Below are 72,089 nucleotides of genomic sequence, written 5' to 3' on the forward strand. Positions count from 1 at the left end.
ATTAAAAAGACAAAGATCATGGCGCCTTGCCCTATCAAGTCCTGGAGCATCAAGGAACAAGAAGTGGAAGCTGGGACAGATTTTCTCTTCTTGGGCTCCAAGATTACCCCGGAAGGAGACTGCAGCCATGAAATTAAGAGACGCCTGCTTCTGGGAAAGAGAGCCATGGCTGGCCTTGACCGCCTAGTAAAGAGCAGAGACATTACACTGCAAACCAAGATCCGTATAACTCGTGCTATGGTCTTTCCAGTTGTAATTTGTGGATGCGAGAGTTGGACTGTGAACAAGGCTGACCGCCGAAGAATTGACGCGTTTGAATTGTGGTGCTGACGGAGACTCTTGAGAGTTCCTTGGACGGCCAGGAGAACAAATCAGTCGATATTGTCGACCATAAACCCTGACTGCTCATTGGAAGGTCAAATTATAAAGTTAAACTCAGCTACTTTGGTCATCTGATGAGAAGAGAGGAGTCGATGGAGAAAGATTTGATGTTGGGAAAGGTTGAGGGTCACCGGAGAAGGGGTAGGCAGCAAACGCGATGGTTAGATGGCATCCTCGAGACGCTGCAGATGGAGTTATGTGATGTTAGGGAGATGGTGAGAGACCGGAAAGCGTGGCGTGATATGGTCCTTAGGGTCACGAAGAGTCGGAGACGACTGAACGACTGAACTGAACTGATCATGCTGCAGCTTTTCTTCGAGATGAAATCTACGAAAAGGAAAAAGTGAGGGCAATATTAGATCTTAAACGATGAACCCAGTAAATGTTTCATTGATTTCAATAACTTACTTATTCCGGTAGTGATTGTCGTTTTTCTAAACCGTTCTAACAAAGCCTGGACGCCTTTATAGCAACGAAAATGACGTCGATCCGTGCGGCCGCTCATGGTCACACATGCCATGCTAGCGACGGCCGCTGCTGATGTTAACACAAGTGTCGTTGCAAACGAAGCGTGCTAGTCCAACCTGCTATCTTGGTCAGGAGTAGCAAACTTTCAGTAGTTCCAATTTCAACTACTCCAGGGCACCTGGCGACTGAAGGAGATTATGCTTATGGCTCTGAACAAATCGCTCTCTGTGCACGCATGCGGCAGGCTGTAGCGGTTGGCGGAATATTTGTGGCAATAACAAAAAAAAAGCGGCGTTTGGCCGATTTTTTTTTAAGTTGCCGACATCGGGAGGTACTCCTTTTTCGACGGTAAGTTAAAATCGCACACCGGGAAGTTGATTGTTTTTCATCGATGTCGCTGCCAGGGCAAGGGTACGACGGTTCAATAGGCTTTCGACCAGCCGTTATGAAAGTAATTTCCGCATTCGTGTTAAATTGGAGACAATGGGTTTCACGAAAGGTACCTACCCCTGTCATCTTCAGACGAACCTCATGATCGCGACCCATCCAGGTAACAGGTAATTGATATACGCTAAAAGCACCAGCAACAATGACGCAGTTTCTCGGTGAGCCGTTCAAATGAGACGGCTCACTTCAGTGAGCTGAGCCGTTCTGAGCCGCTCACTAAACTCAGCTGTAGGTTCAGAAGTAAGAAATCAAAACGTCACCGTTCGAGAAGATGAAAATTTCTAGATATTAGGACTGGGCGGATGGTGGAAAGATTGAAAAAGGGAGGTGTCTTGACGGTTGGTTTATGCGCGTAGTAAGTACTGCGATAAGATATGAGCACTGATTTCTCACCGGGATTGGTGGATCGTACACTGTGCACTTGCTGAAGCTGCCGTCGGCTAGAATGGGAATCGCCACGTTCTTCCACTGCTGGACGGGCAAGTCGTGCAAATTCGAAGGCGGCTGGCACCAGTGGTCGACAGGCCGGCCGATGAGGCGATAAGCGAAGGAGTGCATCAGAAGGACGGTCGTGCTCAGTATGGCGCACAGCAACACCGATAGCTGGAACCGTCCGTGACCCAAGATGATATAGACGTTCTCCTGAATGATGGCGTGCGACTCAGTGCCCACGAAGCCTTCCAGGGGAGCCGCAGTCCCAGGTTTGGAATCAACGCTCCGGCTGACAGCTTCTTGAGGCTGCATCGTCTTAAAAAAATGAAGGTTGACGCCGTCAGAGTGCCTTCCGAAGCAGTATTGGTTGAAGCAACACCGCAGCTTACGTGGTGTACATCAGCTAGAGCTTCGATCACCGTGACTCAGGATCGCATACCGTTGTTAGTAGTTGGAACCCCTTCGTGGCTGGTAACTTCGAGTGAAGTCAGGTCAGCCCACGGAGTCGGATTGGGAAGATATTGCGCTGAAAAGAGATGGCCGTTGAAGGGCTGCCAAGAGGTCAGGTATTCCAACGTCGTTAGCTTCTTCTTTAACGCCGGACGTTCTGTGCGTGTGGCGCGTGAAACCCGCGAAGCATCATTGGATTCTTCTTTACCACTATTCATCGCAACCTTGCACTGACGATGGCTCTACCAGTAAATGTGGAATTTAAATTCTCTTGTAGTGAGAGCGCTCATGTGCTTAACCAAGCAGATGCTTTTGGAAACTGACAGCGGGATGATATCTCTTAACGGGCCTTGTTTAACGTACGTATAAAGCCGGATTGCAAAATACCTTATGAATCCTACCAAGCGTATAATAAAAAAATCAGTGCATATGTTGGCCTGCTCAAGATGGTAATAAAATATGACAAACACGCGCACCTTCTAGATAACTTTAATACGACGCATATTCGAAAGGATATCAAACAAGTCAAAAATTTACATTGGAAGATGGAAATAAAATTACATCGGTTATTTGATTTTATTATTATTTAATTATTCTATCTACCATTGTTTGACAATATAACACGGTTGAATATACAATGATCATTATACAGCAAAAAGTGTGCAACGAAAATAAAACAAAAAAATTACTCAAAAGAAGGAACACGAGAAGGAAGACTGATGCTCCGGTCAATGTCCTTTTTAGAGGAGGATACTTGCACGACTCGCGAGTAATACGCTTCGTTATCGAGCGATCGATATAGTGGCATCCATTTCTGCTTAAAAGGCTGCCCGGACATGTTTTGCCCCTAACAAAATCTGAAAGAAAAGTGAACTGTGGATGCGGAGCGCATGAAGCTTTGTTTGTGCATGACAGACACAAATCAGGACGCTGTATTAAGCCAGCGTTCGCTGATTTATTTTGCAGGTAGCTAGGTAGATTGCCCAAGCATCAGGTGGCACAGAATGTGATCAAGAAAAGTCTTTGGAGTAGATGGGTCCCGCTGTCTGTACTGTGTAAGTAACAATGAGGTTCTGAAAGCATCGTTTGGTTGCGTGAACTTGGTGGCGATGGAAGGAACATCGGCCGAGGTAAGGGGTTTTCTCCTTCTTGGAGCTATGCTATTGCGCGTTTGCCATCGTCCGGTGGGGTCTTGGATGGAGGACAGATTATGCTCTCTGGAAGAGAAGCTAAAGTTTTTCAAGAGATTAAAATGTTGATAAAAAAGGCAAATGATGCTTGCTATATTACACAGTAGGCAAAATACCTAAAGGTGTTTTTGCGATTTTCAATTCCTAGCATTTTTTCACTTATCTCAGTGTAAATACATGAATTGGCTGGTAATGGTTCTTTTTAATAAAACTCGTTGGCTTTTCGCAGGCGTGAGGGCCACCCCGACTCGGATACTCTGAACTGCAACACCCTCTGCACAGGTGAGATAGCAGGGGAGGGTTACCATACACGGAGAGATAAAAGCACGTCTACGGCGCCGGAGGTGTTGCTTTCTGGATGAAAGGAGAGAAGTTTTGTCCAAATTTAGGAGTCGAGGGAATCAAGACTTTTGGTCATGAAGTAGGTCCCATAAATCTGCATATGTTTGAGAAGGAAGTATATCCCGTGAAACCAACTCTATACGTATATTTCGCCGGATATCTGCCACAGCTTGTTGATGTCCTGTAGTATTCCTGGGCAGCCGCTGACACGTCGGAGCAACCCAACTACTTGCAGGTCGTTAGTTCGGATGAGAACTTGGGCCGGAGGTGGCATATAGTTGCGGCGGCCAGGGAGCGATGTGTCTTTATCTGCAACCAGCTCAGCACAAGATGATGTAGGTGGGTGCGTTAGTTGAAACGTAGAAGTGTAATTAATGACAGGTCTGCACGGACAGCAAACTTCTGTATCTCTGGAAGATTTCCTCGTGTCATGTTAAGAGCAGGCTTCATGTTTTGAATATGAAAAGATTCTAACATATAGCGCGGTTATAAATCTTTCTGTGGCAATGACTGATGCTTCGTCTTAATTGAGGGTGTGTACCGTTTATACGCTGTGTTCCGCCAAAGCGTTTCGTACTGAGAGAAACTTATCATCGCGCCTTCTTTTAGAATCCTTTTATATTCATAACATGAAGTATGCTCTTAACAGGACACGTGGAAATCTTCCAACGATATACAATCGGACACTACTCATTTTTAACCATATGCAGGGCTCTATGTGATCAAGGAACCCGTACGAGCCCCGACACGTAGTGTTTCCTTTTTTTTTTCAGAACTTTTTGGCGAGTGTATGTTTGTTTCTGCAATGCTCACTCCTCGCCAGATTCCGTCAAACCCTGGACTATATGCAGCCTTGGATGCTGGTATGCACATATACAATAGACCCTTCAGACAAGTAAGCCTCTCGCTCTTCTAATTTCTTCCTAAGCGACGATGCCGAATTGATAGACGTTGGTCTACGATTATACCTGGTGTCGAAGCTAAATTTAACCAAGGGCTAAAATTACCCATTTGCAATAATCTAGAGAACCAACTTGTATACAGCTGTGAGCCATCTGGGACACCACAGGTATTGTTTTATTTGTTTAACTAATTAGTAATTAAGATCACTTTTCTCATTTACCAAGTAGTGCCTTTAGACAGTAAATGCGATGTGCAAAATCGCATAGCGCCTTCTGAAATCCCATTCTTTTTATTTTCGATAAACAAGTTTCATGTATATCATTTTTACAATAAAAAAAAAAGGCGCGAAAAACAAAAAGTTCTCCTGACCAACGCATTCGATAATGATAACTTGGAGGGCCTACATCACTCCACCTTCAGGTATGTGGACGACGGTTTAGTGTTCACAGACCAGGAAGGAGTCAATCAACGAATGAGGGACATTAGTGATGTTTTTACTGAGTGTGGACCCGGGCTGGAATTTACGGTTGAAGAACCAGTGGATGATCGGTTACAGTATTTAGATTTATTGAATCAATTCGGTGATGATCATGTTTGTTGGGAATACAACACGAGATCGATAAATCCCTTGCTAAGCTCCAATTCGGGGCATTCCAAGTTAGTAAAGAATGGGATGATCAACACATGCTTATTAAATGCGTTGAAAAAATCTTGTTACCATGGCATGGGCAAGAGTTTCGAAAGACAAGTGACAAGAATTGCAAAGGCCGGTTATCGGGAGTCGGTTATTAATGAGGCCAGTTGCAGGGTACTGAAGAACCTTAAAGGAATGCACAGGCTGAAAACTCTGCACAGTATGGGTGAGAGCAAGAGGAAGGTTGCGGTGGTACCGTATGTGCACGGAATTTCACATGGCCTCAAAAATGTAGGCAAGAGTTATGGTGTTGACGTTGCACTGACCGCCCCGCGTAAGATGAAGAGGATTTGCCCGGCTATTCATAGGGAAAGAGAAGCGAAGAAGCAAGAATGTTGGGTGAAACATAGAAACCCATTTGTTGGATGCAAGACAGGTGTTGTGTACAGGCTTCCACTCTCTTGTGGAGCCGGTTATATAGGACAAACAGGACGATGTATTAATAAGAGACAACAGCAACACCGGAACAACTTGGAAAGTGGAAAGGACAAAACATTTCTGGTATCACATTGCCATTCATGTGAAATAATGAAGAAGGAGAAGAAGAAGTGCACTCCTAAGTTTGACAGTGTTAGGATTTTGTATCGCCACAAAGAGAGGATGACGAGAGAGATAGTGGAATTATATTTTATTTCAACGGACAGTAAGTGTGTCAGCAACACTTCTCTTGCCTTTTCAAGCAAAGAGGTGTCTTTTCTAAGTGATTTTTTGTGCAGCAGGTGAACCCAGGGGTTGTTTCACGTGATTGTTTCATTTTCTTCGTGTTTGTTTTTTCTGGGTCTTGGCGTAAAGGGCTTAGGTATAGTTGTGAGTCAGCGCTTGTACTCTGGATTTCTTTTCTCTTGTCCTTTGTCTTCGTGTTTGCGCTGTTTAAATTAATAACTCTTGCGATGCATCACTCGGACAGAGTGATTTGATTAACACCAGCTGTGCGAATTAGCGGGCCATGTGGACGTCACTTTCTTGAGCTCGGCGGCGAGCGGTCCGCTGATGACAGAATAGTCAGTTCCAGTGTCCACTAGGATAGTAACTGTGCTACCGTCGATAGCCACTTCATGATCCCTTGTTCATGTTCTTGCATTACGTTTTTGCCTCGGTGTTTGATCTCGGCTCCGTCATGTACTTTGTATGTGGCCGGGGCACACCGTGGTCAGTTCGTGTTGGATTCAACTCCGGTCGGTTGGTCGGCGATGTCGTTGTGAGAAGCGGCAGTGAATCGGCTGTTTCATCGATAGACGTTGTCGGTGGTGGAGGATCTTCGTTGTTTCGACACTGAGCAACCTCGCCTCCAAAGGTTGCTGCCTTTAATTTTCCCTAGGAGGCTAGGGGACCTTCCTCGCGCGCTGTCATCATAGTTGTGGCCTGGCGACGCAAATCGGGTGCTGTACGGCGATGAAGACCGGTAACGACGGCTTGGTGACTCTGCCCGCCGCAAGTAGTTTTCGATTTCTTCCGGTCGTTCGCCCGGACGGGGTCGTGCGGCTTCGAAGGCGAAGCAACGCAGGCCGATGCGTCTGTAAGGGCAGTGGCGCAGGATGTGGCCGGCTTCATCGCAGTGCAGGCATATTTATCGGTCATTAGACGTCCTCCAGGCGTCGAATTTTCTTGGGCTTGTAGGTCGTCGGTAGGCATAGCGGGCGGCGGCCAAGAGGAGGCATTCGAGAACAGGATGGTGGCGACGAGGGCCTGGAAGGTCACGACGGGGTTCAGGTCGACCTAATGCAGCAGCATAGTTCATGGCTACCGCTTCTTGCACTGGAGCAGTTGGAGCCGTCGGTTGAGGAACACCCAATGCCTGCTTGACTTCATCACGGACGACTTCCGCGCTGGTCGCCACCTGGGGGAGTTGGGATGCTGGCAGCAACCGGCAGAGTTCTTCACGGACGATCTCTCGTATAAGGTCCTGAAGGCTGTCTTCGCTTGCAGATGCGTTGCTGCAGTGACTTGCGCAGGCCGATTCGAGTGGTCGTTCATAGTGGCCATCCGCGTGTATATCGTCCTCACTACAGTAGACACTTCCATCTCAATTTCCGCCACGGTTTTTGGCGGATTTCTGGCAAGTCCTGCAAAAAGCGACTCTTTAGCTGCTCGCATTAACAATTTCACCCATTCGGTCATGTTAGGGTCGGCGCGGCGAAAAAGGCGCTTCATCTCCTGGACAGGCTCATTCGGGAGTTGCAGTCTTGACTGAAGGAGGGCCTCGGCTATTTCCTTCTCAACGACACTTGCAAAGGCAGTCCAAAACTCTTTCTTGAAAATCACCAAATCCTTCAAAACTGCCTCGTGAGTTTTGAACCGTATACGAGTAGGTCCTTCAAGAGCAAAATAGGCTTGCCTTAGTTTCGCTTCATCGTTACAGGCTTTGAACGTTGCTACGCTTCGCGCAGTTCGAGCCAGTTTTCCGCCTTCTCGTCCGATCGTCCTTGGAAGCAGGGGCGCACACGGGGTTGGACCAAAACTAAAGGTGCTTTCTGGTCGATGGGTGCAATCTTCGGGTTACATCTCAGTGTCGGGTTTCAGCACCTCCACCAGATGTGACGTACTGGTGACAAGGTCGTACGCAGGAAAAAAGGAGACAACTCTGGAGTCAGCTCTTTATTTGGTTGACTTGCGTCCGCAAAAAACCTAAGCAACTCAGCTGCGGCGATAACAGCAAATGTGCTCGTCGGTCTTTGAACTAAGAATGCCCGTTTAAAAGCGGTGTAGAAACATCTAGAAAAAATAGCGAATAGTGACTAGCTTACCAGGGAACATTGTAGAAATAGAAGCGCGTGGCTGTTATCTTTCTAGATTCAGCTCGAATCATGCTCCACAAGACAGAAAATGATAAAGCCACGTCTTGCGACAATGGGCATGAACAAACGAAGAATACAGAAGTGAGCGGTGCGCTAGATTCACAATGATAAGACGACATGGCTGCGGCTGTCGAAAACGAACAAGTAAACATTTGAGTGGTTTTCGGGAACATCCACACTGTCAAACAAATGTTAGAAAAGTTTTCGGTATATAACCAGCTGTTGTACATAGCTTTCATTGTTACAATAAAGAATTTGACTCCATCGAAAGCGCTGCATTCATGCAGGTATTGCGAAATCATGGTGCAGGTGAGGCATATGTAAAAGTACGGGAATATATATAAATATTTAGTGGCTGCCCAGCAAGCACAGTTCTGCAAAAAGTATTAAAATCATAATGAAAAAAAAAGGAAAGTGATACACAGTCTTTATAGTGGCAACTATTTCTGCTTCAAAGGCTGCTCGGACATTATTTGGCACCAGAAAAATCCGGAGGCAAACTGAAGGTGTATGCAGAGGGCTGGCAATTGCAGCTTATTCTTGACAGAAACAAATGAGGACGCCGTGTAGAGCCAGCGTTTGCAGTTTTGTTTTTCAACTTGGACTATAGCCTAGCCAAGAGGCAGCACAGAATCTGATAACGCGAAACCTCTTTGAAATAAATGGGCAACGCTGGCTGTATTGTGTACGTAGGAATGATGTTTCGAAAGCACGATTTCATTGCGTGACCTACGTTGCCACAGAATCGGCTTAAGCCAGGCCTCTTTCTCTTTCTTGAAGCCGGTTGACTGTACGGTAGCCTTCGTCCTGTAGGGCTCTGCCTCTACTGTCGAGAGCGATTTCTTTAAGTGACGCAAAAGTAGAGCATTTCAAAAGATTAAAATTTTAATAAAAATGCAGATGAAGCTTGCTATATCGCACACTAGGCAAATATAATTGAAGGATTCATTCAAAGGATAGATCATTTCGTGCGCTTTCGCGCACGAAATGAACAACAGAGAAATTACCGAGTCATATTCGAACATGAATTTTTCTTTTTAATGTGAAACGTCGTAACTAGATCGACGAATTCCCATCATCATCATCAGCCTGACTATACCCAGGTAGCACAAAGTGGGCTATGAAGGGTGGGCCCCGGTGGGCGCGATGTAGGCAATGCAGGACAGCCCCCGTAGGCTCTATGTGGGTGCTGCAAGAGGGGCCGATGTAGGCCCGAAGGGGGCTGTCGACAAAGCCCCAATGGGTCCCACTAGGGGCCGATGCAAGCAGCCGTTGTGGGACTGCCTACATTTTTCCGGCATTGTTAAAGGGGGCATGAAACGGCTAGAAAGGTCACTGACAAACGTTTTCAATGCGCAGAACAAATGCTTCCGAGCATTCGTTCAAAGTAAAACTCATCGGAAAAAATCCAGCGATTTGTTAATAATTTTTAAAAGCAGCGTTTTTTGAAATTCGCGGGCTGCGCCATTTCCGCGTGGCGGCGAAATTTGGGAATATTCTGCCGTGATTTCCTACAGGCTGCCATTGGCTGCAGCCGCGACGCCCACTACGTCACTGACACACTTCCGGTAGCTGCGAAAGTCGTCTGCTCGAGTGCTGCAATGCGTGCGTGAACCCGAGCTTGGCGCTTCGGTTCGCGATGTTAACCGAAAAGGTGGTGGCATCCGACTGAAAGTGCGCGTCGGTGCAGGAGTGCGAAAAGAGCACTAGCTGGTCCGATTTAACACCGTACCGATTAAATAGGCAGCATCAACCTTTATGTACCGGCCGACGGCGCAGCAACGTACTGTAGTCCCTCCCGTCTCGTCTTTGCCGCATCGACCATTTGTGCGGCGTGTTAATAATTAAATGGAACGTGCGTCAAAAAAGGTGCACCCTCAGCTTCATCGCGAAAGTACACAAATTCGCACCGCTTAAGTGCAGCACCCGATGCCGCCAGGCGCGGGCGCTGTGGCCGACGGCACTCCGGTCGGGCGCTGCTCCCTGCTCGTCGATAGGCCTTGTTTCTTTTGCATCGCAGCCACGGCGGACGGCATTTTAGAATCGTCCGCTTCGCTGCGTCTCTAGTGTAGTTGCTCGCGTGCTCCTGTGCACGATTCTTGCGTGTAGCTTCGGAAAACAGTGACAACCTGCGCTGCCGAACTGCATGTGGCGAGCTGCTTTGCTCATGTTTTGCGCCGATGCGTACACATGAGATAAAACACGCGTGCACGTTACGCACTGGCACTTCCTAAACTATGTGCGTCCGACTGAAAGTGCGCGTCGGTGCAGCAGTGCGAAAAGAGGACGCAGGTCCGATTCAACACAGTACCGATTAAAAAGGCAGCATCAACCTTCGTGTAAATGAAACGTGCGTCAAAAAAGGTCTGTCCTCAGCTTCATCGCGAAAGTACACAAATTCGCACCGCTTATGTGCAGCACCGGATGTCGCCAGGTTACCGCAGAGATGCCGTCCGGGGGCGCTGCGACCGACGGCATTCCGATCGTGCGCTGCTCCCTGGTCGTCGCTAGGCCTTATTTGCGTCGAAGCCACGACGGACGGCGTTTTGGAATCGGCCGGTTCGCTGCGTCTCTAGCGTAGCCGCTCGTATGCTCATGTGCGCGATTCTTGCGTGTCGGTGCGAAAATCAGTGACAACCTGCGCTGCCGAACTGAATGTGCCGAGCTGCTTTGCTGATGTTTTTTGCGCCGTAGATTCTGGCTCGTACGATGCGTACACATGAGATAAACACGCGTGCACGCGGCGCATTGGCACTTCCTAAACGATGTGCGAAAGGACGTCAAAAAACAAACAAAACAAAAAAAATGCTACACTATCCTTTTTGTTAACCTCAATTTTAAGATTCGCGGAAGAATAATTCGTGCTCACCTGTCATCCGATATCAACTCTGTAGCGATCATCAGTCCGTGCTCTCGTCGGTGATACGTACGCGTATACATTCCATTCGTTATGCACAAGAGATGCCTCTAGCGGACCATAATGAAAGCAGCTCCGGACTAAAAGTGACGACGACATATGTTTGCACGCGGGCAACTCGCACGCTCGATCGCCTGCCAGCATCCATGCAGAGTCGATGCTATCGCGTCAACTCCGCGAGGGGTCACCGGCCGCAGTTGGTCAAACCGCAGAAGACGGTACCAAAGAGTGACCCAGGCAGCGCGAGAGAAGAAAGCGGTCTTGTAGAAAGCCGTGGTCGGAAGGAGTGCACGCTAATTTGCGCTGAATGGGACAGGGATATGAAGGAAAGTGCTCCCTCCGCGGCGGCCGCCGGTATGTGTGGACTCCCACCTGCAGGTATGCGCTCGCGAACGACCCGAGTCATTCGGGCTGCTGTCGAACACAATTCCGAGAGGTCAAGAAACTGAAGACACCGGCGGCCGAGGAAGACAGCAGGCAAGGTTGAAAGCTATGCAAACGCAGACGGGACGGGAAAGGCAGATACCGTGAATGCATGGGCGACGCTCTTGGAAAAACAGGCGCGACGACCGGAAGTCTGAGAACCGAGCGTCACCCGATGAAGCTTCGTGGGCGGGGCTAGCGGGGCGGAGTTCCCGAGCTGTTTTCTTCGTTTTTTGCTAGTGTCTCGGAGTGTTGAGTTGAGGGGAGCGAGGAGGAGCGCCATTTTTAATCGCCGATATCTCTGGTGTTAATGATGCTAGCTAAAAATTCTTGTGGTGAATTGACCTGTGAGAGAGTACCTATCTCGCGACCGATTTGCTTTACCCCGTTTTAGGCATTGCATGACCCCTTTAAAAGGGCACATCCCGCCAACTCCCCGCCATGGTCCTGCTTTGGACCGATTTGGGCAGTCGCTTTGGAGGAAAATTTTTATTTTATTTCAGTTAGCCCCTCAGATAATGACATAGGACCAATGCGGGTTCTATAGCGCTAGCCGCACTTGGGCTTGCCCACATTATTCTCATAGGGGTCCGACGCAGGAAATTGATGGAAAGCCCTAGTCCAAGTTTTCCCATAATTAAGTAGTTATTTTATACATGTCTGCACTTTCTAAATAGCCACAATATTAAATTTCACAATAATTCATAACATTCATCTAGCCGAAATGACTTCATGTACAGGGTCGTCCACTTCTAGCTAGAACACGGTCACTGATTTTAATGCAACATTGTATCTGACGCAGGCAGATATCGATGCAAAGCTACGCAGGCACACAGAGACACGGATGTGCTGCTTCACATGGCCAGCCACTTTAGATTACTGCGTGGCCGGGTCGGATGCAATGACACCTTGAAAGCAGTGACCGTGTTCTAGCTAGAAGTGGACGAGGCTGTACATCTTGTACAGGCTATGGAGATGTGTGTGCTGAACAGTAATATTGTGCTGGGAGTTGCAGGCTGTCCGAAGCAACCACATAAGAGGCAACAGTTAGCAATCAGTTTGTTTTAGTATTTGTAGCGCAATTTGCATGAGCGCGAGAACTAAAGCCATGTAAGTTTCTAATCAACTAAACATGGCAACAACTGTTAAACAAATCATCTATAATAGTAATTTAGGGCAACAGCTAATGCAAATAAAGGTTGGAAACAATGATTACGCAATTGAACGCACGCCTTCTAGCCCCATTACGGCCGATGTGGGACCTACAGCGGTTTTGTGTGGGCAGCCCCAATTGGGCTGAGTGTTGGTTTCGAACCTAAAGCCCACTTGCTGTTGCACGTGCCTTCAAATTCCTCACAAGGGACCAATTTTGGTACCATGCGGGCACGCCCGTCTTCCAGCCCCATTACAGCTTATGTGGGACCTAAAGCGGTTTAGCTAAGGCTGCCTCATTTGGGCTTCACGAGGGCTTGCCCAAATTGAGCCCTTATTCATATTTCACCTGCCCTCAAGTAACCTACAAGGGGCTGATTGGGGCAGCATGTGGGTATGTCCGTTTTCTTGCCCCACTACGCCCGATGTTGGTCCCACAAAGATTTAATGGGGGCGGCCTCATTTCGGATCTATGAGGGCTTTAACATAAAAAGCCCACATTTAGGTTGGATTGCCCTGAAATATCAGGCAAGGGACCCTTGTGGTCTGGATGCAGGAATGTGCTCTGCATTAGCCCAAGAAACGCCGCTATGGGACCCATGCAGGAGGAGCAGGGGCAAGCCCAAATGGGGCTTGCCCACTTTTGCCCCATCGAGGACCGATGCAGGTTTTATGATGGTTGCCCCAGCCCCACTTGCCTACATTAGACCTACTGGGGCCCCACATTCTGTGCTACCTGGGTACCCACTGCAGGGCGAAGGCCTCTCCCATATTTCTCCACTTAACCCAGCTCTGTGCTAGCTGCATCCACTTGACCCCCGCGAACTTCGTAACCTCATCCACCCACCTAACTTTCTGCCGCCCCCTGCTACGCTTTCCTTCTCTTGGAATCCAGTTTGTTACCCTAAGCGACCATCGGTTATCCTCTCTTCGCACTACACGTCCTGCCCATGTTCATTTCTTCTTCTTCTTAATTTCCACTAGAATGTCGGTAACTTGAGTTATTTCTCTGACCCACTCTGCACGCTTCTTATCTCTTAATGTTACCCCTACCATTTTTCGTTCCATAGCCCTCTGGGTTGTCCTCAACTTAAGTAGAACTCTCTTGGTTAGCCTCCACGTTTCAGCTTCATAGGTGAGTACAGGTAACATGCAACTGTTGTATACTTTCCTCTTGAGCGATACCGGAAAGCTGCTAGTCATAATCTGCGAGTGCTTGCCAAATGCGCTCCATCCCAGTCTTATTCTTCTTGTTATTTCCTTTTCATGGTCCGGATCTGTGGTTACTACCTGTCCTAAGTAAACATAATCGCCTACTACTTCCAGTACTTCGCTACCTAATATAAACTGCTGTTCCTTCCCGAGGCTGTTGAACATTACCTTAGTCTTCTGCATATTGATTTTCAAGCCTACCTTTCTACGTTTGCTGTCTAGGTCATCAATCATTATTTGCAGTTCATCCCCCGGGTTGCTTAGCAAGGCAATGTCATAAGCAAATCGCAGATTACTGAGGTATTCCTATATGCTGCTGCTATTGTGAGCATGCATATCTTTGTTTTCTTTTCTTTCCGTTGCACACGTTTTCACTGTATAAATATCATTGTATATGTACCCCATCGCAATATGTCTCCCTCTGCTCGAGAACAGTCTGGTATATAGCAATAGATAACAGCAACCGATATAGATGTTAGGCGGTCTCCCACGCAAATATTGTATTTGTGGTATATTGTTCGTAATTTGCGTCGCATTAAAAATTATCGAGAAGTTTTCCATTTTCGTAATATTGTATAAGCACCTCGTGCAGGCCAACATGTACATATTGGGGTTTTACTGATAATCTCATGAGGTTACTGTCAGGCGTCTGGCCATGCGGTTGTTCTACGCACGCTGAACAAGGCCCGTTAAGAGTAACCTCCGCGCTGGCAACTTGCATAAAGCTTTTACTTGAGTGAGCACCCATTGATAGATACTCTCACTAGAAGCAATGTTAAGTTCCACACATGTTTTTAGAGCAAACATAGACGCAAGGCTGTGAAGAATACTGGAACAAAAGAAACCAATGCTGCTTCGCGAGGTTTCATGCACCACGTGCACATAACGCGTGATCTAAAGAAGAAGCTGATGACGTCGCGATGCTTGGCCTTTTCGCAGCTCTTCAACGGCCTTCCCTTTTCAGCACATTTTCTTCCCAGTCCAAGGATTAGGTGCCAGTGGGCTGACTGGGACCTTCAATAGAAGGTCACCGCCATGCAATCCTGAGTCACGATGGTCGAAGCTCTTGCTGATGTTCAACAAGCAAGCTGTCGTTCTGCATCAAACAATACTGCTCCAGAAGACACTCGAACAGCGACAACTTTGATATTTTCAAGACAATGCAGACTAATGTTGCTGCCAGCCCGACCGCTGAATCCAAAGCTGGGACTTCGTCTTTCCTGGACGGTTTCATGGGCGCCGAGTCGCAACGCCATCATTCAGGAGAACGTCTATGTCATCTTGGGTCACGGATGGTTCCAGCAATTGGTGTTGGTGTGCACCATCCTGAGCCTGACCGTCCTTCTGATGCACGCCTTCGCTTATCACTTCATCAGCCGGCCCTTCCTCCGCTGGTGCCAGCCGCCTTCGAATTCGCTCCACGTTCCCGTCCCACAGGGGAAGAAAGTGGCAATTCCCACACCGCAGACGGCAGCTTCAGCAAGTGCACATTGTACGAGCCACGAATTCCGGTGAGATAACGGTCTTAAACCACTTCAGAATACCTAGTACTCACAAAAGCTACGCGTCATGACGACTCCCTATTAATCTGTCTACCTTTCATAAGGCCCCACAATCTATTACTTAGTATCCTCTCGTACAATGACGTTTTGATTTTTTTATTTGTCCAACTTCAGTTGAATGAAAGAGAAACTGCGTCAATGTTGGCGGTGCTTTCAGCATATACCATGAAAGCGAACTCCACTGTGCAAAAATTTTATCTAGATGAGTCGTGTTTATGAGGAAATGTGACGAGGAGAAGGGTAGAAAACTTAAACAAAAGCCATTGTCCCCCATGTTAGAGGCTAGCGAAAATTTATTTCATAGTGGCCGAATATTGATGCGTCGCATTGTTACCGTGCCAACGATATCAACAAAAAAATTGGAGGCTTATCAAGGTTAAGCCCAGTGCATGCGAAGCATGTTAAGCAGCTGCCTCAGTGTGGATGGGGCTAAGTAACGGAGACGTGGTTTTAGGTTAATCGTCGTAGGCATCTTGACCGCATACACGCCCGGCGCAAAGACGCTAGCGCGGTTGCGGGCACAGAGACTGACGCGACGACGGGCACGCGCCGCTTCATCCCTGGCGTGACGTCACATATCACGTGATACAGCGATGGTGGCGCCGCTGCCGCGTCGCGCGCAACGGCGCGAACCGAAGCGTGGAGGCCTCCGCCGGGCGACGTCCGACGGCGCGATATGAGGCCCCATCTGCAGCCGGTGTGACGTCATCACGTGACGTCACACCATGTGATCTCACCTCAAGGTGGATGGTGGCCACCGCCGGGAGGCGACCGACGGCTCGATATGAGGCCCCATCTGCAGCCGGTGTGACGTCATCACGTGACGTCATGTCACGTGACCCCACTTCAGGGTCGATGGTGGCCACCGCCGGGGTCGCTCGAAGGCTTGAAACCTACGTTAATATGCTTCGCATAAAACCTTCGTTGCGCTCATTGGCGTGTGGGATTCGAACCACCACCGATAAAAAAGGAGTTCTTTTCGAGCCGCGCTAAAAAGTATGACAAACCACCACAGCCTGCCGATTGCGTGCACACGGAGCCATTCGTTTATAACTACAGTCGTCTTCAGTAGGCAGATGCCGGGATGTCATCATCATCATCATCAGCCTGATTATACCCTCTGCAGGGCGAAGGCCTCTCCCATATTTCTCCACTTAACCCGGTTCTGTGCTAGCTGCATCCACTTGACCCCTGCGAACTTCTTAATCTCATCCGCCCACCTAACTTTCTGCCGCCCCCTGCTACGCTTTCCTTCCCTTGGAATCCAGTTAGTTACCCTCAGCGACCATCGGTTATCCTCTCTTCGCACGACATGTCCTGCCCATGTCCATTTCTTCTTCTTAATTTCCACTAGAATGTCGGTAACTTGAGTTATTTCTCTGACCCAATCTGCACGCTTCCTATCTCTTAATGTTACCCCTACCATTTTTCGTTCCATAGCCCTCTGGGTTGTCTTCAACTTAAGTAGAACTCTCTTGGTTAGCCTCCACGTTTCAGCCCCATAGGTGAGTACAGGCAAGACGGAACTGTTGTATACTTTCCTCTTGAGCGATACCGGTAAGCTGCTGGTCATAATCTGCGAGTGCTTGCCAAATGCGCTCCATCCCAATCTTATTCTTCTTGTTATTTCCTTTTTATGGTCTGGATCTGCGGTTACTACCTGTCCTAAGTAGACATATTCGCCTACTACTCCCAGTATTTCGCGAACTAATGTAAACTGCTGTTCCTTCCCGAGGCTGTTGAACATTACCTTAGTCTTCTGCATATTGATTTTCAAGCCTACCTTTCTACTTTTTCTGTCTAGGTCATCAATCATTATTTGCAGTTCATCCCCCGAGTTGCTTAGCAAAGCAATGCCATCAGCAAATCGCAGATTACTGAGGTATTCTCCATCTACCCTTATCCATAACTGCTCCCATTCCAAGTCTCTGAATACTTCCTCTAAACAAGCTGTGAATAGTACTGGGGAGATTGTGCCTCCTTGCCTAACACCTTTCTTTATGGCAATTTTGTTACTTTCTTTATGCAGAACTATGGTTGCTGTGCAGCCACTATATATATCTTCCAGCACTTTCACGTACGGCTCGTCTACCCCCTGATTTCGCTATGCCTGCATCACCGCCGAGGTTTCAACTGAGTCAAATGCTTTTTCGTAATCAATGAATGCTATGTATAAGGGCTGGTTATATTCCGAGCATTTTTCTATCACCTGATTGATGGTATGGATATGATCGATAGTAGAATACCGTTTCCGAAACCCTGCTTGATTGCAGTCTAAGGTTGTACTGATTCTATTCGCGATTACCTTAGTAAATACCTTATACGTAACAGACAGTAAGCTGATTGGTCTGCAATTTTTAAGGTCCTTAGAGTCCCCTTTCTTGTGAATGAGGATAATGTTTGCATTCTTCCATGGTTCCGGTACCGTCGATGACACCAGGCACTGCGTATACAGGGTGGCCAGTTTTTCTAGCACGATATCCCCCCCGTCCTTCAGCAAATCTGTTGTTATCTGGTCCTCTCCAGCTGATTTCCCCCTTTTCATAGTTTCTAGTGCTTTCTTGACCTCGTCCTTCGTCACTGGTGGAACGTCTGACTGTTTTTCCCTACCGCCAATCTCATTACGGTCCTGACTACTTTGGCTACTGTAGAGATCTGGATAGAACTCCTCGGCTACTTTGACTATCTTGTCCATATTAGTGATGACGTTGCCCGCCTTGTCCCTTATCGCATACATCTGGTTTTTACCTATGCCCAATTTCTTCTTTACCGCTTTAAGGCTTCCCCCGTTCTTTACAGCATGCTCAATTTTCTCCATGTTATACTTCCTTATATCGGCCACTTTGTACTTATTGATTAGCTTTGATATCTGGGCCAATTCGATCTGGTCTGTTGGATTGGAAGCTTTATTACTCTGGCGTTTCTTAATCAAATCTTTCGTCTCCTTAGACAGCTTACCGGTATCCTCTCTAACTATCCTACCGCCTACTTCTACAGCGCACTCAGTAATGATATCTCTGAAATTATTGTTCCTTGCCTCTAGGGTAATATCGCTATCCTCACTTAGAGCTGAATACCTATTCTGTAGCGAAATCCTGAACTCTTCTGCCCTGCCCCTCACCGCTAATTGGTTGATGGGTTTCTTTCTTACTAATCTGTTGCGTTCCTTCTTCAGATTTAGGCTAATTCGGGACCTCACCATCCTGTGGTCACTGCATCGCACTTTCCCGATTACCTCTACATCCTGCACAATGGCGGGGGTGAGCACATTATGAAGTCGATTTCATTTTTAGTCTCTCCGTTAGGACTTTTCCATGTCCATTTCCGGTTCTTCCGTTTGCTGAAGAAGGTATTCATGATTCGTAAGTTATTGCGCTCTGCAAACTCAACTAGTAACTCCCCCCTGCTATTCCTAGAGCCAGTGCCATAGTCACCTACTGCCTTGTCTCCTGTCTGCTTTTTTCCTACCTTGGCATTGAAGTCGCCCATTAGTACAGTATACTGCGTCTTTACTTTTCGCATTGCCGATTCTACATCTTCATAGAAGCTTTCAACTGCCTGGTCATCATAACTACATGTAGGTGCATAGGCCTGTACAACCTTCAGTTTATACCGCTTATTAGGCCTAATTACGATGCCACCAACCCTCTCATTAATACTATAGAATTCATCTATATTACCCGCTATATACGTATTGACAAGGAAATGTAGTTGCAGCCGAAACTACCGAGAGTTCCCTACGCCTGACCAGGATAGCAGGTCCGACAAGTAAGCGTCGTCTGCAACGGTACTAGAATGAACAATAGCAGCGGCAGTTGCGAACGTGGCACGTGTGACCATGAGTAGCCGCTTGATCGAAGTGATTTGTTGCCTAATCTACGGTGGCAATATAAAGACGCAGAGGGACGGTTAATATAAATGCCTAGAAAGGTTTGCTTTGTAGGGTTTACCGTCCTAAAGCGACTCGAGCTATGAGAGGCGCAGTCTCGTACACGGCTAAATGCCAAGATTGATCTGACAAAAAGAAATAACAATGAACCACCCGATAAATAAAACTATTAAATCATTGAAAAATTTACTGCGTTCATTTTTTTAGATGAAATTTTACTTTTTACGTTTATTCATTTTTGCAGACTTGATCTGGCAGAAGACTATTGCAAGAGCGCTTAGAACGCTTCAGTAATTAATTTGAGAGTCTTTAACTATACAAGACTTGTTCCATTCTCGACCTAATTAAGTTAAGCATTCTAGTTACTTCATTTCATTAGCCCACAAATACTCCTTCTCGATTTAGGCGCCAAGTAGTGAGATATTTATATTCCTTGTATACCCTCAACCACTCTCATTTTTCATTAGCCTAATAAGATAAGATCCCTCCTAATGTTTGCCTTTAGTTGCGCTATTCTTTGTTACCTTACCCAGCATTCGTTCAGACCTGTTTACTCGCATCCTTTTTTTTTTGTTTTGTTCTTTTAAAGGATGAGAGCCGGGAGGAGCGCCACGAATTTACCTGTCGTCGATGGAATTTCGACACTGCTGACGTCGGCAAATGCATAGTGAGCATATGGGACCTCGTGTGCGAGAACACTTGGATGCTCTCTGTTTCCAAATCCGTATACACGTCGCGATCGATCTGTCTGGTGGCTGTAGCTGACGTAATAGCTGACCTAAAGGAGCGTAGGCCGGTCATGCTGGTGAGCGCTGCCTCCAAACTGTTCGCCAGCGTGGCGGCAGTTTCGACCCAAGTCTTCGGCATCTTTCTCATGGCCCACTTTGTCGTTTCGGGCGGAACGAGTGAAACCAATGTGCTGAACTTTATCGTCCTCTACAAAGTGGCCGAACGCGGACACCGGGCCCTGTACATCCTTCTCGCCGGCAGTATTGGTGGCGCAGTGATGCCTGCTCTTTATTCCCTGCTTTCGCAAGCGGTCCTCGTCTCGTACACGGCAATCTTGCGGGCATGGCGCCAGCAAATGGATGAGTCAACCGTCTGGCAGATTGCAACAGGGAGATATCGTCAGGTTGAGCACACCGTTCTGCATGCAGCTATGACCAACGGCTTCGATGCTGCTGAAACCAGATCAACATTCCGAGCGCTTCTGCAAAGGCTGGAAAAGCTGCCCACAACCGCCGGCCTGAACCCACGGGTCTCAGATCACCTCTGCCATGCGGCTGACTCTTTTCGTTATGCCCTATATATATTTGTGTCTTGGTTTGGCGTGAGCTTTGCTTCCTATGGCACGCAAATGGTTCGTATCAGTTTGGAGGCCACTAGAAAGTATTGGCAGGTCCGCTCAAAATCACGGTACTCATCGCGGTCTACTATGGCATGAAACATCGAGGCCAAAATGCCACCTTATTCGCTGTGCTGGCGCTGTTGTTTGTCTGCAGAGTCTTTCAGACAGTCTCCCACGCTTTGGATTCGAGCATCGCGATGCCGCTATCAACAATTACGCTCTTCAGCGCCATGAATGCTGCAAAGCGCGTCAACTACGCCTATACAGAGTAGCTTCTCACTGCAGTACGAAGCTGTGGATTCTGCCTTTCGTATTCGATCGGCCACCTGGGAGTTCTGACAACATTGATCAGAGCTTTCTCTTACGACCAGAGCGTATTGGCCCTTAATATCACTGTTACAGTCCTGAGCTTCATTAGCGGTGTGGCAATCCAATGGCTTCCAGATATATTAGTCCAATACAGGAAAGAACTGAATCAAGCTACCTCTGGCGAACGGCAAATAAGGGAAGCCTTAAATGAACGTCTTGACCCGCTAGCTATATCCCCAAAAAGGGGAAAGCCAAGCTATTTGCATAGCCGTCTGAAACCAAAGCTAGCTTTGCCAAGCAGAGGTGCTTCAGTACCTCGAACGCTCTTGTGGTGTTGTTTAACCTGCGACTGCTTGTTTCCTGCAGCGCGGCTCTAGACCTCATTCGTGAAAATATGATTCCTGTGTATAACGGATTGGACGTTACCGTTTGCTATGAAAAAAGATTAGCTAGCCGGCATGATATATTACACTATTGTAGTATAAGTTGAATCTTTTTCCCAATATGCAGCATTGTCTTTGCTTAAGGCCGAATCATATTTACAATGGCCTGGGTCTCCGTGAGTGATATCCTTAAATTATCGAGCTAGCTCGACCTTTCAAATTTATTTGCTCGATAGTTTCCCAATCGCTAAAGACTTCATTCAAACTTGTGATCTTTGTAATTGCTTTGAAATTTATCATGCATTTTTGTAGTGGGTATTTAGAACTAGCGATAATGAATAAATATCTTTCTCCATGTTCTTAGCCTTTTTTTTTCAAAATTGGCAAACAAATACTTGTAATGAATTCGAATGAAATGAAATTCTAAGCGAAATGCCAGTCTTGGACCTTAAGGAGAAAGAGTGCAGCGAGCATCACGTTCCCAGTCGCGTGGTGCCGAAGCTCTCGAGAGTGCGAACCGTGCCAGGACGAGCTGTGACCCGATATCGGCATCAAGTTTGCCAATATCCGATCTGGTATAGCCTCAATTGTCAAAACACACTCCAATATTGAGCATACGGTTCGTGACGCCTGGGACTGCTCTGTGATTTATTTTCTGAAACTATATTGGAATGAAAAGGGCTTCCACAGGACGGTGGTCTGATTGTCAAGTGAGCGTTTCAAACAGCCTCTCGTGCCTTTTTTACGAGTGGAGTACAATCGCCTGCTGCTTGCCAACTAATATGTTGTACGCTTATACATTTTTGTGATTGCTTCTTCTTTTTTCATTCTGTATTGAAACAATACAGCATATAAGGATGCACAGGGGGATCCCCTTCTCACTATAAGACGGTCAATGTTTTCAAAGCAGTATTGCGTCGGATGCAGACGCTTATCTAAGCAAAGCGATATATGCGCAGTGGGATGCAAGGGGGATGCTTCGCATGGCCTGCCGCCTAGCTTTATGGAATGGCCGGATCGGACGCAATGAGGTTTTGAAAGCAGTGGCCGTGTTATAGATAGAAGTGGATCACCCTGTACATCGGTGCCACTCCTACTTCGGCCGTCAAATCGCGGCTGTCAGCTGTGAATAAAAAAACAAAACGAAAAATAAACAAGATTGCGCATTTATGGATAGAGGCGCACCAGAGCCCAACGCGTGGGAGTGTTTTTTTTCAACATCTCATCGCTGTGGATTGATGGCAAAGAAAAAGCAAGTTCTTAAATGTAGCGAACACGAAAGCACTGAAAACTGGAAAAAGAAATTTATGCCCGCACTGGATGGACCGGAGCTCCGGTAAACATATCGATGGCCTGAAGGCGAGCGGAAACCTTACGATTCTGCTTGGTGCAGTGGCAGAAGGCAGTTTAGAAAAACAGAAAAAGGATGGAAGCCTGAAGGTAGCTGAAGGAAAGGAATAGAAAAAGGTGGTGGCTCTGCCGTGTATCCATACCTTTGTCTCACAATCTTAAGAAGATTCAGCGAAATTTGTATGGAGAGTCTTTTTGTCGGCTCCCCTAATATTGGGCCTTTTGTGTAAGGCCACGAACCAACCGCGAAATCGCACTGTTGTTTGTCAGATACGACATGCCAACAGGTATGCCGATTGAGCTGAAGGCGCGGTATATAAGCTACTACATTGGAAAGAGTGGACGTTACCTGAATGAGCAACTGCGTGAGCATGCGAGGATCGTCAGTCAGAAGCGCGAAAAACATTTAAGGGGGCCAGCCATCCTGTTTCAGGGCTTTGGAATGCTGTAATTATCAACAGCCTCCCCACGCAAATCACCCTGGAGATGCCACGTGTCGTTAGTTTTGGTTGCTATCAACGTTTAGTTTTTAACTTTGATGTGTCGCTATACATTAACATTTCTTTGGAATAAATTTGAGTTGGAAAGCAACGCGTTTACTTTTTCTAGTTTTCCCCGTCTCCAGTGCTTTTGTTTCTGCTAGGTTTAGATACTAACCCAAACTCACACCTTCCTTAGATGTGTTTAAAATTGCTTGAGCGACGTGTTCAGCGTCGATCAAAAGAAAACAGAGCACTCTGCTGCTTTCTAAAGTTTTCTCTGTTCGCTTACTGTAGAACGGCAGATATAATGTTCATGTCGGTAGTGGACATTATTAGCTTTTCGAGCAGAAAACGTGATAGTTTTCCTCTACAATACGAAAGGTTTGATTGAACTGATAGAGATTTAGTGCGCTGTTTATTATGTCCGCGCATGTCGTTTCGTTTGCTTTATAGATATCTGCTCGCGCAAACACATTTCTTGTTTTACAGTGGAGCAGTTATGCAGCCATTATTCAGCTTAGCCGCGTCGCCATTGCCGGTATGACTGATCCAAAAAGAGTATATAGGACGCGCGAAAGAAGCGCCAGTAACTCTGAGGAACTCTGTGGGAAGCTCATCGGACAGCCGAGAAGGCCCACCTGGGAAACGGCGGGTCCCCCAAGACAGGCGTCAACAATCACCCTCGGTGTTTGCTGCATGAAACGCGTTTACTGGCATCCTATTAAAATTAATACATCCATACGAAACGCTGTACGCAAATCCTATTGAGTGTTCCGTGAAGCCTTTCAAGTTCCTCCTGTCAAACACCACTGCGTACAAGTCCCTTTTATTGACTTCACAAAAAAGGGAAACACAGAAGATTTCCCTTAACCTTTAAGGTTCTCCTTTTTGTATTTCAGGCAGTACTCTTTTACAGTAATTGCATTTGTTGGAGGGAGCACGATGCCCGCTTACCTGAAGTCGGTGCAGAGAGATAACCACACGATCACCGTAATCATCTTAATCATCATCGTCGTCGTCAATGGCGGCGTTCATTTTACCCTTGGTTTTTTTGTGTCTATATTCCTTCTTATGTAAATTACTTCTAACATCGTGTTAATGATCGCAATTGTGACCGCCTTAAGATACGCCTTTCTCTTGCCGCAAAAAGACATGAAGTTAGTTCAAATATCGTAGGTGTATGAGCCTCTTTTTGAATTATTGACCACCTGAACATAATTAAGAAAGTTTTTCAAAGCTTTCCATGAACAATTACAAATTCGACTACATCTACTTGTCCGTGGTTCTCATAAACGCATTCTAACGTCACATTAAAAGCCTGTGCAGTAATCATCGTTATTCTTCCAGCCTCGGCATTAACCAGCCTGCATCAATTAGAAGAAGGAAGAAGAGGTTGGGACATGAAGAACACAGGGCGCCATGTTCCGAGGATCTTTGTTTAAGTGTGTCCTTCAGCTCACTGTCATGGCCCTTGCACCTTCGCTCGCGCATTGCCAGCTGGAACCGAAGAACCCTACCATCTACAAGATGGGTAAGAACGCCTTCCAGCCGTTTTCTCAATTGAGTCGTACTTAGTACATGCACTCACGGCTAAACACGCCAACACGCGAGTATAATGTACTTAATTTGGCTTAACAGTTTCGCTTCCTCAGCGCTGCGTCATGCTAGCTTCAAGTACAGTGCACGTACAGAAGTTAACAAAGACCAGTGCAAAATCTTTGCTTTTTTTGTTGCTACCATGGGAGTGGAATATAAATGTATTACGGCTCAGGTATGGACGAAATCGGCAGCTTAACCTGCACCATGGCCCAAGACAGCCAACCAATTGAAGGATTTGAAGCGCTTATGTGTGTATGAATAAATTCCTCAGCGCAATAGCGTATTGATACCAGCTAAAGCTTTTAGCGAACCTATGCCAAATCAACGCACGGATGCGCACCGTCTCTTGGAGACATTCATAGTTTAATTTGAAATGCATATTTGAAATGCATACTTTTACCCAGCTTCATTTAGCAATTTTTTCGAGGATGAGAAAAGCCGCCTCATAAAGGGTTCATTGTGGTAAGAAATGTGTTCCAATATATTCTGTTGCGAGCTCACAAGGAAGCGGAAATATTTCGTTCAAGCGTAGCGGAATTTGACAGCAACTTTAGAAACCTGATCACAGAGCAGCGTTTTATTTTCACTGGCCTTTTTCCTTGACGCTGCGCTGTTTCTGGCCGCACAATAAACACATAAATTTATTTCTAGTTAGAGTGGCCTCGTAGGTTGTAGAGAGAAAGATTATTGTATCGCAGGAAACGGAACACAGAAATGTAGACCTAGACCTCCACTATGCATAAACCAGTTTAGTAGTGATCAAGTGTAAAAATACCATGTAACTAAACAGTTGAAAATGACTGTGTCCAGAGCAGTTAGACAACTGAATGCTTTGAACAGACACATTGTCTATGGTCTGAACTCTTTTTGTTCTCCATAATGAAGGAATTGGTACTCGTTAAGTAGGTTTTGATAACTTTGCTTGAGGACGAGTTGGCTAAGGCTACAGTGCCTTGAAATATCACTCAGAAGTCATATACCACGGTTATCTTTAGTAAGTTCCGCTCCAAGAGAGCTAAAACGCGACGACTAGCTGCTAGTGCGAGTCTCTCATTCAGTACCATTGCAGAGCCCTTTTGAGGACAGCCCTGCAGAGAAAGACTATGTTCATTGAAACGCGTCTAAGGACGCTAAAAGTAGCTCCGCTGTTTTGTAGAGTTTTCTATGTGCGAGTAATCTTGGTCGCCTCAAAAACTACTTACGTAAATAACGGATTTGTGCCAATATGTTAGTAATAATGTAAAGACGACCGAGAAGCTCTAAACGGACCGTTTGATTCTGAAGGCAGTGTTCTGAGAAAGATATCGCAAAATTCTTCAATAAAATTTGGGTGGTGGACAGCAAAAAATTTCTTCACGTGCAATGAGGCTAAACCTAGTATTACACGAGACAGCACTAGTATTGCGTAGCGTATTTTTCTAAGCGGCATATGGAGTTTATATCTACTACCTCCTCGACCAATGTTCACACCGCTTGTCAACGCGTATCCCAGCAGCCGATAACTACTGCGATGGACCACGATAGCTGTCGATTTTGAAGCATAATGAATTCACCCACCTTACCACGTGAGTTAATACGGTTAAACCATGTGACACATGGGCCACTCCACACGTTACACACGCGTGTAATGTAAGCAACCACATAGACAAGTAACTAAGACATGTGATGTCCCCGAAACGGCCGACCAATCATTGCCCCATTATGCAACTTGCCAACTACCAAATACCAGATGTACACTCGTTATGAGTATTGGTGCCCAAGCTGCCATGATTGACAATAATATAAAAGGCCCGCTTTAATCGAGCTGTGCGAAATGTTGCTGCTTGGTCTTGGTGTAGATTGTCTAATTCAGGATTCAAAGGGCCCTGGAACCCTGTAATAAACCTAACCTGTCATTTTAATGATGAGACCCGCGTTTGCAGCTTCTACCAATTCTAACAATCACAGGTGGTCTTTTGTCGTCAGAGTACCCACCGACCAATGAATGTCGTTCGGCCATGTCGCCTGCCAACCGAAACCAGCCAGATATATCCGCTCAAAGTTCGAGGCTACAAACACTCCTCTAGATTTTATGGTCTGCCATTTGGAGGTGTACTTTGGTCTAAAACATTTCTCTGGGCCACACTAGCCTCAGCAGCTCTCTGTATGTACCAGTGGGCCGCGATACGCTTGCCCCTTTTGAGAGCTTGCTTATACTTCGCAGTGGTATCTGATATACACAATAGGACCACGCGATGTACGAGGATTATCATGCAGTAAAAAATATCCGGTAAAAGACACATGCATATACATGAAACCAGGAAAAAAGAACAAGGCATTTCTTCTGAGCAGTGTCCCTGAACGACAACTGCGGCACGAGGGTTGGAAACGGCTCCCTGAACAACGCAACGGAGCCGCTGTCCTCGACCATCGTGACGGCCAGGCAGTTTCGAGACCGCAGGGCTGCCACCAATGACGGCTGCGGAACAGAGATCTCGGCATCCGGAAGCGAAAGCATGATTGTCTCTGTGATAGAGATGAACCTGCGGCAAGGATTGCTCAACAATTCATGCATCGATTACGTCAACGTGAGCTTTGAGTTTCAATAACTCGATCGTTCTAATTTATATTTGTGAAAGCTTTGAGTTTCGTTGCCAACTAATGTGTTAACAGAAAATTTCGATTTGAGACCGAAGAGGCGGTTTCTAGTGGCAACATAACTTTCTTTCTTGATACGCATGCTTGATCACTCTCGAAAGAGTCTTGCTATTTAGGTTCAATCAATCAAATGTAGCTTTACCATAGATTTCTAGGAAGCACTTGTTTGGTCTGCACGACATGGGACCTGAGATCCACTTCACCATAGAAGACGGCCATTGCGACAGGAAAAATACCTACTGATAAGATTTGGGTCTGTGATCACTCAGCGAATTGAATCTCATGCTCGCTCATACGAGCATACGACACGCATCTGGCTTTAAAAGTGGGCGCATAATGGTTTGGAATTTGTACGCCGTTTATGTGGAACCGCACTTTTACCTAAAGTGTTTCAGTAAGCGTTTTTCTGGTTCAGTTGTACGGTTACTATACACCTTAATGCTATCGACGACTAAAGTCTTGAACACGCCTGTGACGATTTAGGACTTGAATCACGTGGGAATGAGTAATCGCTTTATTTACGTTGCACACATGAGACAATTACCACCACAATTACTTCATGTAAATACTATGGGACGATACGAAAGTTACGCGCTTTAGTTGCCAATTACGCGTCGCAAGAAACCTTGTCGCAGATACATGTACGCATTTGGGGCTTCTAGCGCCTCGCTGCCTATGGTAAAGCGTTGTTTTTCTGAGATGTCTGATTGTTCTTTCAGTTTTGTGAATAATATTTTTGTGTAATTGTGGCTTTGGCTGTCAGCAATTTATCAGCCTTTGTTACTCGCCCTCGAGTTTCCTTCCTATGAAATCTCACTAATTCATTACGCCTTGCAATACAGGAATCTAATCAATAAGTGGTGAGCAGCGCTATGTTCGGATACCACTCAATAAAAGAACGGCGTTAGCCCAGCCAGCGCTCCCATACTGCCAATAGCTTCGACCGATTCTTGTGTATAATCACTTTATGCCTCTTAGAGGGGGAAGGCAGTGCTGGGCAGATATAAAGGGGATTCCTAAGCCGTAATCAAAGAAAAGCGGCCGTCATGAATATCAGTCGACGTCATTAGCTAGAAGAGCTCCTTTGAGATGCATTTGCCGCTTTTTTTCACGAGTTTTATCCAAATAGAGAAAGATCATGTTGCAATATCTTCCTTTCATTTTAGTAGGGTTATTGCTTCCTTTATGGATGACTATAGTACATGTGCAGCCGCTATATACATACATTACATTACATTTAAATATATCACTTCTACACCCTGATTGTCATAACTGCTTTGGTTTTGGCTGAATAAGTGGCTTTCTTGCCGGTTATGATGAAATAAAAAAGCTCTGCTTATATTCCTTTCATTTATCTATCAGCCGACTGGTAACGTGAACGTGCGCAGCTGAAGAATGGTTCATAACAATGCCTAATTGGTCATTGGGGTTTAGTCCTTTAGCATTCTTTCTCTTCTTTTGAAGAATCTGGGGACTGGATGTCGGTGCTAATAGGAGTTTAGACCGATACTTTTGGTCCTTACATAAATTGTGTCGGTTTCAATGAATCGCTAAAGCTTGAGGAGGAGTAAATTTGCTTCCTTTAGTAAGCCCCATTCAGAAGAGGCGTTAATAACAACCAGTCATGAAGAAGGCTGCAATTGCGTATATTACTTCCAGGGGGATTTCAGAGACACAGGATGTACCCCGAAAATCTACTCACATCCTCCTGCATTACAGACTTGATAGAAGAAAATATTCCCCACCCCACAAGAAAATAACCAGAGAAGAAGCAGTCCCCCTCCGAAAAATCCAAACCAATTGTCACGTCCACGGCACCTTACTATATAGAATCTCGCCCGCCACCTATAAATATGAATGCGCATTTTGTACCGTACGAAGCACACTACAACATATGGTGTGGGGATGCAAGGGACAAAATGGTACCATAACCACCATGGACGTAACCGAAGAGCAGTGGGAAACTCAGGTGTCAAGCCCCAGCCAGGATGATCAGCGTAGTCTGGTCAACCGGACTAGGGAGATGGCTTGAATCCACGGCTTCCCGGACGGAGGAGGCTGCGCACCTAGGGCTGGATATTTCACGCCTGCTTTGAATAAATGTTTATTTCTCTTTCTCCCGCGGCGCTTTAAGGACACCTATGCCATGTCCAGCGCTCATCATATAGCCAATGCGCCTTTACAGCAGCCACTATGACAGCAGCAAAAAAGTCTATAGCGGAATACCGGACATTTATCGGTGCGCAGGTCATCACACGCTTCACCAGCACCAATGATCCGCACCAGGACTGCGGTGTTGTCCGCAAAAGCGACAACAAGCACTTCGTCACCTCGTACACGCTGACGTTCAAGCTGTTCTCGAGGACACCCCTGTCGTACTTCTTCGACGGAAACATATACGCCGTCGTCGTCACCGCTGCCACAGAGCGTGAGCATCAACTGTACTGACATTGCTGCCTTGTTCTCCGTGACAAAGGACGTGCCTGACATTAGTGTCTCGTGACAATTTGCTCTCATTTAGGCACCTTCAATGTTAGGAAAGCGACTCTACAGAATGTAGAATCAGGAGAACATTGTCGGTGGTTGAGCTGTATCAATTTTCGTATACGTGGTCCTTCTCTATGCAGTAGGGTGTAATGAGGAATATGAAAGGCTAATGGTGTCTACTAGTGCTTGCTTAAAACTTTCATGTAGAGATAAAAACTTCCGACAGCGAAAGAAGAATGGCGTAGAAGAAGGTAGTAATTAAGGCTAGCAAGGGATACTTTACCTTACTGATGCATGCAATAAGGTAGTAACTAGTAGCGCAAATGAGTGGCGTGCTTGAGTTCGTCGAATTAATGACATTCTCTGTATTTTACATAAGTCAGGGGAGGCTGTTTCGACCAAACAAGTCAGCTGCTACCACCTCGTTTAACTCGATACCTGGCCTTTCACGGTGCATCCACAGCACAAGGGAAAGAAATCAGTTTTGCCATGCTTCGAAGGATTCACCCGGCATGCTAGAACTTTTCAGCAGGAAACAATTAGTCGCTTCCTATTGGCATTGCCAATTTGTGGGGATGAGCAATATAACTTCTCGTAAGAGTACAGAGAAGTCAAGCCTGCTTGTGCTGGGAACCACCATGTGACGATGTGTGGTTGACTTCCTATAAGAGGAGAGAGGGGGAGTGCTGTTAGACATGGGTTACACAGTGGGTCATAGGTGTTCTACAAGATTTTGCTATCCGCAAAGATAGCCACCAATGTTGCTATCTTTGCGGAGCCTTCGAATAGTGCGGCTCTTTTGAGCCTATCCTTCATTCAAGAACTCACAGTGAGATGCAGGTGTGCTGCATAGCATATATATGTCCCTTTCATTCACAATGACTACTTCCGAACACCACGCCTCTGTCTGGCTACTGCCTCTGTCTCCAAAAGCGACACGTTACATATGCATTTGCGGAAATGGAGGGTAAGGTGGCTTGAGAAAGGAGGGCAGCAATAAATACTTGACAGTGATTCGATCAGTGGGTGCCAGTGGAGTTATGGGTCTTCTCCAAACGCTGGCTTTTAGGATTTCATGCATAGTGGGAACATATAATGACTTTTGCAAAAGAATTCGGGCCGAGTATAATACATTTCGGCCGTGTAGCATGTAGCCTACGATGCTCCTGAATCTGTTAATTTCTGCATGGCAACAACTTCATTCCTCACCATGTAAACGCTTTCCGTTGTTATAACTTACGTAGGGTGCAGAAGCACACCTTTATGGGCCCTGTAAGGCGTTTCTTTAAGATGGCAGTTATGCGCGTTAGTTCTCAAACTCTGAAATCGCATGGACAAAAACTAATGGTCGCATATATGATTATGGAAAAGAAAGCGCAAAATGATGACAACGAACAAGTGATGGAACGCCCAACACAAGCGCCAATTTCCGACTGAAAGAAACCCAGAGCGACAATGGCGAACGAGACCCGAGGAGATTAACAAAACGAATTCGCCAAACACGATAGAACCACAAACGGTTAGCAAAAAGAGAGCGAAGATAAAAAATATAAAGAGAACAGTGAAGGCATCCACCGATAAAAGGTTCATGGCTTTGAATAAGGTAAACATAGCTCTTTTTTGTACAAGGAATTCAAGGGGTGTTAATATGTGATGCAATGTAGCGATCTGCAGGATGTCTACGGTTTCACATGTTATCTTATATCCTTGTAACAACCTCAGAACATTGACACAAAAATGGCACGCACCCGCAGTTCTTTCAATGTTAATCACTGCTGGTAGGTCTCCTTTATCTGTCCCCCGTTCAAAGCAGTAAACCTTGAGTAGGTGGGTTCCTTCTACTTCCACACCATCCTTTTCCTTTCTTGATTTGCTCTTCGTAGGTTTCTGTCGGTTTGGGTGGTTATCTCATGATTGGCGCATGTGCTTATTGGTGGACTCGAGTTTCCCTCGCCTTAGTCGTTTTCAGTCAGATGTGAGCGCTTGCGATGTTTTCCTCACTTGTACGTTGTCTTAGTTTTGCGATCCTTTTTGTGTAATAGAACAATACCGACAAATACCAAATCACATCCCTTTTCGCTGATATACGAGTGCTAATCGAAACGTTTGTCATACTATCAGTATTCGTCGTACATGGGTGTCATAATAGTTTTCTCCTTTAGCAAAGATGGCCCTGTCGCCAGACTCTCTAGCTCTTCGACTCAATATTGCCGCTACTTCGGACCGTATAAAATCGTGCGACGCATCACTAACGTCAATTACGAGATGCTCCCGGATGGATCAGAGCACACAGGCCGTCGGCTACCTCGTCCAGAGACAGTTCATGTCTTGCGACTGAAGCCGTACTTTGCACGGTGACTGACAAACTACATCTACAAACTTTTTTTTGAGGGGGGGGGGGAGGTTGATTTTGTACGCTTGTGTGCACGTGTAACTGTGTGCGTTACGCTTAAGGAGGGAGGAATGCCAGGGGGGCTCAGAGTGAAAGACGACGTTGAAGTGAATCGGCTCCGGACTCGCAGGACGTATCTAAACCTTGGACCGTGTGATTCTACCTGTACCGGCTCTGTTAATCTAGCCCCAGTCGCCAACACCGTGACAATATGTGCCAGGTGTTTAAAATAAACACCGAAAATCCGTGGTCCAGTATAAAATACTTATCGTGCATTCTCTTGCTTCAAAACCTGGTTAGTATTGCGGCGACGGTCCTCCTAATGTTTGTCACTGGGTACAGACGACGTGGCGCCAACCGTTGCACAAGATCGCAGGTCATCAGCTATTTGACGTTATTGCGGGTTACATCTTTGCGACATATGCAAGAGTGAAAAAGTACAAAAATGACGGGGACATAAGGTGCTAATAAATCTATCTTCCATTCTTCCCGAGATTGTAAAAAATGGTACCATAAAACTTTCTCCATTACGAGTCTCACCGTCACACGTTTTTCGTGAGAGAAGGCTCGTAATCAACTTTCTCATGACGTGTGAAACAGCAGTGGTACTTCTATGAAAAAAAAAGCAATACGTGCGTCTCAAATGTTTCATGATCAAACCAAGCTATGATGTAGCCAATAGTTGTAAAATCAGGGTTAAGAGGCAACTTCTCTATGTGAATAGAGGGCTGTGTTTTAAAGGTGCTTCTTTTGTTGTTGTTTCCATCTCAGCCTGCATTGCTTGTGAAGCAGGTCAGAAATCTGTTTGTGATGAAGGGGAGACCAGGGATGAATGAACTACAACATGTCACGTGATTGATGATGCAAGCAAAATGTTCCGCTTCTATGAGAAGCGATTTCCTTTTGACAAATATTCCTAGTAAAGCGCCTGCAGCACAGTTGGGGGGCTAAGGCTGGTTGTTCTTCCTACGTGTGTCGCAGCCGTCAACGGCCGGTGTGGCCCGAACCAGTTCCTGTGCCTCAAGGAGAACCGCTGCATCTACGAAGGCTACAAATGTGACGACATCAACAACTGCGGCGACGACAGTGACGAGGCCAAGCTGGGCACATCTACGTGCTGTGAGTAGCTACTCATATGGAGCATGTTACTGTGTTTTCTTGGACACTGCCCGATGCTCACGAAATATTGCTCAGATCACAACAGAAAGCAAGACACACTTGAATGAATTCCTGAACCCTTTCTACGTTCAGCAGCCTCTTTTGAATGATCGTATTGCCGCCCAAACTGAGCATTTTAGGTAACAAGAGAGCTATAGCATCTGAGTTAATTACTTATCATTTTATAATAATATATGATTCAGAATGCGCTTTGTGATTCCACAGTTCTCCCGTGTAGCTTTTCATGTAAATAAAATGCTTAAGAGGGTATGGACGCAAAATTTTGTGCAGTACTTTTGTGTTTTAAATAGTGCGCAGCGATTCTGTAAGCATAAAGCACGGTGTTAGGAGTCCAAAATGCATTACATAATGTATTATCGTATTATTAGTACGCAGACGTTTTCGTTCCACTCCTTAGTTACCAGGTGCTTACTTTGACGTCCAAACACAGGACTTAGCAATGGAATGTCCCGTGGACAAAACGCCTGAATATCAGAAGCGAAAAGTTTCGGCGATGCCATGGCTTAGCTTGTGGTTCCTTGCCGTAGTTGTGGCTTACCTTGTGGTTCAAGGTTGCACCTTAAATATATTTTATGGCTTATCATCACGGTGAAACATTGATTACAGCCGTACATCACATGAGATAAGCGCGCGGCGCCGGCTAAAGGTGAACCGGCGGAGTCGTGGCGGTGGTTGCGGCGGCAGCTGTGGCTTTTTCTAACGACGAAGCACACGTGAGACTCGGAGTTGACTAGCCTAGTGAAGCTTTTCGCTTCACAACTCGTGACATCAACGAGTAGGCGCATTGTCGCCTCGGTTTGCAGTGTGACTCCGCCATCTGCTATTCATCTGCTCTCATAGCGGAGTCGCACTGCGGAAACAGTTGGTCAACTCCGGCAAAACCGACTAGACCTATCGACGAGTAAGGCAGGTAGAGAGCAGCGCGGTTCGTCGCCTGGTTGGCCCGCAGAAGGCCCCATTGCCGTAGCTTCTGCACTTGTGCAGGCATGGTACTGTTACATGAGTATACCAGCAGTCCATAGCATTTGTCTTTTCCGGCACAAAGCCAAGGAGTGCTACACTGCCTGACTGCTGCGCCGCCGGCAGCTCCGTTCTCGGCTATGGCGACGACATAAACGCTGTCCGCCGACAACTGCCGCGTTGTCGTCGGCAGCCTTAGCCACTTTTAATGAATAAATATTGCCATCAAGCATAAGTTTGGCTACAGTGAGCCGTCGTGCTGTCTGTGCGTTAGAATAGTTAGAACCTTGCAAACAAGTATAAGTATGGCTGCAATAGAAGAACAAAACGAGCTGACTAGCATCTTCTCTTATGTCTAAAAACTGTGCAGTGACGTTACAAATATTAGATTATGGTTTATACACTGAACCTAAGACACTCAATGCGATAATGATGGGACCAGAATCCTAAAGCGAGTATTTCCATAAACCTTTAAAAATAATTGAAATATTTTGTATGGGTTCTTTGAGAGTAATACTTGACTGCGATGGTATTCAAACACAAAGGAAGCCCGACTCTACCCCTTTAAGCGCGACAGATCTGAGCCCGGGTAGTCGGTATTGTTACACGTAAAGTATAACTGTGGAGAACGAATTTCCTCACTATCTTTGCCTATGTACAATTCTACAGCTGCACCCAAACGTTCAAAGCATGGCTGAATTGATGACTAACCTTATAATTACAATATGCTCTCATTTGATGCATATATATTCTTTTACTGAACAATGTTTCAAATCAAATGGGCATGCGTATAACACGGGGGGTGTAAACACTGAAGCTATGAGGCAACATGCAATACTTATTATTTTGATGAAGTGTTAACAGTTTCAATTTCACTTCTTAAAAAAGCCTATTTGTCATAGAATTCTCTGTGTAGATATGTTTCTGATTAAAATCATTCCAAAGACGGGAAAATTTTGTAACGCCGTGCACGGAAGCGAACAGATAGCTTCTTTCCCGCCGGCGTGTCACAGTGGTTACCGCGCCCCAATACAGTTCCCAACAATGCGGAATCGAATCCCGGCCTCAGCGGCTGCTTTTCGATGGAGGCGAAAAGAAAGGCGCTCGTGTGCTGTGCGATGTCTGCGCACGTTAAAGAACCCCAGGTGGTCGAATTTCCGGAGTCCTCCACTGCGGAGTATCTCATAGCCTGAGTTGCTTTGGGACGTTAAAACCTACACAAAAAGCATTCCAATAGCATCTTTTTGTCATGTATCAAATTGCCTCTTTATTCTCGTGCTTTCCATAAGGTTGCTTCTGTAGCTTTCAGTGCATAATCCTATTGGCAGATAAATGTGTTTATTTTTGTCTGCATTTATTAACAGAAGCACTCGCAATAGGGATTCGTGACTTTTACAAGGAGTGGGCTGTGTGTGTTCTGTAGCAGTCAGGTGAAAAGTGAATGTACAGGTAGCCTGTTCTGTGCTGCCATTGTTAATGAGCTTAAGCTTAGTTGTTTTGACGCTTTAAAAACATCAATGTTAAATTGTATTGGCAAAAAAAAATGAAACGTCTGATTGAAGCCAACACATGCTATATGAAGGACTCGTCAACCATATCGACATATTTCAGCAAATATGCCTTACAACAGGCGTTATGGAGAAGTGCAAAAACTAGCAAACGAACCCTACAATAAAACGAAACAGCATCGTGAACCTAACGTAGCAATAGGCACAAGGTCACGTGAGTCTCAGTGTATATCGCAGGCAGAATTTATACTGGTAGAAAACGCTACGTAAAAGTGACGGCACTCCAAATATAGAGCCAGCTATTTTTCAAAATGGTCACTACACACAAAATTCTAGCACGTCGCAGCTCTTAGTGTTTGGGCAAAACACAAATTAACTTTGAACAGCACATGTACAGTGAGTTCCGAATTAGGCTCTACGAAATTTGATTAGATAAAGCTTAAGACAGGTTCGCGAAAGCAGTTTCTTTTACGCAAATTATGAGAGCAGGCATGATACAAAGTGCGATGAACATACGATAAACAGAATAATAAACAAGAGTTCCTCAGATAGTGATTTATTCACTCCATGTAGTCTGCATTTTTACTGAAAACCTAAGAGGTGGTGCCATTGGAAAACTTATCATTTTTGTACAATTTAATAACACTCCGGTGTCCAGAAATATGCGCGTGTAGTAATTCAACCTAAATGTCTTACTACGAATACAACGCAGGAATCAATATGAAGCTCCAGTTTGGCTTTACTCCCATACTGCGTATTATATACGACTCAAAAGACTGCGCAGTAACAGGAAACGGCGATAACATTAAGAAAGCATATTATCTGCCTTTTCACCAGAATACACTGATGATAACTTGCGAAAACAATTAGAATTACCCAGGCATGGACGCGTTAACTGCGACATCACCACGATGTGGGGGCCCATAAAAAATTCAGGCACTCAGATCCGTGACAGAATTCCTTCCCTGCTGTGATGACTGTACGACAGCTTTTGCGCTGTAAGATGGCGGTTTATTGAGCAGATCAGCAGGACTCGATCAGCAGGACTGGGCAGATCAGCGGCGAACACAGAAACAGCGAACACAGTCAAGTCCAACACGCGCAGCAATCATGCCACTGCCTGGATTGTTCCTCTAGTACTTCTTCCTCTTCACAATTACACGCGGGACGAAGAGGAGACATCCTGGCGACTTACGGCGTGAGCAGGACGGCAGGATCGTAATAGGGTTTGAGGCGCTGGACGTGAACAATCTCGCGTCCGCGCCGGCGTAGATCATGGTACGGCGTAACAGTTTCCACCACATAATTAACCGGAGAGGTGCGCTCCAGAACTCGGTATGGGCCATGGTATTTCGCAAGAAATTTTGAAGACAGTTCAGGAGCATTGGAAGGTATCCACAGCCACACAAGAGCGCCAGACGAGAAGTCCGGTGCCGAGTGTTGGCTGTCATGGTTGGATTTATGGCGGTACTGGGTGTTAGCCGTGAATGCGCGGGCAATTTGTCGACAGTTGGCCACCTTGAGACGCAGGAGTATGCTGTGCTATGTCTGGCTGATACGGGAGTATGGTGTCGATTGTAGCAGATGGGTCACGGCCGTAGAGGAGAAAAAAAGGAGAGAAGCCAGTAGTAGACTGCGTTGCGGTATTGTAAGCGTACGTGACATACGGAAGGACGAGGTCCCAGTTTGAGTGGTTGGAGGAGACGTACATAGAGAGCATGCCGCGAAGGGTACGATTGAAAAGCTCAGTGAGGCCATTAGTCTGGGGATGATAGGCGGAGGTGGTTCTATGAATAATGTTGCACTTGGTGAGCAAGGCTCTCACAACTTCACTCAAGAAAACGCGGCCTCTGTCGCTGAGCAGCTCTCGAGGTGCGCCGTGGCGAAGAAGAAATCGCTGCAAAATGAAGGAAGCTACTTCTGACGCTGTGGCAGATGGAAGTGCGGCGGTTTCTGCATACCTCGTCAGATGATCAACGGCTACGATAGCCCAGCGGTTGCCGGCTGCAGTGTAGGGAAGCGGCCCGTACAAATTAATGCCGACGCGGTCGAAAGGGCGGGGGGGGGGGGGGCTGGGCAGCGACAGCAACTCTCCAGCGGAGCATTGAGGCGATGTCTTGCGACGTTGACAGGTGAGGCATGAGCGAACGTACTTGAGTACGAAGGTGTACATGCCGCGGCAGTAGTAACGCAGCCGGAGACGAGTGTATGTCTTGAAGACGCCCGCTTGACCGGATTGTGGGTCAGCATGGAAATAGTCACAGATTTGCGAACGTAGCTGCCGAGGTATAACTAGCAACCACTTGCGGCCATCTGCGCAGTAGTTGCGGCGGTAGAGGAGGTTATCATGAATGGCGAAGTGGGAAGCATGGCGGCGGAGAGCACGCGATGGAGAAGCAGCTGTAGGATTGGAGATAAAATCGAGGATAGAGTTTATCCATGGATCTTGCCGCTGCGCTGACGGCATGTCATTAATGTGAAGAGATGGCGGGGAACCGTCGGAAGAGGAAAGGCTCTCGACTTCAGCTGTAAGGGGGCAGCGGGAAAGTGCATCAGCGTCGTGATGCTTGCGGCCGGAGCGGTAAACAACGCGGACATCAATTCCTGAAGGCGAAGAGCCCATCTTGCTAGTTTGTCGGACGGGTCTTTCAGTGAGGAACGCCAGCAAAGCGCATGGCGATCCATCACTACGTCAAAAGGGCGGCCTTAGAGATTAGGGAGGAATTTAGTATGAGCCCAAATAATCACTAAGCACTCTTTTTCAGTGACAGAGTAATTGGATTCAGCCTTCGTGAGTGTACGGCTAGCATAGGCGACCACGTATTCAGTATAATCAGGTTAGCGCTGAGCGAGTACAGCGCCGAGACCAATACCACTGGCGTCCGTGTGGACTTAGTAGGCGCTGTGAGGTCGAAGTGACGTAGGACAGGCGGTGCCGTGAGGATGTAGCGTAAAGCATTGAAGCCATCGTCACACGCTGGTGACCATGACGAAAGGTCGGAACTGCCAGAGAGAAGATTTGTCAAGGAAGCAGCAATGAAAGCAAAATTTCTAATAAAGTGGCGAAAGTAAGAGCACAGCCCGAGGAAGCTACGTAGATCTTTGATGGAAGTCGGTTTGGGAAAGGCTGCTACGGCAAGAGGTTTGGCAGGATCTGAAGGTACACCTTCTTTGGAAACAACGTGGCCGAGAATGGTGAGCTGGCGGGTGGCAATACGACATTTTTTCAAATTCAGCTGCAGTCCGGCATCAGACAGGCAGGCCAAAACGTGCTTCAGACGGTAGAGGTGTGTGTCAAAGGCAGGAGAAAAGACGAGAATGTCGTCGAGGTAGCAGAGGCACGTCTTCCACTTTAGGCCACGCAAAATGGTGTCCATCATCGACTCAAATGTTGCCGGAGCATTAAAAGGCCAAACGGCGTAACTGTAAATCGTCGGGAGTTACAAAGGCAGTTTTGGGGCGATCAGCCGCTTCCAAGGGGATTTGTCAGAATCCGGAGCGTAAATCTAGGGAAGAAAAGAGCTCGGAGCCTTGCAAACAATCGAGAGCGTCGTCGATGCGTGAGAGAGCGTAGACGTCCTTTCGCGTAATCTTATTAAGGCGGCGATAATCGACACAGAAGCGGATAGAACCATCTTTCTTTTTTACTAGGACAACAGGCTACGCCCAAGGGTTGCTTGAGGGCTGAATCACGCCATTCTGGATCATTACGTCGACTTGCTCTTCAATAACCTGGCGTTCGGTTGCAGACACACGATAGGGGCGCTGTCGCAGTGGTGCGTGGGTGCCGGTGTCGATGCGATGAGTGACTGTAGAAGTTTGACCCAAAGAACTTTGATGAGAGTCGAAGGAGGAGCGAAAGTGATGTAATAGGTTCAAAAGCTCAGTGCGCTGCGCTGGAGGAAGATCGGCGTCGATGGAACGGATGAACAGGGGGAGCGGGCGCAGGTGAATGGGGGCTGAGCGCAGTCACGGCAGAGTGCGGCGCGTCGTCAGGTTCCTGAGAGATCAGAAGAGATGCGATTGGCCGGATACTTTCTAGGCATTCACCATGGCGCAAAGCAGTATGGGAGTTAATGGGTTAGAGACCCATAACATGGAAAGGCCAGCGGAAATAGCGAGCACTGCGTAGGGCAATGGAAGGCACTTGCTCATTATTAATATAAACAGCGCTAACACGAAGACAAGGGACAAGAAATAAGAAAGCTACAGTACATGCGCTGACTCACAACTAAGCCTAAGCCGTTTACTCCAAGGCCCAGAAAAACAAACATGAAGAAAACGAAACAGTCACGTGAAACAACCCCTGGGTTCACCTGCTGCATAAAAAATTACTTTAAAAATCACTTAAAAAAAAGACACCTCTTTGCTTGAAAGAGCAAGAGAAGTCTTGCTGACACAATTATTGTCCGTTGAAATAAAATACGATTCCACTATATCTCTCGTTATCTTCTGTTTGTGGCGATATAAAATCTTAACACTGTCAAACTTAGAAGTGCACTTCTCCTTCTTCATTATTTCACATGACTGGCAATGTGATACCAGAAACGTTTTGTCCTTTCCACTTTCCAAGTTGTTACAGTGTTCCTGTTGTCTCTTATTAATACACCGTCCGGTTTGTCCTATATAACTGGCCCCACAAGAGAGTGGAAGCCTATACACAACACCTGTCTTGCATCCAACATATGGGTTTCTATGTTTCACCCCACATTCTTGCTTCTTCGCTTCTCTTTCCCTTTGAACAACCGGGCAGATCCTCTTCATCTTGAGCGGGGCGGTCAGTGCGACGTCCACATTATACCTCTTGCCTACATTTTTGAGGCCATGCGAAATCCTGTGCACATATGGTACCACTGCAACCTTCCTCTTCCTCTCACCCATGCTGGGCAGGGATTTCAGTCTGTGCATTCTTTTAAGGCTCTTCAGTACCCGGCAACTGGCCTCAATAATAACAGACTCCCGATAACCGGCCTTTGCAATTCTCGTCACTTGTCTTTCAAAACTCTTGCCCATGCCGTGGTAACAAGATTTCTTCAACGCATTTAATAAGCATGTGTTAATCATCCCATTCTTCACTAATTTGGAATGTCCTGAATTGGAGCCTAGCAACGGCTTCATCGATCTCATGTTGTATTCCCAACAAACATGATCAACACCGAATTGAATCAAAATATCTAAAAACTGTAACCGATCGTCCACTGGTTTCTCAACAGTAAATTCCAGCCCGGATCCACACTCAGTAAAAACATCCATAATGTCCTCCATTCGTTGATTGAATCCTTCACGGTCTGTTAATACTAAAAAGTCGTCCACATACCTGAAGGTGGAATAATGTAAGCCCTCCAAGTTATCCTTCTTGTTTCTTGTCCCTTGTCTTCGTGTTAGTGCTGTTTATATTAATAATGAATAAGTACCAACTCGCCCAACAAAGTATCTTGGTAAGGCACTTGCAGCGCAGGAAAGTATGGCCTGTTGTGAAGAGAACGGTGTCATCAATAACAGAGGCACAAGCGAAACGAACAAGCACAGAAGAGAAGGAAGGAAGGTCGATATCTTCGGCGACGAGGGCTTTAACACAGGAATTTGATGGACCAGCGTCTGGTAAGGCATCGGACACTGTCGAGAACCCCACTTCAGCTCTGCCACAATTGATAATAGCAGCGTGACGCGACTGGAAATCCCAGCCTAAAATTACAGCTTGTGAGAAACTTGGCAGCACGACGAACTCAATCGTGTAAAGGTAATTCTGGATAACTACTCGGGCGGTGCACGCTGCTAAAGGCTTGATATGCTGAGCGCTGGCCGTTCGCACCGAAAGTCCCGCAATTGGCGTCTTCACATTCTTTAAAGAGCTAGATAGTTTTTCGTCCGCAACCGAAATCGCAGCACCAGGGTCAATTAGAGCCATTGCAGCAACACCCTCGACGAAAACTTCAATTAGGTTTGCCGGCGACAGATGAGGACTTGGGAAATTCGACGGGGTCGCAGTTCTCGCCTCAGGAACTGCGGCTTTTAGTTTTCCTCACGTAAAGCGTTCTGTGGACGTCGCATCGGAGAGATAGAGCGGCGTCGTGGCGACGGTGAATGGCGGTCGGACATGGCTGAGCGGTCTGGGGAGAAATGACGGCTGGCTGGAGGCTCAGTAGGCGCGGAATACTGAGGCGTCGGAGACCAGTACCCAAAACCATGAGCAGGTGGTGCCGACAATGGGAGACGGTTGCGGTAATAACCAGAAATATGTCCAGCAAGCCCGCAAGTGTAACAAATTGGCCAGTTATCTGTCGTGCGCCAGGAATTGCGTGGTCTTGGAGCCGGTCGAATAAACTGCGCAGGTTCTCGAGCAGGCCCAGGAGGCGGCTGAACGTAGGCAGGTGGCGGCGGAGCATTTGTAGGTGGTGGTCGGGCAGCAACAGCCGCATATGTTAACTGCGCTGCGACAGGCATGGATTGAGGGGCTGGAGGAAGAGATTAAGCTAGCTGTTCTTGAATAATTTGGCGCAAACTGGGAGCTAGGTGTGAAGAAGGCTCTTGATGGCAGGGCATAAGGGAGAGCTGTCGCGCAACTTCTTCCCGAAAGAAGCTCTTGATTTGTGGCAGGAGCGCAGAATGTTCGCCTGCATCTGTCAGGCCAGCAAGCGACTCAGAGTGCATGGGGTTCGCACGAGTTATGGCCCTTTGTTTGCGCAGTTCATAACTTTGACACAGTGTGAGCTCTTCTGCGACGGCGCAGATATCTCGAGCCGTCAGCATCTGAAAGGCGTCGTCATCGATACCTTGCAGATTATCTTTGATCTTGTCGGCCTCTAACATGTGTGCTTTCACGCGCTTGCACAAGTCAACGACGTCCTCGATATAACTTGTGAAATTCTCGCCAACCTGCTGAGACTGCGCACGCAAGCGCTGTTCAGCGCGGATTTTCCTCACAGCCGGACGGCCGAAAACTTCAGAGAAGCTGGCTTTAAACACGGACCATGATGGAATGTCCGCTTCATGGTTCCGAAACCATAGATTTGCTGCGCCGGTAAGATAGAAAATCACGTTGCTTAACTTCGTTTCCGCGTCCCATTTGTTGTAAGCGCTCACTCGCTCATAGGTTGTGATCCAGTCCTCGACGTCATGATCGTCAGTGCCGCTGAAGATGGCGGGGTCTCGCTGGCGGAGGGAGCCGGGACAGATGATGGCCGAACCAACTTGTACGGCTTGGTGGTTAACGTGCTTAGGCATCGCAGGATGTGGTAATGTGCGGCTGCGAAGTTGATATATCTTAACCGGCAGCTCCACAAAATGTAAGAGGGGGATTTATTGAGCAGATCAGCAGGACTCGATCAGCAGGATTGGGCAGATCAGCTGCGAACACAGCAACAGCGAACACCGTCAGGTCCAACACGCGCAGCGATCACGATGCCACTGCCTGGAGTGTTCCTCGTGCACTTCTTCATCTTCACAGCGATAAAAGTATCGGTACCACTTGCAGATCCACATTCTTTCCAGCAGGAGCACCACACTCAGCAGCTGCCTCACTCTACATCACGTAGAGCTGCCTCCCGCAAAGGAGGGACATCAAGCCTTGTAAATTCCGTAATGAATTTGATGGATTGCGCTGAAATTCTAGACGTGCGTGTCGCAAGACATAGGCGGATTGCTAAGACTGTACGAAATAGATTATTGTCACGTAGTGGTGACAAGCCCAGTAGCCCCAAAGACACCGGCGTTTCACTTGAATGAAACTCTTTATTGGGCTGATTTGTGCCCTCAAAAGAACTAAGCGAATCGGCGTCAACGATCACAGCAATCGTGCTGATCGGTCGTCGAACTAAGAAATGCCTTTTCACTCGTCAGCGCTCAATTTAAAGAAGCCGAAGAAAGATATAGATAAAACCGCGAACAGTAAATAGTATACCCTGGAACATTGTAGAAGTACACATGCGTGGCTGGAATCTTTCGAAGATAGCCCGAATCATCTGTGGCAACAAATGAACTGATAAAACCGGGTCTGGAGACGACGAACATAAACAATCAATGAAAAGAGAATTGATCCGTGCTTTACAATCAAAGTGATAAGGCCGCATTCCGGCGGCTGCCGAACAAGAACAAATACACATCTGAATATATAGTTCGCGGCAATATTCTTCAAACGGTACTGGCACTTTGGTATCACTGTCAACATATATGCTAACTGCCATGAATACTACGGTAATTATCGAATTGTAAGATATTGTCCCGTCGATAACGGCATTTATTTATTTATAGTGTAAGGGTGCGTTGAAGCTCAGGTCGGTGTTCAGGTCGACCGTTTACCTAGCGCGTCAGTCTCTTGCGTCTTCGTCTTTTGTCTGCCGTCTTCTTTCTTTTGCACGCGCCTTTCGACGTACGCTCGTCGTCTTTGTCATCGTCGACAATCACCGAGCGTTGGTGTGACACTACATTATCCCCGGGAGAAAAAAGAGGCATCCTGCCGACTCATGGTGTGGACACAACAGGCGGGTCGTAACAGGGCTTGAGGCGGTCAACGTGCACTGTTTCACGCCCGCGGCGACGCATATCCGGTGTCGGTACAAGCGGTTCTATAACGTAGTTCACCGGAGAGGTCTGGCAAATAATCCGATATGGGCCATGATATTTGGAAGCAAGTTTGGTAGAGAGGCCGGAAGGGGTGGCAGGAACCCAAAGCCACACGAGGGAGTCTGCGGTGTATGAAGGAGCTGGACAAGACGGTGCGCGAAGGAACTGCTGGTGACCTTGGTTCTGGGTTGTAAATGAGCGGGCCAACTGGCGACATTCTTCTGCATATGCTGCTGCTTGAGAGACGGTGGTCGCTTCGGAGGTGTCAGGGCGATAAGGAAGTATCGTGTCCATAGTTGAGGTGGGTTCACGGCCGTATAGAAGAAAAAAGGGGGAGAAGCCGGTCGTGCTTTGTATGGCAGTATTATAAGCGTACGTGACGAATGGGAGAAGCCGGTCCCAGTTTGAGTGGTCGGACGCGACATACATGGCCAGCATGTCACTTAAGGTGCGGTTAAAACGTTCTGTCATGCCATTTGTCTGCGGATGGTAGGCCGAGGTAGAACGGTGGACAATGCGGCACTGCTGAAGAAGGGCTTCAATGGTCTCAGAAAGAAAAACACGGCCACGGTCACTGAGCAATTCTTTAGGTGAACCATGGCGCAGAACGAGATGATGCAGGACGAAAGACGCAACGTCTGGCGCCGACGCAGAAGGTAAGGAAGATGTTTCTGCGTAGCGGGTAAGGTGGTCAACAGCCACGATGACCCAACGGTTACCAGCTGGAGTGACTGGTAGTGGCCCGTAAAGATCAATACCAACACGATCGAATGGTCGGCTGGGGCAGGGCAAGGGCTGCATCGGAACGGTGGAGTGGTGTGGAGGGTTTTTGCGGCGTTGGCATTCCTGGCATGCGCGAACGTAATGACGCACGAAGCGGTACATACCCTGCCAGTAATAGCGGAGGCGAAGACGAGTGTAAGTTTTCAACACTCCGGCGTGGGCACACTGAGGATCGGCGTGAAAAGCGGCGCATATTTCCGAACGGAGATGCCGAGGAATGACAAGGAGCCACTTGCGTCCGTCGGAAAGGTAGTTTCGGCGGTAAAGCATGCCGTCGCGGATGGAAAAGTGACGAGCTTGGCGGTGAAGCGTTCGTGAAGCTGGGCGCAGAGAAGGTGTAGATAAAAGCGTGAGAAGAGAAGCGATCCAAGGGTCTTGCCTTTGTTCATTGGGCATGTCGGCAATTTCTAGCGAAAATGAGTCACTTATGGTGATAGCTGTCGAGTCAGAGCTACATTGAAGAGGTGACCTAGACAGGGCGTCGGCATCAGAATGCTTACGGCCTGACCGGTAGGTAACCTGAATGTCGTACTCTTGTAAGCGGAGGGCCCAACGAGCAAGACGGCCGGATGGGTCTTTAAGGGTGGACAACCAGCAGAGTGCGTGATGGTCCGTAACAACAGAAAAGGGACGACCGTAGAGATATGGGCGGAACTTCCCAATGGCCCAAATGATGGCCAAGCACTCCTTTTCGGTTACAGAATAATTCTTTTCGGCCTTTGTTAAGGTACGGCTGGCATAAGCAACAACGTACTCTGGGTTGCCGGGCTTTCGTTGTGCAAGGACAGCGCCGAGACCTACACCGCTGGCATCAGTGTGAATTTCGGTAGGCGCCGTAGGGTCAAAATGGCGGAGAATCGGAGGCGACACTAGAAGGCGCCGAAGTGTCGAAAAGGCCTCATCACAGTCGGATGTCCAAGACGAAAGAATGGCGTCACCGGCAAGGAGATCAGTCAGCGGCGAGATGATCGAAGCGAAATTGTGTACGAAGCGACGAAAATACGAGCACAGCCCGATAAAACTACGCAGCTCCTTTAGGGAAGTTGGGCGTGGAAACTCAGCTACTGCACGAAGTTTCGCAGGATCTGGACGAACACCGTCTTTCGAAACAACGTGTCCCAATATAGGAAGCTGGCGAGCCCCGAAGCAGCACTTTTTCAAATTTAGTTGCAGGCCGGCATCAGTCAAACACTTTAGCACACGCTCGAGACGGTCCAAATGTGACGTAAAATCTTTTGAAAACACGACAACATCGTCTAGGTAACAAAGACAGTCATGCCACTTGAGTCCGCACAGGATTGTGTCCATCATGCGCTCGAAGGTGGCCGGCGCGTTGCACAATCCAAACGGCATGACGTTAAATTCATAGAGACCATCAGGTGTCACAAAGGCGGTTTTTGGTCGATCGTCAGCTGCCATGGGTACTTGCCAGTAGCCCGAGCGAAGATCCAGAGATGAAAAGAATTCGGCACCTTGAAGGCAATCCAGAGCGTCATCAATACGTGGAAGGGGGTATACGTCTTTTCGCGTTATCTTGTTCAAACGCCTGTAATCAACACAGAACCGTATAGAGCCATCCTTTTTCCTCACGAGAACAACTGGAGAAGCCCAAGGGCTGTGCGAAGGCTGGATGACGCCACGCTGAAGCATGTCATTAACGTGCTCGGTGATGACTTGACGTTCAGCAGCCGATACCCGATAAGGGCGCTGGCGTACCGGGGCGTGCGTACCGGTGTCGATGCAGTGAGTGACTACGGATGTGCGCCCCAAAGATGTCCGAGGAAGGTCGAATGAGGAACGGAAGCGCTGCAGCAAGCTGACGAGCTGGTCGCGTTGATCTGCTGAAAGGCTGGCATCCAGACAGCCAGAAAAAGCTGCAGTGGAGTCGTCGTTCGGTACATAAGCGGGCAAGTCAATAGTATCGAGTTGCAGTGGGGTTGGGTCTTCTGAGACGGCAGATGTCATAGCGTCATCAAAGGACTCGACATGACCAAGACGTTCTCCCCGAAGAAGCGTTGACGGACAAGGCGACGGGTTAGAGACGTATATGGCGCTGTAGCCACCACAGAAAGTCAGAAGGGCGAAAGGCAGGACTAAGCAATGGCGACGATTAGCTGCGTGAGTCGGAGTGAACAGAACTGTCGAATCAGAAAAGCCGGCGCAGGAAACGGGCACGAGGACGGTAGAGCAGGCGGGGATGTCAGTATCTTCGGCCACAGTTATCTTATCGATGTAGAGCGGTGTATCAGACGAGGCGGCCGGTGAAAGCGGAGACAATTCGATGCTGGCTCGGGCACAATCAATAATGGCATGATGACTAGTGAGAAAGTCGCAACCCAGAATCAGTTCGTGAGAGCAGTGAGGCAGCACAAAAAATTCGGCGACGTACAAAACACCCTGAATGACAATTCGAGCTGTGCACGCCGCAAGCGGTTGAATGCGATGTGAGCTGGCAGTTCGGAGAAAAAATTTCGAAACAGTCGTCGTAACTTTACGAAGTCGGCGGCAAAGGTTGGCACTTATAACAGACACAGCGGCGCCAGTGTCCACAAGAGCGAGAACTGCGACGCCATCAACAAACACTTCGATAACGTTGGTCGGGGAAGACGGAGGACTTTCACAAGTTGAGGAAAACGCAGTTCTTGCCTCCGCAAATTCGGCTGTTAGTTTTCCTCCGGGCCAGCAGGAGAGCGACGGCGCAGCGGCGAGAGGGAACGACGGCGGGGAGACGGCGATCGACGGGAGGAGTGGGAGGAGCGGTCAGGATAAGATGAGTCCGTAGAAGTGCCGGCAGGGACAGGGGGAGGGGAAGGTTCAAAGTTTGAACTGTAGTTGTAACTGTACAGGCGGGGGCCATTGCGGTATGACTGCGTGCGCTGGCGACAAAGCCGGGCGACGTGGCCAGGAACGCCACATGAATAACAGATTGGGCGGTTGTCGGAGGTCCACCATGGATTGTTGACCGGACGTCGAGGAGGCAGATAAGGGCGGGGCGGAGGTGGTGGCGGTGGTAACGGCGCAGCATACGCGACAGGGCAGGGTGGTGGTCTGGCGGCGACAGCGGCGTACGTTAACGGGGCTGTCACAGGCGCAATTTGAGAACTTGGCGGTAAAACTTCTGCAACTTGCTCCTGGATGGTGCGTCGAAGTGCAGAATCTATCGATGGGGTGGTTGCGGCAGAAGCAGGGAGGAGCGATAGTTGACGAGCCACTTCCTCCCGTATAAAGGCCTTGATCTCAGGAAGGAGGGAAGGTGGTTCAGAAGTGAGACTGCATGCTGTCGGAGGTACGAATAACCGATCGTTCACGAGAGAACGCCGGGTAGAAGCTCGTTGCCTTTTGAGGACGTCGTAACTCTGACAGAGCTGAACTACCTCGACGACGGTTTGGGGGTTTCTGGCCGTCAACATGTGAAATGCATCGTCGGAGATTCCCTTCACGATTTTGGTGATCTTGTCAGCTTCGGACATGCAAGGATCAACACGTCTACAAAGATCCACAATGTCCTCTATGTAGCTGGTGAACGATTCATCGGGATTCTGGGCGCGGGCTTCGAGGCGTTGTTCGGCGCGCAGTTTGCGCACAGCGGGGCGGCCGAACACCTCGGAAAAGCTCGTTTTGAAGGCCGACCAGGTGGGTAGGTCGGGTTCGTGGTTGCGGAACCATAAATTTGCTACATCGGTCAGGTAAAAGAGGACGTTGGCTAACTTCGTGGTGTCGTCCCACTTGTTGTAGGCGCTTACGCGTTCGTAGGAGGATAGCCAGTCGTCTACATCTTGGTCGTCGGCGCCACTGAAAAAGCTGGGGTCACGCTGGCGAAGCCCACCGGAGCACAGGATGGTAGGGGAACCGGTGGGATCAGTCGAGTGTGGAGTGGCGGTCTGGCTTGTTGCCTCAGGCATAGCGGATGGCCGAGCTAGTGTGCGGCTGCGAAGCTCCAGCTTGAGAGGAGGGAACGAAGAGCAGCCTCCACCAAATGTAAGGGTGCGTTGAAGCTCAGGTCGGTGTTCAGGTCGACCGTTTACCTAGCGCGTCAGTCTCTTGCGTCTTCGTCTTTTGTCTGCCGTCTTCTTTCTTTTGCACGCGCCTTTCGACGTACGCTCGTCGTCTTTGTCATCGTCGACAATCACCGAGCGTTGGTGTGACACTACAATAGAAATACCTCACAGGTTCCAAACATGGAACATTGTGTGAGGGGGAGGGGTTACAGTGTATCAAAAGAAACAATGATAAATAGTTTAAAATACAAAAGTTAACAGTAATACAGGACTAGAACTGCAAATAAGTATTAGAGCATACATGGGAAGACCGAGGATTATGACATTATACAATAGTTAGCGGCATTGGACGAAATCAACCTGCACACAGTGAACGCAATATAAAAAAGTTATTCTGACTGCAAAAAGGTGCTCAATTCGTTTTTGAATTTTAGTGGGTCAGATATGTTAGCGATGCGTTCGGGAAGACCATTTTAACCCTTTATAGCCCGTGGCAAGGCAGAGAAGTTAAATGCATGTGTTCGGCCGAATAGACGTTGAAAACTTATATTATTATTCAGGCGGTGGGAGGTGCGAGTCGGTCTAGTAAGTGGCACTGTTGATGCATGGTGACTGTAGATTAGTTTATGTAGCAAGCAGATAAGCGCGATATCCCGACGTGATTGTAAACTTGTGAGTGAATGTATTTGTAACCTGGCTGCTTCGCTTATTTAGCAAATAAACGCCTGGGTACTGCTCACTTTTTTTCTTCCAAAAAGTCTGTAAATTACAACTGCAAGCACCTGTGTATATGTGTCGATATGGTATGTGTGTAACGTTTTCAAAAATAGTTCTATAAGCTTGATATACTTGACAGATTGATAACCGGTAAAATGCAAAACTAATGATGTCTTGTTAAATGTTCTCTCCACTGCTAATACATATCGCAACAGAATACATCCCAATACATTGTGCCGGCTTATATGACTAGTTTGTACACAATGTCTTGCAGTTATGCCGCAGAGCTCACTACTACTCATTTCATTCGGTGTCATCAATTTCGTCATTACGTGGATATCCGTGTTCTACTGCTGCATCAAGAGTGCCCTGTCGAGAAAGAAGGTGCGTGGATCAGACGCGTGTTTTAAGAAGGGCAATTCTGTTCTTACGCCATAGAATAGGAACTGTAATTCTGTTCTTACGCCAAAAGATATGAAATAAGATTTTACATTTATCGTGAGTGATACTGATCTAGTCATTCTTTTTCGAGTACACAGGCACACAAAACATTTAGGATCTTCGTGTATCTAATCAGCTTCAGGCTCCTTAAAAAATGAAGGATCAAGAAGATTGAAACTATAGGAGGCAAATGTTTTCCTTAATGTATGAAGATATTTAATTTTATTACTTTTAGAAAAGCAGCAGAATAGCAAAGCTAATATGAGTTTATGTTTATGGAACAAGGACAGTGAATTTCACTACAGAGGAGCGCTGTGTAAGTAGACACATCTAAAATGTGAATAATTGGAGCAGGGCAGTACGGAATGATGGTAATTGCTGTTGTGAGGGCAGCGCGCTTTCAGCCCTGACGTGTTACTCATGACGGATGACCGAAAAAGGTGTGCCTGTCGTCAATTCAAACTTCTTTCATTCGAACTCAGTATTTGATCTTTTTATCATGAAATATGTTACAAAGAAGTTCCTTAATTTTATCTATGCTTAAGTAGAAGGAACGTCGTCCTCGAGTTCTAATGCTTAAGTGTCCACGGTATATATAAGTGTACAACAAGTTAGTGTGTCCTATTTTTACGCATAGGGGACCCGGCAAGGAAACTGCGGTTGGTTGCTTGACTACATTTGGAAGAAAAATAATTTACGCTAATTGGCACTTACGACAGCTGAAAACGATGATACTCTCATAAAAGGTCTAAAAACATCATTTTCTTAACATCCTCCGGCTCTAGATATTTGTGTCTTGTTTCCATCTTGATTTTAAACATCATCTTTACGACCACAAAAACAGAACTTATTGCATGACTTGCAAATATCTTATCCAACTAGGGTAATGTTTCTATAATGCAGAGGGGATATTAAAATAAATCCTAGAAATGTAAACAGTGCGTTGGAGCTTTGTGTGCAGAGCTCACGGCCATTCCATGATCAGAACTACACCGTTTGGGATTCGCGGTTGGCTCAATATCAAAGCGCTCTACCTGAAAATGTTTGACAAGGTTTACACCTCTTGAGTTTCCAACAGGGCAGACATAATCATATGCAAACCTAAAATTATAGACAGTTGTATTTTTTATCAGCCCAGTTCATACAGCTATGGGATATTGCGCTTTGTTGAGCCAGCAGTACTTCATGTGTCTGTGAAGCAGGTTGCATATCCAAACTACGACGACTATTTGAACGGCTACAATTCTCCTACAGAATGAGAAAGATAGCCATTAATGTTCTTTGGATGGACACATCATGACAGTTTGCGGTGAAAAGGATGTCAAAGCTCAGGGCTTACGTTAAGACCTTAAAGCTATAAAAACTTGATAAATATATTGCTATCGGGCAACGAGCATGCCACTGGCTTCTCTCCATATGATTTCCTTCCCTTCTCCCATCGACGCCCTTTCGGAGCAGGCGTTGCGGGAGGATCGCTTCGGCTCGGCCACGCCCCCACTCGGCAGCGGCTCGGCCAGCGGTGGAGACGGTGCCACGGCTCAAGAGGTGTCCGCAGACGACGACGGATCGCCCGACCTGCTCACTACCAACGCCATGAGGTCGGAGAACGTCAGCAGGGTAAGGCGATGGCAAGCTCCATGCACAGTCTGTCACATTTACCTTCGTAGCTTGTCTTTATCCGAACGACCGCGAAAGTTGTGGAGGGTGTTAAGGACAAATATATAGCTAGAAAAATTCTTACTAAAACAGGCTATAAAAATCTAACTCTATTTGTATTGCCAATGTTCATCACATATATTTCGAGGAGATGAAATTCGTGATGTGCATTTTTATAAAACACTTCATTAAATTGTACTGCTTGAACGTTGCATAACGGTGTAAATACCACAAGGCTACAATGACGGAAATGCAGCTGAAACTCAGACGAAAAATATTCAATAACCTTTTTAACTTTTGGGAAAGGTTGGAGAGGGAGGGGCGGGGGGGGGGGGGGGGGTAAAGAAATATATTCACTTGGAATGAAACATAAAATACTACGCCTTAACTTGAACTCCTGACTATGATAACGATCAAAAGTTCATACGATATTACAAATGTACACTATCGTGTGTACAATTAGACCATATAACACCCTAGCTTCAGTTACATTGCGGTGTAAACTCGTTTACATCAGCACTTGTAGTCAATAAAATCAATGATGTTATCGCCACCATCCGCATTATAATATTTATTGCCCCACACGAAAGTAATATAGGCTTGGCAAAGATTTGTGATGTCTGCGTGGGTCAAGTCTGGAATATATATGTTTTTATACGGCGCGCTGTCGCAACATTGCCATTAAAGGTCATCTTACTGCATAGAATCTATGGAGGGCTGGCTATTAAATAAATTGAGCCTTGAATCCGGGGGCACAAGGTGCGTTAAACAAGCGACCAAGTATGTAGAATTACTTGATACAGCTATACGTCGAGAGTAATTATAGCGTATATCCCTGAAGTTTCCGTTAGACAGCACTGGGAAGCCCACAGCAGCCTCAGCAGTGATATACATCACTTTTTGCCTTTACCAAATACAAAAGAACGGAGAACTGTGCTCTAAAGGAATTATTTGGATTTAAATGTTTAGCATTTTTCTGCACTTATAAATGTATTATGACAGCAGGGTTGTCATTTTCAATATATTTTCGCACGATTATTCTTCTGGGGCAGTTCTTCAACAAGTCAATTGTAATCTTAGCAATGCAAGCAGCATTATCCCCCTGATTACATGAGGATATTGCCTAACTTTGCGCTATGTCTGGAAAGAATGTACCTCCACGTTTGATTTCTGCATTATTTCGCATTTCAAGCTCCTTAGGAGACCGTACAAGATACATTCCATGCACGAGTGTCCTTTCATGACAATGTGTTTTGAGAGCAGCGTATGCTGTGTGATAAGAAACATGGTCCCCACAGACGACAGTTCATTTTTTCTACAAATACCTAAATTATTTCCCTGCGCAGTACGTAAACCGCAGCTTAATATAAAGTTTGACACTTACCATTCACATTTACGGACCAATTATTTCATATCTGAGTAATAAAATAATCGAGCTCTTTGATAGCCTCATCTCGACCGCGTCGCAAATATTTGTCATTTCCTGACTCCGGTCCTCTCCAGTTAATTCCTTTCCATCTAGTATGCCCAGAAACTGACTACACAGTGCAAATGGAAGACGGAGGGGAAAGCGAAGTCATGAAAGAGATGGAGCCACTTGCGGTTACGAATGGGAACGGTTGCTCTTTGTTAATTTTAATTTGTCATTTGCTTACACAGATTATGTACTGCATAAATACATGTACTACAGCTTTGTAACAGAACGTATGTGAAAGAACGCGTGTGCTACGCAGAGCAAGTCACTGTTTTTCGTGCTCACGGATACTCTGTACAAACGGTTTCTACTAAGCCCGTAACCGCTTTCTGCTTTCTTCGGAACTAAGGTTTGTATGCCTAAGCCCCTTAACAATGGAATGAACAGGAACACAGTGTATGCTGCACTAACTCCGTACCCCTGCTAAGGTAGAGGGAGCGTAGACTATTAGTTGTCTGGAAAGAAACAGACACGCATGCTCGTGTGTCAGACTTGATGTGGTGGAACTGTTACGGAAGCAAGTGTCATTATGATTTTCACATAAAACAGCACCAGGAGAGCAGCGGAAAGCGTCACAAATATTTCGGTCTGTCACGTCTTTCTTGTGTGACAAAGCTTTAAACCGGCGCTGCGTATTTTTTGTATTTTGTTTTTGTCAAAGGCGATTCTCGGAGGCACTCAGCGCCGGCATGCATAGTTATTCGAGGAGGGCTGAGGTGGGTAAATTAAGGTACTACAGTTGTTGAATGCGTTCGCGCTTCTGATGCTTGCAGGGTGGAAGCTCCATTCGCGACCCGCTGGTTGGCTCTGTCAAGAGAAGGGATGCCGACTCCACCTCATCCGTAGAATGCATATAACAAGCGACGATTAAGGGTTCGCCGAAACGGGGAAGCCGTTGAGCGGTGGAATTCGCGCCGATGCCGGTCCCGGCTTGCTTACTTCGTGTAGCCTATCAACATAAACGCCAGTGCTACTATAATGCCATTGTACAGCATTGCATTGCGTGGTTCCTAATGTACTACTACAGTAATATAGTATCTAAAACCTTCCGTGTAAACGACGAAATTAAAACTTACTCTATGCTAAGAGACTGCTACAAAAGGCCAATAACTATATTCATTGTAGGGAATTAGATAAGATCAATTTGAAAGCAGGTAATACCTCTAGACACACATCAAACTGCAACATAAGTTAAAGACAACAGCAATGCAATATGAGAGCGCTGCATGTTTACCTCAGCGAGTAAATAGGACTGTGTTACGCACTAGACAAACTTTTCTAAAATATCTCAATGGAAATCTATTTACACTCATCTGACGCGGAGCACATTTTCTGACAACTGACCCGAGGCTTCCGCTGTGCATAGAAAGAAGGCGTTTTCTCTTTAGAACATCTGCTGTGCTTATTCCTAGTGATACGTGAGACGTCAACATAACAGAGTGTCCGCGTTGGCTCCCAGTTATATCTCATGTGCGGCAGAGCTACACTTTATTATGGGCTAACTTCGAGTTGTGGTCAGCAGGCTGTTTCACTGGGATGAACTATTGATCGTAGCATCTAATAGTTGAGTCCGTGGGTCTTCCACAGGTGTTGATGTTGCTCGAAGAGACGCGGCACTCCATTCCAAATTGCTGGCCATCTCGATCTTCTGTGTGATGCATTCGAATGTTCAGGTATATGTTGGAAAATAAAAGGAGAACTATAGAAACACTTTTTAAATTTTGATGGCGTAACAATGAGCAGCTTGTTTCAGCGGTAGGTACAAAAATGGGCAGAAAAGTGTCAAACAATTGGCCAAGGACAGGTTCCAAGGAAACCAATAGACCACTTAGTCAAGCTTCCACGTGTGAGAACGACTGGTGGTAGCACCCGGGGCTCAAAATGTTGCCTTTAAGCTGGAAGTTACGGTAGCTGGCAATGATCGTAAAATATTATTGTAATGTCTAATTCGCTCAGTCGCGGAGCCGAGAAATGTCTAGAAAATAGAAAATTGCGGATGATACGAAGAATTTCATGAGTGCAAGAAGAAGGATCACATCGATCCTAGTTTTTGCGAATATCGTGTCAAGCAGTCCCGGATGTGTTCCATCCGAGGCTAAATTTACAATTTTCTTGACACCTTGGATAAAAGTATTTCCTGTTTAAATACGGCATTTCTATTTTATGATTGGGTATTGTCAGGGTAAGGGAAAAATGCGGAGTAGTATTTCTTAAGCAGGCATGAGGAGTTTATGCACTGAAACCTCTACAAATAGCTTTCTTGTATAGAAGTTACAAGTTTTTATTCAAATGCAAACGTTCGCTGCTTATTCCAACGCTATCTGTTATTTTGAGCGTAGTAATTTTAAGGTGTGCGTATTCTGAAAGTGGTTAATCTGCTGGCTTGTTTTAGCCATGCCCATTGTGTATAAATTGCTGCTATCCACGAATATTGTTTGCTTGTCGGTGTATAATTGATACGGCATTTCATTTGTAGCGAATGTTCCAATATGATGTAAAGGACAATAAAAAATAAGCTAACCTCCAACAGCTGGCTTGGTGGACCTATGTACCATATGCATTCTAGCCATAATACTGAATCCGGGTACCTCCACGTGCCACTGTGTCTCTCTGGATAGGGCACTCGACAGCTGAACAGAGAGATCTAGGTTCATTCTCGGCCGCGGCTATGCAGTTTTAATGAAGGCAAAACACAAGCCGCTCATGTATTTTGCGAATTCTCTCTCAATGTACCAACTCCACTTCGGGCACTGGCCATTAGTGGTGTAACCACAATGGAGGGGGGGGGGGGGCGATTCGGTGTCAATCCCTCAAATTTTCGGAGCTCTGTATCCTGCTCACTCCTCGGCTCTCTTGAACCATTTTAAGCCCCCTTTTTTTTTGACTGGTGGCGTACAACACCCCCAGGAAAATAATTTAGGATATTTCTGTCTACGACAAAGCTGGTTATCTGTAGCGGGCACCATGATACATTTCTTTTGGAATCACGGCCTGCCCCGACATGCCTCAATAATGTGTCATCGATTCCTGCGGAGCTCTGCCCCTGTTCACTCAAAGCCCTGAGGTGCAGCTGGATATAGCCGCCTCCCCCTAAAAAAGTCCCTTAATAAAAAGAAGGCATCTTTACCTCATTTCCTGTGCGCAGATCGAGTGGTTTGAACGCTCATAGAGTTTTATCCCTTTTGTCATGGTGTACGAACTGCGTTGGTGACTGTGCAACCTTTCATCTGACCTGTTTTGTTTTCTCTCAGGTGCGGAGAATGCTTGGGAAATGCTTCTTCGATCCGATCTTGCATAAACAATAAATGCGTTGCATCATGATCCATCGTTGTCTAAAGCTGGAATGAGTCATAACATATATAATGATTTGCGTATGTATATTAGAATGTCTGCAGTGGCACCACAGTCACCATCCACGAATAAGCCTATAAGGGATCAAATAGGGACTACCTTGTCCTCTAGTGCACTTCCCATTAAAATTGTGGTATAATCCTTGAGCGCCGGGGCAAATCCTAATTGCTAAAAATTAGGAAGCTAATTTTCACTTTAAAATATACAATGTTCTGCAGTTACGAATATTTTAAATGAGCTTTCTGTGTACTGCAGCAGCTAAAATTAAAACTTAGTTAGACGGTTCCTTTCATTGGGATCATACCCAATATATACTATTTAGAGAATATGCTCACGTCACCAATGTTTGTCATTCAGTTTAGTTAGTGGTGAAAATCTACATAAGTGTTTGAGACAACACCTTGATCCTACAATGGAGGATGCTAGAGGACATGGTACCTCATTTTTCTCCATTTTAAGCGTATTCTTCTTTATAATGTAGCATAGAAATTTGACTCCTGTATTTAGCCTTTCTGGGCAGGAACAGGGTACACAGTAATATAAGCAGGGAATTCATGTGGAAAATACTAAATGATAAAGATATGTGTGGTGACATAATCTCTGTAGCAAAATATACTGGGATAATAATGTAGAAACTGCATGCGACCGGATAAGATGTACGGAAATTTTGAGGTACACAGAAGATTAAGGTTATATTGTCCTTTGTTACCACGGTTCACTTTTTATATGATAAATATGCAAAGAAGGCTAGATGAAAAGATTATAGCAGCTGCTCTAAGATTTAATTCCTGCCGATATTATACTGCTAGGGCATTTTGGATAATTCTTGTAGGCAGGATGAAAATGGTCTAGGCTTCACTTTTATCGCAGTTAAGACGTGTCATTATTTTCAATGATAGATCCGACAAGGTGCTTAAAATACAAGACCATGAAATATCCATATTGGCAGAGTATAAATTTATCGGGTATACGTAAACAGTGACAAGATATATATAGGAAACCACAAACATTCCTAAGACAGAAAGGAGCTGGAATAATGAAGAATCGGGCATTGGGGGCTACAACGGGTCTCAGGTACGCAAACGTATTTGGAAGAAAATTATTGTTGCAGGGACTACTTTGGTATTAGGATTTTGTAACAAAACATACAGTTACAGTTTGAACTAAAAGCAAATGGACAGTTGATAGGCGATTGGCACTAGTTATCCACAACAAAATCTTAAGCGAGGTAATGCAGGGGGATATGGGCTCGGCATCGTTTGAAGGACAGGAAGCTCAGAGGAAAGAAGGCCTGAGGAAATTGTGCACAAACAGGGGGTAGCTAAATATTTTAATGTCTGTACCTAAAATATATGGGCTCACAATGGAGGAAATGAAATATGAAACCGACCAGTCAGTATGTAGGACGCAAGGACTGAGAAATAAGCTACTTTAAATTGCGGGTGAAATTCTCGATGCACTTAAAATCACTTAAGAGCGATGAGGTGAAATCCCTTTGAAATAGTTATACTGTCGTGGTTATTCAACATAACTCCACCGATGAAACAGTGCACCACAGTGCCTTCTCCTGTGCCGGATGGAAGGTGACTAGCGACACTCGGCGGCAATAGTGAGGGCTCGTTGCGCCGCTTTGTCTTGATAGCTGGCGGCAGATGGCGTGCGCCATGCTCTCCTCCGGAGACCGGGGTGAAGGCATCGTCATCGTCGCGCCCCTACGTTACCATGGAGACGACAGGAACACTAGATAGGAAGTAAGATATGATTCTCGCATGCCCAGCGTGGCGATTCGCTCAGTGCGCTGGGCTGGTGATCGTATGGGCAGGGGTTCGATATCTGCCGCAGGATGATTTTTTTTCGAAAAGGCAGATCGTGAAGATTTGGCTTTATAAGGTTTAAAGTTGTAAAGAAAGTCAGGCTTTAAGAGATGGCCCAGTAGAGACCGCCTGAAATTCTGATCTTCTGGGGTTCATTTATAACGTTTCATTGCGTCGCATAGCACATAGCTGCCTTACAACCTTGCTTTTCACCTCCTTCGGAAGCAGGCTTCCGCAGTCGGGATTTCATTCCGCATCATTGGTTCTGCAATCCAGCGAGTGCCCTAACCAATGAGCTACCGTGGTGGTGCAGGTTATAATGGCATTTTTCTTTGATAACTCAGTGCCATACTCTTGAAGCTAGATGGGTTTGCGTTAGAACACGCAGCTACCAAAAGAAACTTAAACAGCAAGGTGACACATGTGCAGTTTGTCGCAAATCCGCAGAAATAATTCAACACCTTATAATAAAATCTGATGACGTCCATCTGGGCGTTGATGCCGGCACAGTAACTCTCCCTGAGGTCCCAAGACTTAGAAATAATATTTGCATGAATCTGCGGTACAAGTAAGCAAAAAGCGATTGGAAGGTTGGTGGCTGAGAAGTATAAAGGTGGCTTAAGGCCAAAAAAATAGACATAAGAAATTAGTAAAGAATATGATGAAAGAGTTCAGTGATTAATAGCAACAATAAATAAACGTAAGAAAAAGAAACAAGCATGCTGGCAAGTGTAGTTGCCACCATGCTCCTCGCCAGACGATTTGACGGGCGAGGTCCCAAACAGTATGGGTGCGTATTTCAGTTTAGGGCGAACGAATGTTAAACATATCAGACGTTGTATAGCCGGAGTTCCATGAATAAACGCAATTTTTTGGTTGAACTTGATGAGGTTAATTTAGGTAAGCTCTTTTATACTGCTCAGTGCTAAATTCGAGTCTTGAGAGGAGTCACTTGGCCGACACGTGTGAAATGTGACCGGCAGGATGACGAAGTTGACCACTGCATCGCCTTCACAGGCCTCAACGTTAACAAGCTTAGCGTGACGGCCACAGGTTGGCCCAGATTGTTTGGATAACGGGTGCCAGCCCCCCTTGTAAAAGCTTTTTCACGCGCGGCAAACTGAATATTTTACTGCTCCAACATATGAGGCAGATCGCGATGAAGAGTGCATGTATTCACATTTCGGTTGGATTGACAATGATAAGTCGGGGGGGGGGGGGGGGGGGTGGTTGCCCTTCATGACCGTAACTAGCATAATAACCACCATCTCTGTCAATAGGAAGTAGAAGCGTTGGATGAGCTCGATCCGTCTAAAAGTGGCTGCTGTTCGACACGAAACAACTGAGCTCTAAGCAACTGAAGCGGTGTCTTGAACCACCATATTTTTGTTTTGAAATCCTCTTATAAAAGATGTCTGCGAAAAATCTTCAAAGGATAATTTGATTTCCAGAGGCAGGCATATGTTCCCACATCAGCACGACTTGGGAGTTTCAGAGTACACATCAATCCTACATATGACCATTGAGGTGCGGTATCGAGAAAGGCGCCGCGTTGATTTCAGCTGCATGCATTTTTTTGAACGTACTGGAAAGTGTGAGTCGCATGTGTTCTAGCATGGTAACTCTTTACTCCATCGGAACATAGCAACTGAAAGTGTACAGCTATTGTGAGAGATCGTGCTGACTGTTTAATTTTATTTACACTTCCTCAGTGCCCGCAGACATAGAGGAAAGTGGCCAGGGACGCGGTAAAATTGCAATAACTTGTGTTAGGTTAGTACATACAGCAATTCCAGTAACGATGCTGAAACCAGATTCCAGTTTTTCAGATGTGAGTAGCAAAATAAATTGTGACTACGTGCGCGAAAGTTGGACGCCGAAATTCAAACAACAGTACTGCAGATAAGCTGGCACTCTATGGTTCGGTTTACAGTACAGACGAATGGCCTGATTTGACACTGATTCAAGAGTGATAGGAAGTTGTCTGCACTGTTTCCTGAAATAGTAAGGCTACTCAAGTTTCAGTCTTTTCACAGCTTTGTAAAGTAGCAGTTTTACGGGAACAATTGCACCAGAAAAAAAGCGGCGCAGATAGTTCGGAATGCATTGAGATTTCATCACTATTTTTATGTGAATGCATATGAAAAAGCATTTTGTTATGGGGCACAAATTTAATCGCCAGAATGAAGTTATTATTGGAAAGATTGTTCATATGGCAGTCCCTGTTGCTTAGAACAATTATAAGCCTGCTTGGTAAATTGGTAAAAAAAAACAAAACAAAAGGCTAAGCATGTGAGAAATTCTTAACAATCTTGGTGTTCGTATGTTTTGACTTATGATAGATGCTGACGGCCTAGACTCAATAATCAATACGGCATTCTTCACACTGAAGTAGCCACTTGCATGTGCATAATATTGTTACTGAGCGGTATTCGCTAGTCGTACTGAGGATAAAGAAGTGCGACAAGCTCTCAGAAGAATACGACGCAGACGAGTGCTGAGATCTGTGCTGTGATCATCCTCCGTGGTGCGGACAGCTGTTGGACTGTGAATCTTCCCCATAAAATCGGTTGGTTGAGGTGCGGGAGGTGCTCACGTAATTTTCTTTATCACCTTTTACTGGGGGAAAAAAATGAAGCCGTGATGTTTGGGAAGGAAATCAACTGTAGATATGCCTATGGGGAAGCTAGAAGTACAGATAAAAATACATGCTTTATCCTTTTATTTGAAGCAGTGCCTCATGGAGGCATTACCCAAAAGCGCATCACTAAGCTAGTAAAGTGAGCTCAATTTACATGTGACTACTGCATCCACTTTTCTCAAGAATGCTGCTACCAATACATCACAGTAGAAAGTTTAGAAGACGACGGTGCGAAGTAGGCAAAGACGCTGACATATACCCCGTAATTATTACGCATGCAAACCCCTTTCCCTATTCTTCGCGACAGACAATTTCCATGGGTGAGTGCTTCGGAAGTATGGTCGGTCGCCAAGGAGAGAAATGTTCTTGTGTGGGTCTCAGATGAAGTGTTTGTTCTTTCTTTCCTTCACTCTTCACTTATCACTGGACGTCATTCCAAACCATACAAGGGACCAACAGCAAGACCGTAAAGGTAGCATCTTAAATATCGGCGTGTTAGAAAACGACTGTCGACAAGGGTAACACTCGACTGGTTGAATTTACGAGCGCTGCAGGTTAAAACAAATGACCCCAGTGTGGGATTGTGGCGTACGTGTTGATCACTGAAAATTGATCCAGCTTGAGAATTCAGTAAGATTTATAGAGATCAACCGGAGGTAGCGGGCTAGAAATTTCTCAAGATCTCTTCTGTTGACAGCAATGCAGGTTGGCGTTGACTACAAAAAATAGTTTTTCTTTCGCTTCCTCAGATTTTTGTGTGAAAAAGTGCGCATTTTGCCATAAATTTTTACGGTGGCGCGTATTAGTAATACTTTCGCATGAACTGCGGGATCCATTGAGCTACCCTGCTGAAAAAATTTAATGAGGCAATAACCTCACATTTTCTCACACAATCTCGCTCAATTCACATAAGAGATCACATGCAAGTCGCATATAACTGCATAAGGTCTTATAGTTTCTTGTACATTATCATAAATAATGTGCAATATTTTATGATAATGATGTGCACCGTATGAGAGTTTTTGCGATTAGATGAGATTTTATGAGGTTATTGCCCACCATAAACAAAGTGTGGCTTGATGGTGTCGTACCCGAGAGCTGGAAAACCGCTGTCGTGATCCCTATTCCCAAACCTGGGAAGCCTCCAACGGACCTCGCCAACTTACGTACAATGTCCTCAACATCAACGCTTTGCAAGCCCGCAGAGAAAATGCTAGCCACACGACTTTCTTGGTGGCTAGCACGGTTTTTATTACCCTGTTCAAATTGCATTTCTTCCATACATAGGTACAGAGGACGGGTTGGCTATCTTGGCATCAGCAGTTCTATCATCTACCCGCAGTCGCAATGTATGTACCGTATTAGCAATGGACGTTGAAAAGCCATATGACAACATCAGTCATGCTGCAATCCTGAATGCCATTGACATGCTTCATCTCCCTCCGAGAGTACGCACTTTTGTCGCATCATTTTTGGACGGAAGAAAATTTGCAATACGCCTCAGCGGTGACACTGTTGGTTCATTCGTTTCATTACGGGGCGTGCCCCAGTGATCAGTATTGTCTCCGACGTTGTTCAATATTACTTTCATCCCATTGGCGTGGCGCTTACATGATATCCCTGAAATCAAGTTTTTGCAATACGCAGATGATATCACGTTTTGGAGCACTCACCATGATCTTCTCACTCAAGAGGCCGCCCTTCAGTCAGCATTAGACGTAACCTCTGATTACGCATCCTCCAATGGCCTTCAACTTTCTGTGTGTAAAACTTCATACACGTCAGTCGCCAACCGCTGGGGATGCCATAAACTTACCTCAAATCCAATTCGTCTCTCTCTATCAGGCACCCCAATACAAGAAAGTTCGAGCCTGAAAATTCTGGGCTTAACAATTCACCAATCAGGATCATCGACTGCTTGGCTTTCTCAGAAAAAAACAGCAAGCACTTCATCTGTCTCCTCAGGAACCTGTATGAAGGACAAGAGGCCACAGTCAGAACTGGGCATGGTCTTATCGATTGGTTTCCGATTGAGAAAGGAGTGAGGCAAGGCTGCATACTGTCGCCCTGCCTATTTAACCTATATGCAGAGTGCATCATGAGGAAGGCCGGTCTGGACGAGTCTTCATATGGAGTGAAGATTGCTGGAAAACGTATCAACAACCTTAGATATGCGGATGATACCACTTTAATGGCAGAAAGTGAAGTGGAACTCAGGAGACTTCTGATGCGCGTACAAGAAGAGAGTGAGAAGTTTGGGCTTAAACTGAACATCAAAAAGGCAAAGATCATGGCGTCTTGCCCTATCAAGTCCTGGAGCATCAATGGACAAGAAGTGGAAGCTGTGACAGATTTTCTCTTCTTGGGCTCCAAGATTACCTCGGAAGGAGACTGCAGCCATGAAATTAGGAGACGCCTGCTTCTGGGAAAGAGAGCAATGGTTAGCCTTGACCGCCTAGTAAAGAGCAGAGACATTAGTCTGCCAACCAAGATCCGTATAACTCGTGCTATGGTCTTTCCAGTTGTGATGTATGGATGCGAGAGTTGGACTGTGAAAAAGGCTGACCGCCGAAGAATTGACGCGTTTGAATTGTGGTGCTGGCGAAGACTCTTGAGAGTTCCTTGGACTGCCAGAAGATCAAATCAGTCGATATTGTCGACCATAAACCCTGACTGCTCATTGGAGGGTCAAATTCTAAAGTTAAAACTCAGCTACTTTGGTCATCTGATGAGAAGAGAGGAGTCGCTGGAGAAAGATTTGATGTTGGGAAAGGTTGACGGTCGCCGGAGAAGGGGTAAGCAGCGAACGCGATGGTTAGATGGCATCCTCGAGGCACTGCAGATGAAGTTATGTGATGTTAGGAAGATAGTGAGAGACCGGAAAGCGTGGCGTGAAATGGTCCATAGGGTCACGAAGAGTCGGACACGACTGAACGACTGAACTGAACTGACTGAACTTCAAACTATGAGTTCAATAAGAATTGCACCTAAAACGGGTGGCGCTGGCTCGTCTGTTGCACACCAGTTAGTGAGTGAGGGCGGTTCTGCAGCCAGGTATTGTTTATCAGGCTCAGTTCCAGCATCTTACAAGGGCACAGTGGAATCGCCTTGAAGCCGTAAATTGAGAAGCTATGCGGACCATAACATGCCTTCCACGAATCCCACCGGTCGTAGCGTTACAGGAGAATGCGCGGCTCAACACCATCGATGAACTAGTGCAGCAGCGCCGTGATGCTCGCAGACTCAAGGCCACTTTGTCACATTCCACGCAAGCACTGAGGGCATATGCAACGTCACACATTATTGTTCAGCCTTCTGCGCCAGTTCTCCCTCCCTGGAAATTTATACAGTTAGGAGACAACAAGCCAACTGACATCCGCAGACCGACGTCTGCCAACTCGGCATCGTTGCTATGCCAGAAATTTGAAAAGCAAGATACTCACCTGCCTCGAGATTTCATAGTAGTATACGTAGATGGAAGCCTGCAAGGCTGGGAAGCCAAAACGGCAATCTACTGTCCACGAAGACCTAGCCTGAATCAGACAACTACGCTTCAGCTTTCGGAACCGCTTAAATCTTTCTGCGCTGAGCTTGTGGCAGTTCAGGAGGCACTCTGCTCCTTGACTTCTAAAACCATGCTCCCTACAGCCCACGTTGTCATCCGCACTGACGCACTTCAAGCAGTACGTCTGCTCCGACGTGTCAGCCGCTGCCCTAAAATTTGCGAGGACATCCGCCAGCTTGCGGCGCACATCCCACAATCAATACGCATTGATTGGGTCCCACAGGATCTGCTGCCTTCCCAAAGTCAAGCTGAGTTTGCAACCCGCCTAGTGAACCAAGACGCATCAATCCCACGGCTTTTCGATGTGGACGACGCTACCCTCCTTTTGTCAAGATAGGAGCACCTCCGGCGCCGCACACGTGCGCTTATCCCTCCGTGTGCGATATCCCTTCCCCGCTGTCTCTCCCGTGCAGAGTAGGTTGCGCTTAGGAGAATCCGGGTCGGTGTTGCCCTAACACCTGCTGCAACTAGGACGTGGTCATACTTCCAACACCTATATCCTCGCCCAGGATGCCCGATTTGTAAAAAAGATGTCGAGGCCGACATCCACCACTTGCTGTGGGACTGCCCAGCACTCAAGCCAACACGAATCCAGCACCTGAGCATAGCTGACCTTCAGCAACCAACCCTGCTTCATACGTCACTTGGACGCAGGGACCTCATCATCGCTCACTTCTGGACTTCATAAAATCAGCCAACCTTTTTCCATTCATTTAATCATTTATTCATCCTTCATCTCATACCCTACTGATGCACTGAGGCAATAAATATCGACTAAACAAACTGACACATTCATTATACATAGTTTAAATCAGCATCTATACAAGTAACTGCTTTCAACTTCGTTAAAACATTGTAACCTGCAACCTTGAGAGCGAAGCCGTCATTTTGTTTGCAGTCTGTATTATACATACAGCCCTTATTGGCTAGTACCGCTAATACTAGTGCTGGGTTCGCTAGAAATGATCACTATTTGCTAAAAAAAATTCCTTTATTTTTTAATTTTCTGACACTGAAAACAATTACAACGACTAAAAAACTGTTACATTCCTTGCTAAATATTTACGATAACTTTAGATCATCATCATTATAAAGTTAAATGACATTATATCTGGGCGTGTAGCACCGTCCGTGAAAGTAATGGTATTAAGCAGTTTAAGGCATTAGGTGCCTAATGTCATTTTTTGTGCCCGCGTGGTCGCTGTAAACATCTTTATTGCATAAGGATGAAAAAAATTATAAAAAAAAAATGCAGTAAAATAAAAAAATTCATTTATTTATTTATTTTACTCTCAAGGACACAGGCATTACAGTGAGGGTTGAGGGTACAAAATGTAATAACAAACAAATAGAAAATAACGCAGGCAAGTCCGTCGACTACATATACAATGTTGGCTATGGCAGTACGAAAATGATCGATGTTTTCAATGCTGGCGATCGGAGCGGGAAGGTGGTTCCAGTCCTTGGAGGTACGAGATATGAAAGACTTGTAGCATGTTTGGGTCCTGAATAAAGAAATCCCAACCTTGTGTGCATGATCCAGTCGAGATGTAAGAAGGCGGGGGAATGAGTGCGGTACGAATCTGGGGGCAAGTGTGAAATATATTGTTACGGTGCGCAATATCGAGATGACGACGACGCACTGGTGTGGTGTTGTGAAGAAGACGACGCTCAGGCTAAGCTGGGTTCGTGCTGGTGGTGTGTGCTTCTGGGAGTTATCTGGCGTTTACCGCTGTGTAAGTTTCCCTTAACAATATTATGAAAAACAAAAAACAAATACGCGAAAGTTTACGAGGAGATGCCAAAGAAGGGAGGTTTAAAATGCGTTTCCTTGCTGAAATACTAGCGGTACGATGATAGTTGTGCAGGATGAAACGAGCGGAGTTATTTTGAACCATTTCAAGAGCGTGAATTAGGTTAGCACAATGTGGGTCCCAGATGGACGCAGCATATTCTAGTTTAGTACGGACAAGTGTTTTGTACAAGAGGTGTTTAAGAGAACTAGGGACGGAAGAGAAATTACGACGGAGATAACCGAGCATGCGGTTAGCATTGTTAATTATCGTGTTAATGTGAAGCGGTCAAGTGAGACCTGAAAAGATTTCAACGCGTAGGTAACGGTAGAAAGTGATTGATTCGAGAACTGTGTTATTTAGAAAGTAGAGTGTAGGAACTGATGAAATTCGGGAGACACGTAAGAATTTACATTTCTTAAATGGTAAAATCCATTTTCCACAAATTACACCAGTTAGAGATAGCATCAATGTCAAGTTGCAAGGCTCTAGAATCGTCGGAGCTGTTAATTTCACAAAAGACAACACAATCATCAGCAAACAAATGAATGTTAGAGGATAGACAGTTAGGTAGATCATTAATATATGTGAAGAATAACAAAGGACCCAAGACGGAACACTGAGGCACACCGGAGCCAACGGAGCTTAAGGAAGAGTTAAGATTGCTGACAGATACAAACTGGGAACGTTTTAAAAGGAAGTGTTGTATCCAACCTAGAAGGTTAGGTTAATTATTCAATTGAGATATTTTAAAGAGGAGGAGACTGTGAGAGACGTTTTCAAATGCTTTTTTGAAGTAGAGCAGATAAAGAGGGGGAAATGAGGGTGCTCGTTATATTACATGAAGGAAACAAGCCAACAGTCGGCGAGGCCAAGGAAAGCATTGGGGATTATGTTTTATGTCTTTTTTTAATTTTACTTGGATAATCACAGAAACGAGTGATGTAATCTGCTTAGGGGAAAGAGAATTAAACACAAAGTAGAAGAAAAAACAACGTGCCGATGGTGGGGACCGAACCCACGACCTCCGAATATCGCGTCCGGTGCTCTTCCAACTAAGCTACATCGGCCGCTGTCCCCCCTGCTACTTTCTCGGGTATTAATGTTGTCTGTATACGAACCTTGAGAGTGTTCACCAGCAGATTCACCCCTAAGCATATTACATAACTCGTTTCTATGATTATCCAAGTAAAATAAAAAAAAGACATGAAACATAATCCCCAATGCTTTCCTTGACCTCGCCGACTGTTGGCTTGTTTCCTTCATGTAATATAACGAGCACCCTCATTTCCCCCTCTTTATCTGCTTGTAGCTTACGGGGGTCTCGGTTCTGGCAGTCTTGGAGCCATAGGTAGCGTAAGAGGGTTCTAGCACAGCTTTCGCCCTCGCTCTTGATCACGTTCTACGTGAAGCTGGCGGTAACACAGGACGTTCCAAGTCCGCCGCTATGGTTGAGGGCGGCGTTGGTGAACACTCTCAAGGTTCGTATACAGACAACATTAATACCCGAAAAAGTAGCAGGGAGGACAGCGGCCGACGTAGCTCAGTTGGAAGAGCACCGGACGCGATATTCGGAGGTCGTGGGTTTCAAATTGAAATTTCAAACTGGAGAGCTAAATGGTCGCTTATCCCGGGCAGGTATGACACATTCGAAACGAGGTCAGGGTTCGTTGTTAATATTAAACCCAGGATTCATAAAAATACCGAAAGTTATTCAGACTAATAAAACAAAAAATTTGATATATACGGTTTTTAGAAGAGGGACCGAGATAACATGCTGAAAATTCAAGTTTTTTAAGTACAGTATTACTCAAGTTAGAAAAGAAACCATTAGACCATATGACTATTGTGCCACCGCGCGAAATAGTTCCTTGTTGCCGTGAAACAGAGGTTTTTTTGCTGCACGTCTCACCGAAAAAAATTGTTTTTTGTTCCACCTTTCTTTTTTTATAGCACAATTTGTAGTTGTTGTACTTCTCCATTTTTTGGAGCTTCTGCTGCAGCCCCTGAGGGTGATCATGAGGCGGAAACAGAGGGCGAACATCGGGGTCTCCAGGTTGTGGCTCACCAAATCCAAGCAGTTGCTGTCACTCCAGTTTCTTCTGGAGTGACATCTCGCCATGATCCGCATTTTTCGCCTTAAGTTTTTTCCAAAATATGCATCCACGAATATTTGTTCGTGTTCACGCATATCTCCTTGATGATCTCCGTGGTGAAGAATAGCAGAAATAAATAGATAGCTCTGGAGATAGCGCCATGTGGGGCTGCGGCGGCCGATGCCGAAGTCGACCCCTGGCTGTCTCCTAGGAGAAAACAGGACTCTGCGCTGCCGGCGGCAAGTAGTCCCGCCCGAATGACGTTGACACCCTGCAGATAGCAGTTGTGACCTTCAGAACACTGATTTGTATCCATCAGCGCGCAGCAAAAGCGGAACTTTTCGAAAGAGAAAATAAAGCTTACCAGGGCATGGCCGTTAACGTTCCCGGTCGGTTTGACGCAGTTTCGTTGTCGATGCTGAAGTCTGAAGAGCTGCATTCGTCTTCCGCGTCATCACTGCTGCTGTTAGCATCCACATATGAGCACTTAGATGCGTCAGTATCCATGGAAACTGGCCGCTTCTGAGCGCCAGCAGCGCGTGACATCGATGCTATTTTTCAAGCAAGGAGCGTCGGTTAAGTCACTCCGAAACTACAACAAGCGCGACGCGATGAAAAAATTAAATCGAAAGCGAAATTGAAAAAAAAATGATTTTTCTGTTACCCACTGGATTACGCCGCTTGTCGAGGAGAGTTTCGAAGCGGAAAAATTCGAATCGTGAAACCATCGATAGCGGGCTATCGATGGGAATAGGCTCGGACAGGAAAGTGCTAATACGAACCAGAAATACGCCCTGAATTTCCAGGCCGGAAAGGAGCCTCCACATGCGCAGGTGACTCCGGACTCGCAATACGCACAGCCGAACTATGTAATTACTGTTGCTTGACTTACAATGCCACAAAACCGAGGATAAAAGGGAGGAGGTTTTACACTAATAAATACGGTAATAACGAGCAAAGGAAATCGCCGCGGTGTCTCAGCAATTATGGCGCTCGGCTGCTGAACCCGATCGAGTACTTGTGTCCAAACAAGTCCAGTTCGACTCACAGACTAACTAAGTCACTTCTAAAGCTACTACCCGCCGGGGTGGCGCAGTGGTTACGGCGCTCGACTACTGTTCCCAAGGACGCGGGATCGAATCCCGGCCTCGGCGGCAGCTTTTCGATGGAGGCGAAAAGCAAGGCGCCCGTGTGCTGTGCGATGTCAGTGCACGTTAAAGAACCCCAGGTGGTCGAAATTACAGGAGTCCTCCACTACGGCGTCTCTCATAGCCTGAGTTGCTTTGGGACGTTAAACCCCACAAACCAACCAACCTAAAGCTACTAACTCCTACTTTGACTTTGCAAGGCCTTGAAGGTCATTCGCCGACATAGGCGAACTCTGGGGCCAAATCCACGAAAGAGCTCGCTTTGGAACGCGTTCGCTTTCTCTCTTGCCGCCTCGCTCCATCGGTTGCGTGTCGCCAGCGCTGGCGGTGACGCCATTTCACAAAGGCGGGACCACGGATGTCGACATCACGATACATGTCAATCAAATGAAATCGAACACGTTCGGTCCCTGTATGTGGAACTCGGTAAGTGGCGTTCGCTTCAGCGCGAGAATCGTGCCGTACGTGCGCCCCTTCGCCCGCTGTTGTTCGCAGTGCTCAGCGAATATGATCGGCGGCTTCGGCGGTCGCGCGCACATGACGATCCTTTGTACGTGCCTAACGATGCCTTCCGAAGGCACTTCAGACCGTCGAAGGGGCTTGTACGCCGGCTATGCAAAGAGCTAAAGCCCCACCTTGTTCTAACGAGGAAAAGCACGGTCACAACAGAGCGGAAAGTACTCTGCGCGCTGCGGTTCTTCGCTACCGGAGGCTTCCAGGCGGCAGTCGGCAGCGAGGCAACTATACGGCTTCCGCAGTCGTCGGTGAGCCGAACGATTTCGGCTGTCGCTCAGGTAATCGTGCGTGTCAGCATGGAGAAAAACTGGGTGTCATTTCCTTCGACTCCCGAGGAGAAGGTCCGCGCCAAGGCAGAACAACCGAGATGGGAGCACCCAGCAAAACCGATTGGCTGTTTTCTGTCCCCAGCGTTCATCCCACCCTTCCCCCTCGATACTTACGTCAAATTGACGTCACGGCAAAGCGAACGCGTTCCAGAGCGAACTCTTTCGTGGATTCGTCCTCTGGAGTTCCACACTAAAATATTCATATTGTACCGTGGTGATTATAAAGTGATGATAACAGCAAACATGCTCGCAGGTGATCGCACAGAAAGTGCCCGTTTCATTTGTCAGCGCTCAATTTAAAGATGGCGAAAAAACAGCAAGATAAAACCGCCAACGGTGACTAGCATAATCTAGAACATTGTATGAAAAAGAACTGAACAAGGATAGAGAGAGGGGGCAAGGCTCTGTTCGCACCTCGAGCCAACGTTTCGACAAATGGACTTGTTTTCGTCAGGGCCCAGACGAATAGAAGTCCACTTGTCGAAACGTTAACGGTGGTAAAGAGTTTCCAGTCGGCGAGGAAATTTCGGAGGGAGTCTTGATTTTATATTTATGTCAGTCGAGTACAGAAATTGATAGTGATTGGTCGGAAAGCTCGAAAGTCGATACTTAGCTCCGGCAGAAAATTGTTTAGTCAGTTGGGATGCATCAGATTTCGTGAAGGTCCGAATGTATCTTTGATGTTGGTGGCCTTTATGACCCGCTTCATCGGCTTTTTTATTGGCCTTAATTCCACAGTAGGCTGGTATCCACTGAAACATTATGCAGTGGCCTGCAGTAGTAGCGAAATGAGGCAGATACCCGATGTCAAGGGAAACAGGCTGGTGATTGGCTCTCTTCAGCAGGCCATACAGGATTTACAGAGATGCTCTGAAATCCATAAGATGACTCCCATCGTTCAAGGACCTGGCGCAGAATAAAGGAAACAATTGTTTAATGCCATGGAGTCCAGCTATCGTATATGATGTCTTCCGCTGCAGCCGGTAAGACAGCACATGGTTGATTGAGGACACACAAAGACCACAGGAAGACGTGTCTTGAATAGTTGAACCGTCGGTGAATATGTGGGTGGGCTGTTTATATTCCTTGGCTAAGTAGATGAGGAAAGGAAAAAAGCCTACCTCCAATTCATGAAGGACAGCCCTAATGCGATATACATTGATGATGTAAGTTGATGCTTATGGAGCGCCCTTCGAAGAATAGTGATCTCGCACAGTGCTGAAAGTGACCTGAAAGTAGCAAGCGCTCTGGACAGCATTTTAAAAAATGTAGAGAAAAATCTGACTGGACTCAGATAAATCTAATCAGAGAATG

The 72,089-nt window shown here is 46.4% G+C and overlaps 1 protein-coding gene across 1 annotated transcript; it reads left to right on the forward strand.

Moving 5' to 3' along the window:
* The first annotated feature begins 20,056 nt into the window (after window positions 1-20,056).
* Window positions 20,057-55,164, forward strand: LOC146195172 (uncharacterized). The gene is made up of 7 exons (XM_084596737.1): window positions 20,057-20,246; window positions 27,060-27,295; window positions 29,613-29,793; window positions 33,226-33,363; window positions 50,226-50,335; window positions 51,851-52,009; window positions 54,296-55,164. The coding sequence occupies exons 1-7, from the start codon at window positions 20,057-20,059 to the stop codon at window positions 54,377-54,379; spliced, it is 1,098 nt and encodes a 365-aa protein (XP_084452863.1). The 3' UTR covers window positions 54,380-55,164.
* The last annotated feature ends 16,925 nt before the right edge of the window (window positions 55,165-72,089 follow it).

This window comes from Amblyomma maculatum, chromosome 3 (assembly GCF_055883805.1).
Source record: "Amblyomma maculatum isolate TAMU_Amacu chromosome 3, ASM5588380v1, whole genome shotgun sequence".
In the NCBI taxonomy this organism is placed as follows: Eukaryota; Metazoa; Arthropoda; class Arachnida; order Ixodida; family Ixodidae; genus Amblyomma; species Amblyomma maculatum.

What these genes read in the sequence shown, in the direction of transcription:
- LOC146195172 (XM_084596737.1), top strand. Translation starts at nt 20,057, where the DNA reads ATGCTGGTGAGCGCTGCCTCCAAACTGTTCGCCAGCGTGGCGGCAGTT. An exon ending in GTACATCCTTCTCGCCGGCA is followed by an intron (nt 20,247 to 27,059) that starts GTATTGGTGGCG and finishes TCTTCTGAGCAG; the next exon opens with TGTCCCTGAACGACAACTGC. An exon ending in CATGCATCGATTACGTCAAC is followed by an intron (nt 27,296 to 29,612) that starts GTGAGCTTTGAG and finishes ATCGGTGCGCAG; the next exon opens with GTCATCACACGCTTCACCAG.